This window comes from Cyrtonyx montezumae, unplaced genomic scaffold, assembly GCF_038088225.1.
Source record: "Cyrtonyx montezumae isolate F1298 unplaced genomic scaffold, pur_monq_1.0 scaffold_10, whole genome shotgun sequence".
Lineage (NCBI taxonomy): Eukaryota > Metazoa > Chordata > Aves > Galliformes > Odontophoridae > Cyrtonyx > Cyrtonyx montezumae.
Genome location: NW_027071826.1, coordinates 1,213,299 through 1,284,020, shown reverse-complemented (window position 1 = coordinate 1,284,020; position 70,722 = coordinate 1,213,299). Strand labels below are relative to the sequence as shown.

The window sequence follows — 70,722 nt, the reverse complement described above, 5'->3', positions numbered from 1 at the left end:
GTGCCCTCCCTACAAAGAGCTATTCCCCCGGTTCCTGCGGACAAGTTGTTATTTGATCAGGTTGAAATGGGGATGTGCAGCCGTGGCATTGATCTGATTTTGTTGATGTGGCTGCAGCATTTCATTGCCTGCTCATAGCAGGGATGCATAGTCATAAAAGAGCAGGAGGGAAGTGTTGGGGTTTCTGGGTCTGCTTTCAGCACGTGGGAAATGCTCACTGCTGCACTGGTTTCCTTGGTTTCTCTGGGGGATGCTTCATTTTCAGCTGTGCCTTTTTTGTGCTCGAGCTCCCCGTGCAACAGGATGCTGGGAGCAAGGGAGTGGGTTAAGAAAAGACAACGGATCCGCGGGGATGCTTTCTGAGGGGCGGGGTTAATTGGCATTTGTAGGTCCCGATCCTATTTCTGTGAATTAAACAGTCGTGGGATTTGAGACTTTGTCTTCTGGAGGGATGAATGGAGTGGGTGAATGGAACCAAGCTGAAGCATGGCAGTGGTTCTGTGGCTGTTTTGGGTTTTGGCTATGGATGGCACCAGATGGTGACCTCTGGTAGCACATGGCCAGGATGTTTCTGCAGAGCCCCATCCGTGGCCTCGGGCACCTCCAGGGATGGGGCACCCACAGCTCTGGGCAGCACAGCCTCACCACCCTGATGTCAAAAAACTTCCTCCTCATATCCAAAGGGGTCTGAGCTTTGCATTTCTGTCCACTCCACGCCTGGAAGAAAAGCTCTAGGATGCTTCCTGCTCCCATGTGGGCTCTGAGAGCCATGAATGAGCTGTGGGGCTTTGCCTTAAATTCCTCCTGCCCTCCAGGAATAATGTCAGCCCCCAGCTGTCTGAGCCCTGGTGTTTGCACCTGGCCCACCTGGGAGGATGGGAGACACGGATCACGCTGCCCTGGGAGGTTTAAATTACCCTTAACCCCTGGGTGTGCCTTAGTGCATGAATCCCCCATCTGGCCAAAAGCTTCTTTTGTCCCGTGGACAGCACAGGGGGAAAAACACAGCTTTTGTGCTGCTGGATCCAAATTGCCATTGATATTTAGGAACCCAAAGCTCTAAATGCAGACAGGGACCTGGTTGGTCTGTGCCTGGGGTACCCGAAGAGCTGCTCTGTGCTAATGAGAGGTGCTGGTTGTGCAGATAAACCACAGCTTGCAGCTGATTTAGCTGAAATCAGACCAGCTACATCACTTCCAGCCTGGTTTTATATCTCCTTCCCCCTCCCCCTTCAAGTGTTTTATGGATTATGCAGCTCCTGCCAAAGGGTTTAAGTCTGAAACTGTACCATAGCCCTGCACGTAAAGATGTTGAGTGAACAGTTTAAAACTCTGAGTCATTAAAACTGTCCTGCAGAATCCAATGGATGTTATTTACCGTGCTTCCCAGCTCAGCTGAAATCTCACCTTTTCTTCTCCCGCTTTCTATGCTTTCCTTTTAAAAACAGCAGCCAGAATTGTCTGGAAAGCATTCCTTGTGAGAGACAAACTGGATCCGTAAGTGGAAATGTCAGTTTTTAAGAACCTCTGCTGCAGCTTTGAAGTAACTTCACTTTTTGTTTGATTGCCCTGCCTCAAAAGCTTTATCTTCTGGGCCATCTCTTACAAAAGGCAATCCGGTGGCTGCAACCAGGATTAAAACAAGAGGAAAACCGAGCAGGTCGTGCTCTTTTGATGGTTGCGTTGCTCTTCAGAGGGCTGCCTTGGTGGGCTGGCTCCTGGGCTGTGCTCTCTGGGCAGTGCTGCTGGTTGGAGCGTGGCTCCTGCTGCTCCTGCCACACCAAGGAGGTGGGATAGGGCCCGGCTTTCGTTTCTGTTCGTGTTGCTGAGCTTCGCCTTGGAAATGGAAATCCGACTTGAAAAGAGACTACTTGTGATTAGAGGCTGTGAAAAAAAAAATAATCTAATGAGTTGCTGCTTTTAATTCCACATCTGAAAGGCAATCTATTACTGTCTTTTATCACTTCTGTCTCCTATTAGAGAAGCAATCTCGTGCTGGGACTCTTTCAACACCCAGGCAGTTAATATACATTATAATTATTGCCTAATGTAAGAAGAGCCTGGTGTGCCCGAGTTCTCTGCTCATTTTTCCTTGGCTCCCGGAAAGCCCATGTGCTATGTAAGCACGGCTGGAACAGGGATCTCCTAAGATTGATGAGGGTTTTGTTTTAAATTATTTTTTTGCAGTGAGCTCTCACCTCAGAGGCTCTATTTGAGAGCACATGCAGAGCAAGGGACTGCTCCTGGCCAGGACAGGCTGCAGAGACATGGGCAGAGGAGGGAAAGGATGGAGAGGAGTCGCAAGGATGGCACCACGAGCATCCTCAGCTGGGGGCCTGGGTTTGTAGGGGACATCTCTCTGCTGCTACAAAGAAAAAAAGAATTATCTACCTACCTACCTACCCACCTACTTATCTATCTATCTATCTATCCATCTATCTATCTAAAATGAAGTTTTTAAAAGGGCAACATTCCCCAAATTTCACTTCAATCAAAGGAAAAACGTTTTGCTTTGTCCCTGAATGATGAATCTGTGCTCATTTCCAGGTTACTTAGCCAGATCTAAAGCAAGAAGCAGAAGGAAACAGGCGAGCCCTTTTCCATGCCACATGCTCAGCGTGCAGATCAAAGCAAAACCTCCCCCCTCCTTCCCAGGGGGTCGATTCGACGTGGTGCTCCAGCTGTGAGCTGCTGTTGAGAGGTGCTTAGGACCAGCTCGGGGCTGCGTTTGTGCTCTGACTGATGGGCAACACGGCTGCAAAACCCCAGCCCTGCGTGGCTTCTGGATAGGGCAGAAGCTCACAGCAGGAGGTGAGCATCCTCTGTTCCTTGCTCCAGCCTAGGGTCTGTGTGCTGTCTGCATGCTGCTGCCAGGTCCCTGTCGTGGGCACCAGTATGCTGGACTGGTATACCAAGCAGTACGGTCCAGTTGCCCTGTTGTGTTCAGCCTGTCCCATTGGGCAAGGTCTCTGCAAACCATCCGTAGCCCAGACAGTTTCCTTGAGGGCCATCCACCCCAAAGGACAATGTCATCCTCAAACCTTGTGACTAAACTGCTCTACAAACCACCATCACCGTGGGGCAGAGAGCCGGGCTCCTTCTTCAGCAGCCGACACTGACCGCAGCTCTAGGGCCAACTAGAGTATCCCAACCCCATTGGATAACTCATTTACCCCTTCCTAAAATTGCTCTCAGAGCACAGTTAATCATTTCTGAGCCTTACCTCTTCCAGCCACGCGGACCCGAGGATAAAATTCCACTTGATGCTCACCAGGCCTGACTAATAAAATAATGTCCAACAAGGACATCAATTAGCCACCGATTCACTGACGCTTTGTGAGGCTAATGACAGCTGGAGCGAGGAATTTGAAACCCGAGTCGTTTCTTCAGCCTGCACCGGGGTGCCAGGGATAAAAGGTTACTCATGTGTACCAAATGCAGCGTGAGCTCCTCCATTATTTATGTGTGTCAAACAGACAAGGAGCGTTTCAATGCCTGCAGACGCTCTATGGTAATTTGTATTATATAAACAGATATAATCTGGTCATTAATACACATAATTCTGAGGGAGCTGACAGTAATGAATCTGGTGTCTATTATGGCATTGACTCATTGCCTTCCTAAATAATAATCCGTATTAATAAGAACTGATGTAGCCAGCAGCCCCCAGGAGTTTCATGGTGGACTCAAGATGGGTGGCTTTCCTCTTTGCTCCTCATCCTCGTGTTTTCAGCCACTCTGTCCTATAAACGAATGGGATTTTGGATCTTCTCTCATCAGGCCAAGTCTCTGCTGTTTCCTGGCTCGGGACTGCTCGTGTTGCATCAATCACAGCTTGGCACTGCACACCCCGCACCTCTGGCTCTGGTGAGCTGGGTTGGGCTCAGCAGCTTTCCTGTTCTCTCCCACCTCTCAGGAGAATGTTTTTGTTCACTGTTAATAACTGAGGGTTTATTTCTGTGGTGGAGCAACAGGCGTTTTCTGGGAAAGTGGAGGTGGGTGTGTGTGGACATTGCTCGGAGACGTGTCTTGCCACAAGTACATCAGATCAGTGCTGCAGTTTTGCTTCCCTTGTGAGGCACTTCAGGTTGAAAGTACTGGTTGGCACATGCCCCTACATGCATACCAGGGACGAGCGGGGTGGCTTGGCTATTGACCCTTGAGCCAAGAGTGGTCAGTAGGATATGTTTGTTTGGCTGCTCACCCTTAAAATGGGATCTGGCTACCCACATGGGTGCGTGGTCAGCATAAGGGTGGAAGAAAGGCCAATCACATGCTCATTGAGATGTGCTGGGCTCACCCTTCCCCTGGATCTGTCTCCATCAGTAAAAGGTGTAGGTGACTACCTGCCTTTCCAGGCAGCTCTGAGGATGTTTTTGGAGCTCCCAGGAAGGCTGGAGCTCTGCTAAAGAGCAGGAAAGAGGCTGAGGATTGTGGAGTTTCTAAACCAGCTTTGCAATAAGCAGTGTTGGTTAACAAACCCGGATGAGGTGGGTCTGGGAGTGTCCAGCTGGAAAGGCGAGCACTTGATCCCACAGCAAGAACCAAGCCCAGGATCTGTAGGGGTGTTATGTTCATAGATCCTGTTCCACCCAGTGCCTGGACCTGCTCAGTGCTCTGAGGGGCTGTGGCTCTCACATCCCACAGCCAGCAGCAGCACAAGATCCTCATCAGATTTCATCTCTGGGATCCCACTGCTTTGTGAGGGCTACTCCCAGTTTATTATCCTTTATATCTTGGCTGTGTCGCCGCATGAGAGATCCCAGTGTTGCTCACATCAACAGAGGCAGCAATGGGAAATTTCGAGGTAAAAGCCCAGTATGGGCAATACTGCAGGTTGGACAAACCCATTTATTTAAAAATAACTGGCTTCTGTCTAATGATCACCTGAGCTGCCACTGGAGTGAAAAATATGTCATCAGCCCCATATGATGCCTCCATGCCATCTGGCCGCTCTCAAAAGGTGCACACTGAAATCAGTGCCCTCTCTGCAGGGTTGTTTTACCCCCCTGCATAGAAAACAAGAGGTTCCCCTGTGATTAAAAATAATCTTAAGAAAAGAAAATTAAAAAGCTGCCATTGCCCTAGTTCTTTTGGCTGTCTCCTGCCTCTTGTGCCCTTTTGTTTCCCATATGGACGACCTATAGTTCCAACCTTCTGATTTGTATTCACTGCTCTTAGCTCCCCGTTCCCTGCCTGGCTCCAAAAAGATCCTTAGATTCTCTGCTTGGTGAAGAAAGCCTTGCTGATTGAACCAGTGTGACGGTCTCTCTCAGTTCTGAGGTTGTAGCTTTTAATGAGTGTAGGCAAATGTTCTTAAACACTTAATTTTCATTTTTGTGGCTTATTTTTCCTTTTTTTTTTTTTTCCTTTTCTTTCTGAATTCCTTCTCTGATGTGATTTGTCTTATGAGCATTTTCAGGTTTGTAACAGCCACCTGGGAGAGCAGCAAGGCAGTATCTGCCCGGGTTTGATTTTATTCCATCTGCACATAACAAACGTTTTCAAGTGGCAATCACTTCCTACATAAACTACTGTGTGTTTTTTTCGTCCTGTGATCAAATTCTCTGCCTCTGACATGAAGAAAAGAATAAAAAAAGGTCTACTAACAGTTCCCCCTGTTGGATGTGAGAGTTCTTTTGAGATGGGGAACAACCACCATCATCTTTACAAACACGGAGGCTGTTTCAGCACTGGAGGCAGCTTTCCTGCAGCACTCAACTGCCTGTGAAGTCTCCTGGTGACAGCCTGGCCCCTTTCCCCCCCTACCCTTGGCAGGGATGTGGGAGACATTCAGCTGCTTTGCAGGTTGGGTTTTGTGCTCCACTGATGATGCCGACTGCTCTGTTTTGTGCTTTCTGTTTTAGATGATGGAACCATCCACTTTCAGATTACCGAGTCCAAGGACCTGGATGCTCACAACCCTATTTCTAACTCTTCCCCTTCTTTTTCCCACTTCAGCCTTCCCAGAAGCCCTGCTTGTAACACTCCAATCACTTCCCACCAGGTTTCCATCGTTCCTGCTATGCCGAATTTATCCCTGCACATAAGTGATTCCCTCTGTTTATCAGCCAGGACCCACCTTTGATGGAGAAGGAGATGAAAGAGTTTCTCTCCCTTTCTTTCAGAGCTTTGATTAATTTTGTTCTCAGCACCTTCATTATGTGCTAAACGAGTTTCCATTTGTTCCCTCTTTGCGCCTTTCCCTTTTGTTGTTTGTCTAACACCTCCCTGCCTGAGGCAGCCTGTCTTTCCCTCAGCAAATCAGTTTCCAACTTGGGAAGGAAGCATCCAGAATCCTCCAAACCCCCTCTTGGAGTGCTTTGCAAATGACACTCATCTTGCCACTTCAATGGTCAGCATTCCCACCAAAGATCTCCTGCTTTTCTTCACTTACAGAAGATGCAGACTCTTAGAGCTCTTTGGGGCACTTTTTTTTTTGGTCATCCTTACCAGTGATGTGGCCGAGAAAACAAGAGAAGCTGTGATTTAGGGGCACTGGTGTCTGTCTCAGTGATGTGCCTGCCCACAGCCACCACAAGGCAGACGTGGCTTTCTTATGAATGGATCCCTAGGAAGGCTGGTTCAGCCTGGTAAAATAGCAGAGAACGAACACAGGGAAGAGCAGAAAAATGAAATAAAAGGGAAGCCCTGCCAGAGCCCGCAGCACCCAGACATCTTGCATGGGGCCGCTCTCTTTGCTGGCAAGCCAGATTGACTTAATTTCAGTTTACATTTGAAAGGCAATTAATTTCACTGGATTTATCCCATTTGGTTTTGACTCCTGTTCAGAAAAACGCTTCCTCTCCCTCCCAGACCACAAGCATCTGCGAGCATCCTATTCATCACCAAACACTCCAGCAGATGCAAAGCATCCCTTGGAAACTGCTGTGAGAGCTGCACACACACTTAGGTGCTCTGCAGAACCGGGGCCTCTCTACATGAGAAGAGGCCATTAGTTTTGGCTCATTAGCTAAACCGAGATGACTATTAAATCCCACTCCTCCTGCCACTTTCTGTAAAATAAACTTAGAAATGAGCCATCTTTGCAGCTGTGACTGGTAATAAATCCAATTAATTTCCATGTCTTTAGTGTTAATATATGCATTAGACGTGTCAGCTCTGCCTTCTTGTTGCCTTCATGGAAAAGCTTGTCTCGGAGATTTCCTTTTAATTAGAGCAGGAATTTGCTGCTTTCCGGGTGTATTCCTTTAGGAAGCCACACACTGAGCTGCAGCACCTCCAGCCCCGGGGATTGTGTTCCTGTTTTTAGAAAATAAACTACCTCTGGCAGTTGGTATCGCAACAAATTCCTACTTCCCCTGCTAACGGAAGGGTTAAGGACAAACCTCCGCTTTGTCCCCTGAAAGTGACAGCAAACACTGCAGAACCCAAACACACAGATGCGCTCCTCTTTGAAATCTGCATGGTAATTGGTGTTTACAGTCCTTCCCCTCCGTTGATGGCCCCAGTACAAAGGGTACAGTAAACAGCTGGGTGGGATTCCTGCTCAGATCCATTCATGGAATCACCTATTTCTGACGGGCAATCCCATGCTGGTTGAGGCTGGATAACAAGCCCCCCACAACTCCCTAAAAGGACGCTGTGGTGGGATGGGGTTGTTCTCTTTTTCTTGGCAGCAGAGTCAGGAGGAGAGGGAACGGCCTCAGGTTGCACCAGAGGAGGTTCAGAATGGATATTAGGAAAGATTTCTTCTCTGAAATAGCGATGATGCAGCGGCACAGCTGCACAGCAGTGGTGGGGTCACCATCCCTGGGGGTTTTCAGGAACTGTGGAGCTGTGGCACTGAGGGACGTGGGCAGTGGGCACGGTGGGAGTGGGCTGGAGTTGGGCTTGGGGATCTCGGAGGTCTTTTCCAACCTGAATGACTCTGTGGACACCACAAATCTCACCACAAAGTCGTTGTTGGTAGTCCTCAATGACTGCCAGGAGATCTCAGCCCCAGTGCTGAGTTAGGGGCAAAGTGCACGTGCTCCAGCAAAGCCTTTCAGTATTTGCTAGCCCTTGTGCTCTGAAAATTGCTCGCAGGTGTCTGGGAGCTGTGCATCCACATGCATAGCTGGAGTTCAACACTGCTACTCCTTAAGCTTGAAGCTGGAACTTGAGTCCCGTTCATAAAGAGCTTTTAACTGTAGCATACCCAAGAGAAAATCAACCCAGAAGCCAAATTTACAAGCACAGCTGGAACCTCCTTTCCTCCTCCTGCTGCTCCACAGCTAACCTTTCTTCTCCACCCTTACAAACAACACAAGCCCCCAGCTCTGCTTTCTGAGATTCCCCAGAGCCCTGTGGGTGCTCTTCTTTCAGACCATCTCTCGTGTGTTACACCCAGGAGCATCTCTCCCCTCAGAGGTTATCTGTGCCCCAAGCCTGCTCCCCACGGGTGGAATTGTGAGGTCTCTGACGATGAACAGCAGGTCTTTGTTTGCCCCCAGTGCACCAGGCTGTAAATCCTTGGAGGGTGGCCAGGGAAACCAAGAGCTTTGTGCCCTCATCAATCAGCCAGGCATCGCCTGCTCTCTGTGCCCTGCATGTTTCCAATGGCCTCTGTAGCTGCAGGGTGGATACTAAGCCAGCAGATGGAGGTGGGAGGACATGATGTTTTAGGTCAGTTTAGGGAACTGGATGAGCTGGTTGGAATAGACAAGCTAGTGTGACAGTCCTGCCCAGTATCCAGATGTGTGCCTGGACCCACCCAGCCTCTTGCCTCATATGGCAGGGCACTGTTTGTATCTTGAGAGGCAGTGGGGTAACTCAGAAACGGGATTTCCCTGTTGCCCTATTGGCAAAGGCTGGAAATCAGCTGGTGGGCTGGTGGCATTTGCCCCTGCCAGCACAGAGGTGACAGCCCCATGTCCAGGCTGTGCCCAACAGAGTTTGGGATGGGGTCCAAGCGTACTGTAAGAATTTCCTGTTGGTTTTTATTTTCCTTCAAGTTTTCCAAGTCTGATCTTTCCAAGGAGGAATCCGTGTCATGCAGTGCTGTGGAGGATCACGCTCTGGTGGCACTCGTGCCAGGTGGTGACAAGTGAGACTCGTGTGCAAGTGCCAGCTCTGTCCTCATGGCTGCGACGTAGCTGGGGAGGATGACTCCTCTCCTCGCCTCTGCTTCCTGCAGGGTAAGATCATAGAATCACAGAATGGCTTAGTTTGGAAGGGAGCTTAAAGGTCATCGAGCTCCAGCCCCTGCTGCTCAGGCTGCCCAGGGCACCATGGACCCAGCATCCTCAACCCTTCTTCATAGAAGAGGTACTCCAACCCTTTGATCATCATCTTTGTGGCTGCAGTCTCTATCTGCTCTATTGCAGGATGTTCTCAGAGCACGAGCTTTAGTTCAGATCTGGCACAGCACAAAGCCAGTTAACAGGGCAGGTTTCAGGCAGGGCTTTGTCCTCCAGCTGGCAAGGCTGATGTCACACCAGTCTCTCCTCGTTACTGCTCTCATGCTGAATCTTGGTTCCAGCCTCCCTTTGAATCTAGCTCGCCTGGGAAGCACAAATGAACCCAAGCAAGCATGTTCCTGTGACCAGGGAAGTTCTGAGCCCTTTGTTGCTGAAAGTGGCAGCCTCTTATTGCCCTTGGCTGGATGCTCCTTCCTCCTCTAAATCTTCTGGCAATCAGATCCTCCAGTGATGCTCTTCTTTGGCAGGCCCACGATGCAGAGCTCTTTCTTCTCTTTTTAACCATGTTTGCTTCCTTCCTCCTCCAGGCAATGGGTGCTGTCTTTGGGAGGGCTCACATCCTCCTGCTGCCTCAGATGGCTGAGAACCACATCCCTGCTCCCCTAGACAACTGGCAGCCTATCTATTTTCAGCCTCCCTGCGATGAATCTGGCCCTTCATTCTGCAGCTTTATCCTGCCCTGCCAGCAGCCCTTTGCCAAAGCGAAAACAAGGAGCTAAGTGCCGGGATGTGACTGGCACCGGGTGGAATGGAAAGCAGCCTTGGATTTGGCCATGTGGCCAGATGGTTTTATTTGTGTTTCTTCATTTGTTTGCTCCTTTTCCCATTGCCGCTTCACTCTGGAGGATGTAAGCTTTTGTTAGAAGCAAACAACACACCAAAACAAACAAGACAAAGCAAAACAAAAAGGAGAAGGAGGTGTTGAGGAAGCAGTGACATTTGGAAATGTGCTCGAAGCAACGTGGCGACGCTTGCTTCAGTTTACTGAAAGCCTGAAACAACAGCTGGGAGGCTCTGGCTGCTGGGCTGGGTGCTTCTCCTGGCTGCATCCCTTGGGCGTGCAGCTTGCTTTGCCATTCCCACCGTGCTCCCCTTCTGCAACTGGATGGAATTTTAATAATAACCAAAGCATTTCACGTGATTCTGGGAGCTGGGCTGCAGAGCTGGGCTGTGGTGGGGTGAAGAAAGAGCAGCCAAAGCAGGGGAGCTCCACCCAGGGCTGAGCACCTGCACAGTGCACACGGAGGCTCAGGTTTGCACGTGGGTTAGGTGGAGCAGGGGAAAGTGTCATCAATCTCATCGCTTTCAACCTTGCACGCTAAGTAGAAGAGTTTCCCGGCTCAAGCTGAAACATTCAGCTCGCAGTCCAAAGCATGAACGTGCCAGCGTTTGGGTGTGCAGGTCTGGAGCTGGAGGCTGACTCACTTGCAAATAGGGACCCTCTGCAAAATTCCTGTCCTCCCTCCAAAATGAAAAGAAAGGGTTGAAGAAATTCTGGGAACTCAGTGGTTTTGGTTCTGGGCCATCTAAGAAGGGTGAAGTATGTGCTTAAGTGCTTTGTTGAATAGGAAGAGACTTGAGCGTGCGCTTAATGTTATTAAGTGCTTAGCTGTTTTTGTTGAATCGGGGCCCCTGGCTTTTAAAGTCAATCCGAACCCCTTAGGCTGCATCTGAAAGGGTTTGGAAAAGCAGTGGCATCCAGATACTGCTGGATGTCTGTCTGCTGAGCGCCGCATTCCTGCTTTGAAGGCTCTAGATCTGCTCCCATTGCTATTCTAAGCCATCCAAACAGCTTGTCCCTGGCCAGCAGGTGATAATGCGGGAGAGCCCAGGGTGTTACAGATACAGCGTGGTAATAGCAGGATGCTGATGTGTGACGCTGCTTTGCTGGCCTAGCTGAAGATCCTTTCCTGATGGCCACCTTCTGCCTCTGAGAACCTTTTAGGGGGGCTCCTGCATACAAGTTATTCAAGAGAAAAGTGAGAATGAACTCAGCTGGCCCCTGATGGGTGATGGGGTTGGGGATGGCCACCCAAACACACCTGGCTGGCCCATTACCAAGTGCAGGGAAGGCAGAGCAGCTGGAGGCAATGAACTTTTCAGCTGAAGCGGACGCTGCTGGAAAGGAGAGGCCCTCAAAACTGTGCAGCAAGAGGGTGAATATGAGCCTCTTTTAGTAGCCCAAGAAGTGGTGAGCAATGCCTGAAGGCAATGGGTGCAGGAGGGAGTGAGGAAAAAGCAACTTCAGGTGCTTTATTGGTAGATGAGTGGCTGAGAGCGGGGTGGAAATGGATGGAAAACTTATGCACAGCCGAAAGGCTCGAAATGAAATCCATTATGCATGAGACTAGCAGTTGGAATCTGAGAGCCACTTGGAGGTAATCATTGGAGAAGGGGGAATGGTTCCGGGCAACGATTTCAGCCTATAGCAGAGGCACCAAAACGGGTCCCAGAAAAGAGAGCTCCTTTAAAATTGAAGCAGAAGTTAGAACGGCAGGGTGGGAGCAGCGTTCTGCAGACACAGCAGAGCACCAGGTGGGCTGCTGCTGGCCCAGGACAGGGCTGCCACGGTGGAGGGGTTGCCAGGGCTGTCCCACCACTGCTGGCCGTGGTTTGAATGAAGGGCTTTGATTTGCAATGCTTGGAATGAAATCATTTCCCCGTGCTGCTTTGCTATTGCCGGTTCTTCTCCTAAAAATCGTTCCCATCTGCACATCTGATGCTCGTATAGCAGATGATAACACACGGAAGCGGCGTGCCCTGAGTCAACAGTTCAGCTGCAAGATTCAGGTTGGAGTTTTGGGCCAATAACTTCAGGATATTGAAATGTCATTCTTTCCTCCTGCATGTTGGCAGATAGGAATGTTCTCTCCCGGACCAAATCCTTCATTAGAGAAGATTAAAAATGATGTTTCCTCTTCAGCCAATGCTGCGAACGGGATTAATACTCCAAAGAAAAAGATGGAACAACGGGAACAGCAGAGATTCAGCTCGTGCAGCAGCAGGTCAGTTTGCACGTGATTCAGAGCTGCCTTTTGTGCACGGCAGGTCGGGTTCACTGCAAGGAGGCTGACAGCAGCTCCCTCCCAGGCGCTGTCTGCTCTGATTCAGATCACACCGTGCACATGTGGCAGGCTCTGTGACTGCACACCTGACCTTCCAAGTTTTATGGGACTCACTGATGCAAAGCCACGGACACCTCCCTTCCTCCCAGCCCACGGCTGCAGCAGCAGTGAGAGGGCTGTGGTTGTTCTCCCCAGGAAAGTGGATTGGGTTGGTTGGTTTGTTTTTTAGTGGTTCCTTGACCTGGTGCTGTTGCACACTAAATGAGGCTCGCTCCTGTTAACCCACACAGCGTGGAAAATCAGCAGGGAGGCAACGTGTGGAGATGAAACTGAGAATCTCAGGGGAAGTTTTTCAGTGCAAAGGTTCCTGGATGCAAAGAAGGGAAGGATGAGAAGTGGGAGCGAAGTGACGTCCTGCCTAGCAGAGACACTACCAATTTCCCTTCGCACCTGTGGCATGGCTTAGTGGCTGTGATGCTGACAGGTCGATGGTTGGAACAGATGATTTTAGTGGTCTTTTTCAACCTCAGTGATTCTGTCATTCTATGATTCGTGCTGAGCTACCTTAGTAGACTTATATAGTCCATTTCAGCCTACCCATATCCAAAAGGAGATTTGAAGAGCTGGCCAGCCCACGAAGTGTGCTGCTCGGTGTGAGTTATGAGCCCTTTGCCTCTGGTTCATGCTCAAGGGCCGTTGTATGCTGAAAGGGAAGGGGATGTGAAGGGGCTTTTGTTCAAGTGGACACCAGCTGAGGCTGAACGAGCTCCTTTAAATGCAGGGAAAGCATGAACTGCACCAGCTTGCTTGGGTCAAACGTTTGTGCCGTGCTGCTGTCACTATGGCTATAGCTTCACCACTTCGTGCATTAGCTGGCTAGATGGGCCCCTATAGAGACCTTTCCTGCCCTGCTGTGGGCTGAGAAGGGAAGGCAGGCAGGTGGGTTTTGCTGGGGAGTGGAGGTGCTCAGTAATGTGAAGGAGTCAGGGAGGGCTCAGTAGTGCTGGCAGTCCCTTGCTTGGCTAGGTTAGGGATGCTTGTTAGGATCCTGATAGGTTCCTGAAGGCTAGGTTATGGCTACTGGTGATGGCAAGGTGTCTGTGGGACCAAGCTCAGTTATGGTGGAACTCCCATTCCTGGTAAGCAAAGATGTGTGGTTCTCCAGTGCGCACGGAGGACTTAAGTTAGGGACAGGAGAACTGATGGCAGGCAGTAGCAGGGCTGGGTCTGGCTGTTGAATGGATTTACTTCACCTGGATACCACTGGTACATAAAGAGTATGAGCTCCTGCTTGCTGTGCTGCTGTCCCTTGAAGACTCTTTATCAACCCTGACAAACCCTTGTTTAAACTTCTGTCCACGACACTCTGTGATGGAGCAAATTTCTCCTCCTCAGGTTGTTCCAGTACCTTCTGTTGAGAAGTTTTCCCAGGCTCTCTAAACCCTAAGCTGTAATTTAAGCCCCTCATTCTCTTTTTCCACTCCTGGTGGCTGATTATCCACAGTTTAACAGATATCCCTGCACAAAGGTCATGCTGGTGAGGGCTGTCGCCAGCCAGATGTGCAGGGATGAACACACTGGCAGCATGGAAAGAAGACATTGAACTAGCAGATGCCTGTGTCACTAAAGGGTAGGCATTTTCAAATGTATATACGAAACTCAAGCCAGGAAGGGAAAGGGAATCAAAACACAAAAAGATCAAAAAAGCTGTTGTGAAGGATGAGTCGAAAGTAATTGTAGCAGAACTGAACAGATATCATCTGTTTGGTGATGGGAGAGAAAGGAAAAAAAAAAGAGAGAAAAAACATGTCGCTGGAGTGGCTGAGCTCTGACTTTATCTGTTTGTGAGCCCAGGGAGAAAAGGAAGCCCTGCTGCTTAGTGCTGGGACATGATGTACGAGGTGCTTTGCTAAAATGCTGCTAGGGTTTCTTTATACTGAGCAGAAATGGGGTGGCTGTGAGTTGTGAACGCTGTGAGTGATCCTGGTTTACCTCCACTTTTCTCCTCGCTGTGCTGTCCTTACAGTCTCTCTCTTATCCTTTACAAAAAAAGAAAAAAAGGTAAGAATTGATGTTGCCTCTCTTTCAACTCTTCCCATCCTTGCATGTCTTCCCCAGCTTAGGGACCAGAGGCGTTGCTGGAGGAGCACACGGCACTTGAATGGGCTTGGGGCTCAGCAGGATCTGCACTGCTTAGGCTCCTTTGCTGAGCACCAGCATGTCTTTTAACATCTTGGGGTAGCACCAAGGCACTTGAGGCAGCAATGGGTGGTTCAAAGTGAGCTCTCTTCCTGGCTAACCAGATGGGCTGCTGCCTGTGAAAAGGAAACAAACGTCTCTGTGAGGCTCTCAGTCTGACAGGAGTGTCTGGAGAAGCTCTAATGTCGCTTCCCCACAAGCAGCTGTCTTCTGCATCCTCTCCCATGGCCTCCTGGGGGACTTCTTGCTTTGCAAACAGCCTGTCCTTCCTTCCACATTCCCTCTGGATGGAACTTTTTGCTGGAGGGTTTCCTGCTCCTTTCCCTTCACTCACACAGAGCTCTGCCTTCTCAGACACAGCAGTGCAACTGTTCGGGCTGGAATAGCTGAGTTTTAAAGAAAGAGGGGAAAAAAAGAGGCTATTTTTTTTATAATTCATACCAGAGTAATGATCTGTTTTCCAGCCATAGTCCCTGCACAGCTGGTGGGATGATCTGCAGCAGGTAACTAGCAATAGGACAAGGGGTAATGGCCTTAAGCTGTGCCAGGGGAAGTTCAGATTGGATATTAGAGAACACTTGTCCTCAGAGTGGTGATGCAGTGGCACAGCTGCCCAGGGAGTGGTGGGGTCACTGTCCCTGGAGGAGTTTAAGACGTGTGGAGATGTGGCACTGAGGGATATTGTCTAGAGAGGTCACAGGCACGGGCTGAAGGCTGGATAGATGATTTTAGCAATCTTTTCAGCCTTAGTGATTCTAAGGGTAGGGGTGCCCAACATGCTGCAGTGGGTCAGATGGCATCGTTATCCCAGTTTCCAGCACTTGTTCTCTCACTTCAAGTCAGAGACAAATAATTGTGGTGACTCCATGGGAAGTGCGTGTCCCTTCACCTGATGCATGGGCAGTGGCACTGGTTGGAGGGGAAGCAAGGCTGTGTCTTCTCATGGGATCCCAAAGTCAGATCAGTTTTGAGTAAGGAGGAACTGGGCCCTTGAGGGACTGGTCAAGGTGTTGACGGTTCCTGAAGTAGCAGATTTTTGCCATAGCAATACAAAGATGGTCACATTTTTGACAGCTTGGAACAGTGTTATCATCTGAGTAGTTTAACTTTTGTATTAAAGATCCTAATTCATGCTTGAGAAATTTGGCCTGTGCATCTTGTTGACAGCGTGACGATGTGTCAGTGCTGTACAAACGCAAGGAAACAAGCACAGGATGAAGAAGCCTGAAAAGACCAGAATGAATGCATCACAGGCATGCTGTGGTTACCCATCATCCAGAGGAACTAGTTTTGTTGGAGGGGAAAAAAATAAATAAAACAAGAAAGGGAAACACTGCCAGGACATTTTGCTTTGGTTTAGGTTATTTGCTAGAATTGTTTGTGGTTAGAAACGAGAGCAAGGTTTACTTGTAATAATAATGTAACCATGGCAATATGTAACACAAGCTGATGTCAGTCTGATTTGCTGATAAGATTTATGTCCTAACATATTATCCAATGCAATTAAGAAATGATTAGAAAATTAACATTAGAATAGATTAAAATAAAGTATTAGAGGCCTCGTGGCAGCTGAGGGTCTTAAGCACAGTCCCCAAGTGGTTGTTTCTGGATAATGTATCTCCCTGCCCCAGACGTGCTGTGTTACAGCAAGGAAAGCAATTGCCTTCATTTTACAAACAGGGAACTGTAATGTTCCTCTTAATTTCTGCAATTTCCTGCACTCGTTTCAGTGTGGCTAGTCAGAAATTAGCCTAGGAAAAGTATCAAGTGGTATCTGCTCTCATTTCATCTGAAATGAGCTTGAATGATCAGGAGGATGGAAGGAAAACTGCGTGCATCAGGGGGTGGGCTTTGCTTGCTCCACCGGGCAACCAGCAGTGAGGTGGACACCTGGAACTTTTGCCCCTTTGGTGCCTCAGTTTCTCAGTTGGCAAAATACACAGAGCAGTGACAGCTCTAGCAAATCTCTAAACAGCCCATCATGCGACTGCTGCTTTCTTGGGACTCCTGTTACAGGACCAGTGGCAGCTGTCTGCTGTTTCTCACCCTGTAAGCACTGTGGGGCAGAGCCATTTCTTTATTTGCAGCATTGCTTCCACCCAGCAGTATAATCTTCAGAGGTGAGCCAGGGTAATCAAAGAAGATGAGCCATTTCATAACCGCCTCTGCACCAGGCAGAATTACACCTCTCAACACATCCTAGCAACAGAGCTCCTCCCTCATGTTCTCTCTTTCCTTGCAAACAACTCACTGACTCCATCCTTGCCATTTCCACGTGCAAGTTTAAGTTGGAGGGTCTGGAAAGCACTGGCAGTGCTGTCCAGAGCTGAGGGTGCCCTATCTCTGGAGATGCCCAAGGATGGAGGCAAGGGCAGCCTGAACTGGGGAGGGGGGGGGAAACCTCAACCCATGGGAAGGAGTTGGAACTGGATGATCTTGAAGGTCCGTTTAAATCCAAACCATTCTATGATTCTGAGATTTTCTTTGGGGGATTTTCAGTTGATTAATCCAGTGAAGGAACAGCCACTGGACAAGAAATGGTAAGAGTACAGCCTTCAGGTGTTCAGCAGGCTGGGAGAGGAAATGCTTCCTGATTTGGAGACATTTTTTATAGAAGGGCTTGTTGCTTAGCCCTTACCAAGTGTTTTGGGATGTTTTGTTTGCTCAGACAGAAGCCTCCAAAGGTCATCCAGTTGGAGCTCATCTGAGGACTGGAACCTCCCTCTTGCCTCCTGCTATTTTTTCTCTGGAACAAATGAGTGCAGTATAACTGGCAGAGAAGGAGCCAGTCTTCTCAGACCCCTTGTTCTGATTTTGATTAAAATAAATGCTTTACATGAGGATGATACCTAGCAAAGGCAACCTCTCACCTCATTGCTCTTCTCTGGTTCATTTTTTCATCTATATTCCAATATCTGTAGCTGGATTTTTTATCCTGCTGCGTATGGACCTCTTATTTTGAATCATAGGAACATACAATCATTCAGGTTGGAAAAGACCTCCAAGATCCCCAGCCCATCCCCACCGTGCCCACGTCCCTCAGTGCCACAGCTCCACTGCCCTGGATCACCTCCAGGGGGACCATGGCCCCACCACTCCCTGGGCAGCTGTGCCACGGCATCACCACTCCTTCTGAGAAGAAATATGTCCTAAAATCCAACCTGAACCTTTCTCTGATGCAACTTGAGGCCATTCACATCCTAAAGTTGCTTTCTGCACAGTATCTCCCTAAGGAAATTAAAGGGGACTGCTCATTCTCCTTGGTTTTTCCTGCTGCCTCCAACTGCTGCCCTCTGGGTTCTCCTGCTCCTCTCCAGGACTCACACTCTTCCTCCTAGTTCTTGCACAGACTTCTGTGGCTCTTCTATCCCTCCCAGTGTCTTAGATCACATCTTTCTGGTGTTCTCATCACTTTGAGTGCTCATCATACATCTCTCACACTGCTGTCCAACCTCCTAAGTCCCACAGCTTCTCTGGCACTTTATTATTCCTCTGTCCATGCCATGAAACCTGAAGCATCTCTGCTCCAGGTTGCCCCTGCCTCTCTCCGTTCTCCTCTCCATGCAATGCATGCAGCTGATGGGTTTGGCAGTTCTCGTGTTGCTTTTCCTTCCTGCAGCTGATGCACTGTGAAAGGAGAAACATGGAAATGTAAGCAAGGAAAACAGGATACTGGCAGCAAGCTGTCCTCTTCAGACTGGAAGAAGTGCCTTGGCAGGGAGGAATCGGACAGAAATCTGCTATAAGTGGCAAAATAAATAAATCTGAGCATTAAGGCAGCTAGCTAGCTAGTGCTGCATTTTTATATTTGAAGCTATGTCTGCATAATAGCACAGAAAGAGTTGAAATAGCTCTGCATAAATATTGCATGAAGCCTCATGCACAGATGTGTACGAAGCACAGTGCTACCTGCAAAACCTGGCTGATAAGCGTGAAGGAAAATGTGGGCACTCTGTGGTCCCTATCTGGAGAGCTGCTGGTACCAGCTTGGGGAGGTAACTGGCACTGCCACCCAGCTTTCAGCATAAGCATGCTCAGAGCGTGCTGCATGCCAAGCTCCACGCAGGAGATGAAGCCACGGAGCAGGTTTTTAGGTCAGCAGTGGTGCCCTATATGTTGTGGGGTCGGCACTGAGTCTGATTCTGGGCTGTCTGTGGGCAGGGAGAGGTAGAATAAATAGAGGAGCAGTGGTCCAGAATAGGGTTTGGCATTTTTGTTTCCAGTTGTGCTCGGCAGCCTCAGTCAATCTTTTGCCCTTGGGGTATCCCTTGTCCTTTCAGTGTTTCTCAGCTCTCCCTGAGGCTCCAGTTTCATGGTCTCTTGAATACGGTAGGAGCGATTCTGCTCCCCAGAGCCTCACTTCCCCACTTCTGCTGCAGGAGGACAGGATCCACCCAACTGCATCGCAGTGCTGAGGACCTGCTGTCCACGCTGTGTGTATTTCAGGGTGTTCCTTTGGGCTGGCTGTGCTCTCACCCCACAGAGGGAACACCCATTTGTGGTTGGAGCACTTTAGGTGCACCCCACAGTACATCACGTGCTGCAGACAGCACGGCAGCAGGAGGACAACCTCATGTGAGACCTCCCCGAGCCAGCACACCACGGCCTGAGCAGCACAGGGTGAGCATTTCGCTGTGCCCATAACATCTGAGAGCTGCTGTATGGCAGGCTAGTGTGCTTCCAAACAAACCCCATATTGTGAAGGGCTCCCTGAATGCTTCCTTTTCTCCCCTTGCATTCTCTACCCCTCAGAACAAGTCCAGAATTCAGTGTTTTGTGCTATTTGCAGCGTAACGTTTTCCTTTTTTTTTTGTCTTCACCGTCTGCATTTTTTCCCTCTTTCCACCGCCTGCCCATTGCAAACCTAATTGCACATCCCGGCCTGCAGTTAGTTCACGTGCCCGATGAAGTCCACTTCATTATGGCTATCTGGGCTGTGCAGCAACACCTCTCCATCCCTCTGATCCCCGTGCCCACGCCGCAGCCAGCACCCAGGCACGGCGCTGCCGTTTTCCCCTTTGCTTTCCAGCTTCAGTGCCCTCTCCTCTGTCACCCGTTCAGGTGAGATATTGGCATCATAGAATGGTTTGAGTTGGAAGGGGACCCTTAAGGTTATTTGGTCCAACCTCCCTGCAGTGAGCAGGGACATCCACAGCTCCATCAGTGCTCAGAGCCCCATCCAGCCTGAGCTTGGGGATGGGGCACCAGCCTCTCTCTGGGCAGCCTTTGCCAGTGCCTCACCGCCCTTATTGCAGAGAGTGTATTCCTGATGCCCAAATGGACATCTCCCCTCTTTTTGTTCGAAACAAAAAGTTGTCCCACTGCAACAGCCCCCGCTGAAGATTTCTCTTCCAGACCCTCTGAGCTGCGCTCCGCAACGGGAGTTTTTAGGGATGGAGCTCTCGGAGGAGCAGAGCAGCTCCGTCTCCTTCCAGCGCTGCACAGCGGGCACGACGGACCCCGGCGGGGAGAGGCGGAGCGCTGCGACCGCAGGAGGAGGAGGAGGAGGACGAGGACGAGGAAGCGGGCGTGGATGCCGAGGAGCCCGGGGAGGGCGGAGCGGCGGTGGGCGGGCGCGGGGCTGCTGCAGCCGGGCAGGGAGCCGGCCGTCCCGCGGCCCATTCGCGAGCGGTGGCGGAGCGGAGCGGCAGAGCCGCGATGAAGCCGAGCCCGGCGGCGGCCGCCGCGGCGGGGCCGGGGTTGGGGCAGGCGGCGGGGGGAGCCGATGCTCGCTGGAGGGAGAAGGGCGAAGCGGAGGCGGAGAGGCAGAGAACCCGAGAGCGGCTGGAGGCCACGCTGGCCGGGCTGGGAGAGCTGGAGTACCTGAGGCAGCGGCAGGAGCTGCTGGTGAAGAGCCTGCTGCTGCGGAGAGCCCCGGGAGCTCAGGGCGGCCGCGGGGAGCAGCAGGGAGAGGGGCCGCCGCCGCCGCGCAGTCTGGAGGAGAAGTTCCTGGAGGAGAACATCCTCCTGCTGCGGCGGCAGCTGGTGAGCCGGGCACGGGGGGGGGGGGGGATGGGAACGTCGCCGTGCCCCGCGGCATCGAGCCGGCCCCGGGGATGCTGCGGTGCTCCCCCGGGACTGCGAGCCGGGCACCGTTATCCCGCTGCCTGCCCGCCCCAGCCGTGCCCTCTGCCCGCAGCATCCCTCGGGGACGCGTCCCGGCGACAGATGGGCGGAGAACGCCGGCACGGGACGGGACGGGACGGGAGCGCCGGCGTCGGAGCGGGTCCCGGCGGAGGTCCCGGCTCTCGTCGCTGTTTCTCTCCTCGCTTCGGTTTGGTTCCCTGAGCAGGGCTGGTTGCTGCCTGGCCCGACTTCCATTCAAGGCAAGAGATGCGCTCCCGTTGCCTTGAATGGAAGTTGGAAGCGAGCTCCTGGGTTGGAACCCCGAGAGGAGGTAACGCGCTCTGACACGGCCGGGATCGGGCGCCTTAAAAGAGGGGATGCTTTTGTTGGGAAGGCGCTTTGTAGCTGGTGTGGGAAGAGATGGAAGGCGGCAAGAAGCGGCAGATCATTTTTCAATGAAAATAGCGTACAGCTGTGCCTGGCCTTCTTTTGTGCACGGCTCAGCATTTGCTTTCACCGAGGGAGAAGCTGGGCTGCGTGATTTATTTCCTTGACTCCCCCCTCCCCATTTTTCTTTTATTTCTTTTTAATTATTATTCTTGGCTTCGTAGCCCTTTGGTGCCATTGCGGGAACGGTTTCCCTCTTTACAAAACGCCAACGAAACGGTCTTGCTGCTCGCTCAGCGAGGGATGCTAAAGGGCCGGACTGAAGTACCACGGGGCCGTTGCTCAAAAGAAAGGGGACCCGGGGTGGCGGTGCTCCGTTCACGCACTTGACACTGCGGGCTGGGACCGACCACGCTGCTCACTGGGGACGCCGGTGGCAGTAGGTGGCGCGGAGTCACCGCCCAAACCCTTCTGCTCCGAAAGGTGCGCGGAGGTTGGCTCGCCCCCTTTGGCTCTCCAAGGATGGCGGTGTTCAATGCCAGCACAGCTTCAAATGGCCTCGTTAATGCTGGCAGCGTTCGCTTTCCCTTCGCCCGAGGATCGGCCCACCCCCGGGGATAGGTTGTCCTTGATTTAATGGGTTTAAAGCATCAAAACTCTCTGCGCTGAGCGTGTCGCTGAGCGTGCCGGAGCACTGCTGGGCTCGGATCAAATGATGCACTTAGGAAAAAAAGAGAAACCTTCCTCCCGCTTCCCTCGCTTTCCCCAAAGCCAGAGCAATTCAAGAGCATGAAGCAGAAGGGGTGATGGATAAGTGACACTGCAATGCACACAGGGAAACTGATGACATTGACCGTGGGTTAATGAGTGCCTCGCCAAATCATTTCTTACTGCTTATTTTGTGCCATCAAATTACCTTCATAAATAGCCTTAAAATTCATCTCCTGGCAATTTTGTGCAATTACAACGGGAGAAGAGGAAGAATGTCTCTTCCTTCCTGTCACACTGCTAAACTTATAAAAAGGCTGTGATCCCAGCTCTGGGGATCCTGCTGCCTAGCTGGTGGAGTGCGGGCTTACGCTGTGCAGCAGAACGAGGCGGATCCCACACCACAGACACTTGTTGGCAGAGCTGTTCCTTCCCATTGTGTGAACAGATGCACGCTCTGACGAGCATCACTGGTGAACGTCCCCCTGTTACACTGGCAAAGCTGGATTTCCACTGAAGGAACCCATTTTGTATGCACAGGTCTGGTGATAGCACATCATACAGAACAGCTTTGTTGTCACAGCTGTGTTCTCGCAGCGGAGTGCTTTGCCAGCACAGTGTATTGCGGGGCATGCTCCTTGTGTAGAACTGGCTGGAAGAGGCTGGAGTGTAGTGCCTGAGTAATTCTTCAGTCAAGTATTTACCCAGAGTGCCTATCTTGAATGTCAGGGCTTTCTCCTGTTTTTATCATTATTTTTTAAAGAGCATTGGCGAGGCATTCACACCGCCCTCGATGCAGAAGGCCGACTGTCCTTGGTACCCCTTCATGCCTCCCCACTGAAGGAGCTGACATTTGCCTTCTTGTTTTCCAGAACTGCTTGCGGAGGAGGGATGCTGGCCTATTAAATCAGTTGCAAGAGCTAGATAAGCAAATTAGTGACCTCCGTCTGGACGTGGAAAAAACGACAGATGAACACCTTGAGACAGACAGTCGTCCAAGTTCAGGTGAGGCCAACGGTCAGCAGGATGCAGCCCAAAATCAAGCTGCCTGCAGTTCTCAGCACTGCCTCTGTGAATGTCTGTGGCACGTTCACACTCTGATAATTAGTGCTAACTGGGGAAGTTCACCTGGAGCTGGGAGGGCTGCTGTTTGTAGGCAGCACATTCGGAGGAGCGTTTCAGGCTTAGTTAGATTTTCAGTCTTTGGGACAGTTTTTTTCCTCAAGGCCACCCACAAAACTTCCAATCTTCCCGCGTATTAGGAAGGAGATTGCAGGAAAAATGGTGAAAGGAAGCACCAGCAGCAGAGGAAAGATGTCAGAGTTGATCTTGTAACCAGATGGAGTGCTGAATCTAACAATCTAATCCCTGCTGTATTGAATTTCATTCTGCTCTGGCTTTGTTGGAGCCAGTAAATGGTACTTAACCGTGGGGAACCTTCCATAGAGGATCTAGGCTTGTTCTGACAGCACTGAAGAGTGGAGGACCAACCAACCAATCACTTGCACTGTTAAAACCATTGCTTAGTTCTAATTTGAATTTGACTCGTTCCCGTGCTGATTTGTCAAATGCTTTTTCCCCATAGACTGAGGTCTTTCTAATGCCAAGCTGTTTCTCTTCTTGGAGTTGCTATACATTTTAATTCCCAGGGTTTTTTGATGAGCTAAACAGGTCAGTTCATTAAATCATTTGTTTGAAGGCATTTTTCCAAGCTCTTAAATAGTTTTATGGCTCCATTCCAGTTTTTTTTAGCTTTGTTTTAAGCTTGCTAGATTTGAGGACTAGGCATACTGTTCTCATGTCTTTCTTACAGTGCCATATAGCCCGGTGACATCATTTCCCACCTGCTATTCATTAGCCTCTCTGTACATCCAACAATCTCATTAGCCTTTTTTTGGCCATATCATTAAGCTTGATTGAGCTACTTTTCCATGCTGACTAAGTCCTTTCCAGGAGTATTGTTTTCCAGGATACATCCACATTTTGTAGACACGCCCAGAATTCCTTTTTCCTAAATGTACGATTTAAATCTTGTTTATAGTGTGTTTTGTTTTTCTTAAGTAGACCAGGAAGCCTTTCTGCCTGCACATTATTTACCATTCACCTTTCATGTCGTCCGAAACATCATACCTGTGTGCAGAATTCTGATGAAAATAATGGATAGCATTGGGCCCAACACTTGGCAAAATATCTGTAGTCAAGTGATAGCTGGGGAGTTTGTGTTGGAAGGTGTAATGCACTATTAAATGAGTGGGCTGGCCAACACAGCCTCGAGCCTTCTTGCTAAAATCTGTAATCCCCTGTTAAGGTTAAAACCTCAAGCCCTGTAAAAGCTAAAAAAAAAAAAAGAAAAGAAAAGAGTAATAATAATAAAAAAAATAGTTTAAGATTTCATATGCTGAGCAAAGTTATGTTCTTTTAAGTGCTTTACTATTAAACAGAATTCTTTGTAGCTGTAAGGATATTACTAAATTGTGTGCTGGTTTTTTGGATGGTTTGAACGAAACCCCTTTACTAATTGCAAGAGTAAGCCAACGTAAACATGAGCTGCACTGCGTTCTTAGGGGCACAAATGGTAACTGCATGTAGACATAACTAATATAAATGAAAACTCTTGTTTTTATAGGGTTTTATGAGCTGAGTGATGGAGCTTCTGGATCGCTCTCCAATTCATCTAACTCTGTCTTCAGTGAGTGTTTATCCAGTTGCCATTCTAGCACTTGCTTTTGCAGCCCTTTGGAGGCAACACTGAATATCTCAGATGGACGCCCTAAATCTGCAGGTATAGTAAAAGCAGGTCGAATACATCATACTCCAGGAGGTGGCTTTGGCTTTGGAAATACTGCCTCAGGAGTATCTGGGTTGGAGTAACCCTTCTTCTTTCCATTTGATGTGCTGTGCTCTGAAAAGATTCCAGTGCCTATCGTGTACGTGTGTTGCAAAGAAGGACTGTTTCCCCCCCACTACTCCATCTTTACCGCCACTCTGAACACATGAAAATAACGCTTGAAAATATGGCAGCTGCTCTACCCAGCAGAGGGCAGTGGTACATATGCACAAAAAGCACATTAGTTGCCTAATTTCTTGTGATTTCTTTTAGAAAAGTGTTTTTACAAAATAGCAATAATTAGAGGTAGCTCTGCAGCCTTGTGATATAGACATACCATTGCCATTACTGAAAGTGACCGAGCAGGGAGCTAGCTGCAGGTTGCAGGCTGTTCTGTCTGTTTGCAGCGGTCTTTTCTTCGGTTCTGATGGTCCTCAGCACCCAGGTGGCCATGCTGAGCTGTGCTCTCCATCTATCTATTAGAGACGAATTAGACATCATGAACAGAGTAGAAGTGTTTTGAGCTGTTGAATTTCCTTGGACAGTAGGCTCAAGTTGCAATCATTAACGTGTATGATGGTAAAATAGGAAGGCCACCTCTGTCTGTTGCCCAGGAAGGGCACTTCAGTAGGACTTCTGTGATTGAGCATTGCTGGTTGACACTGCAGCCATACTCATTCAGAAGCCTTAGCCCAGACTGTGTTGCAGAGGATTCTCCTAACCATAGTATTTCCAATTTCCATTCTGCTCTTTAAGGTTAACTTATAGTGAATTTTTGTGAATCGAGGATAAAATACTGACTCAGAAACAGGAAAATTCAGCCTGGGATACATTGATTCTGAGATGCTGAGAACTCCTCTGAGTTATCGTTTGAGCAGCTTGAGGTAACTTAATGTTCCCTGTTGAAAGGTATATCAGCCAAACATAAAAACGTGCACAAGGCTTTCCAACAGATTACTTTGCTTTTTTTTTTTTTCTTTTTTCTTCTTCACAGAAATCTAAAGCTCTCATTAATCACGCTGTCTTGCTTATAGGAATGAAATTTCTCAATCTGGCATGTTTCAAAGAAGTCTTTTTGGCAACATTTCCTGACTCTGGCATAGAATTTAGGAAATGTGGGAAAACTGGGAGGTGATCTGGAGGAACTTCCCGTTCCTGACCTCCCTATTCTTTCTCTTCTGCCCACACAGGAACATCATCGCTGTCAGCTAATTTCATCAAAGTATGTGAGACCCCTTTTGAAATAAGCCTAAGATAAGTAGCAAGCACTGAGCATTCAGATTTGAGCACTCTGGCTGAAGTTTCTAGCTCAAGGGTAGGAAACAGGACTGACACGTGATCTGCCAGGATCATTTAGGTTGTCCCCCTAACCAAGAAGACCAAATGAACGGGACCCTAATAAAATAATGATCTTAGGTGCTTGGATTGAAGCCTTGCTCCTAAGGTTGCTTGTATCTGACATAAATGCCTTGGTTATTAAATCTGACTCACACATCTTGAAAGGCACTGGATTTCTCTTAAAGAACTCTCTTTGTGGAGCCAAGGACAGGATATTGGCTGTGTTGACCTGCACTCCTTGTACTTGCATGGAAATATTAGCCTGTTTCCCATTCTTTAATTCTTTATTGTTCGAAGTGAACGCCTGTTACTGACATTATTACAATTACAGAATAGGTGCGATGCTCACATTAATAGTACTGATAATAAAGATAAAATTAAATCTGGATTTTCTTCTATATCCCAAGGAAACTTGGAAAAAATATACTTGGGAAAAATATGGAAGTGAAATTTGTCAATAAGCTAGGAGCAATTCATTGACCTCTTGTCTTTGTTTTCGTGTTTCCCACAAGTGACTGTGTAACACAGAAACACGGTTTCTGAGTGGCACGGATATAGAGCAGGAAGCGCTCAGCAGCCTCGGTGCAGTTTTGAAATGGATGTAAATGTTCCCAGGAGGGCTGTGGGTTTTATTTTTTTTTTTCAGTGAAGAAGTCATACTGGCACAAACCCATCGTAGATGCAGTTAGGAAGAAACCCTCAGACCCTTTAACAGCTGTTGAGCAGCATTCCCGAGTGCGAGGTTTCTCCTGTTTGAGCAGCGGTGCTGTAGTGAAAACGTTTGTGTCTGGAGCCCCTGGCAGCATTTGAAAAGCAGCAGTACTGTCACTGGCAAGCTCTAAACTCTTCTAAATGCCTTTCAGATCTCATAGGCTGGATGGATTATAATAAGGAAAGCCAACATGAGGACCAGACCGCGGGCTCTGTCTGTCGCTCTTTGTCCACACCGCACTCAAATTCCCTCGATGTCGTTGCAGATGTCCATCCAAAGTACCAGTGTGATCTGGTGTCTAAAAACGGGAGCGACGTCTACCGGTACCCCAGCCCACTGCATGCGGTAGCTGTGCAGAGTCCCATGTTCCTTCTCCCTGTGACTGAGAACCCCCAGAGAGAAGAGGAGAGGCTCGGCTGCGACATTACCGATGTTTGCGCCGGATCTGAAACAGACTCAGGAAAAGCAACCGATGCCTTCCTCCCGCCGGGCTCCTGGCCCGCCTCGTGCCCGTCTGCCAGCAAGAGGATAGACGGCTACATCTTAAGCCTGGTTCAGAGAAAGACTCACTCCGTAAGGACTAACAAACCAAGGACAAGTCTCAACGCCGATCCCACCAAAGGGATCTTGCGACATGGCAGCATGTGTGTCAGGCAGGCTGCCGGGGCGGTTTCACACAGCAACGTCGTGAACCTGAAAAGCGCAAAGCAAGTGAGCTTGCCGTCCAGCGGGGCAGCTGCTTCAGAAAACACAGCTCCCTCTCCGCTCAAGCAGAGGCCGAGGGAAGCGAGTGGCGAGCAGCTGGAAGGCAGAAAGGCCCTTTTGCCGGCGGCTTTCCCACCCAGCGAACTCCAGAGCAAGCATCAGCCACGGGGTGCCAAGGCAGTGCCTCCAGAACTCAACCGGCACGCCGTGGCTGCCACGGGGGATGTTCCCAAGGAGAGCGGCCAGCACTTCGCCGCATCGCCCAAAGAGAGCCCAGGGAAGCCGGTAGTGCTGCAGCCAGAGACCAGGGTCAGCCAGCCTCCCAAAAAAGTCCTGCTGAAGGGCAGCTCGCAGGCGGCTCACTCGTCATCGCCTCCTGTGGAGGAGAGGCCCGCGCTGGACTTCAAAAGCGAGGGCTCTTCGTCTCAGAGCCTCGATGACGGATTGCTGGTGAACGCCCAGTACATCCCAGCCCAGCAGCAAAGCGTTAAGCTCCACAAAGGCACCAGGAACGTCAAGATTTTGAAAAGCTCTGCGCTGAAGCACAGGCCGCACCTCGCCAACGGGCTGGAAAACGCTGCGCAGGCTTTGCGGGAGAAAGGCAAGCCAGTCGGCAAAAAGTGCCGCTTTCCCGATGAGTTGGATACAAATAAGAAACTGAAAAAGCCCTCTTCAAGGGGGAAGCGTGGCGGCGGGCTGCAGCCAGAGGCAGGGCTCCAGGGGAGGGCAGCCGGCCTGCATAAATCTGTGGTCAGGTCGCACGGACACGGCCGGGAGGTGGTGGTGGCCAAACCAAAACACAAGCGGGCCGACTACCGCCGCTGGAAGTCATCAGCGGAGATCTCCTACGAGGAGGCCCTGCGGAGGGCAAGGAGGAACCGGCGGGATGGCGTAGGAGTCTACGCTCAAGTTCCTCTGCCGTACGTCAGCCCCTACGCCTACGTGGCCAGTGACTCGGAGTACTCGGCAGAGTGTGAGTCTTTGTTCCACTCCACCGTGGTGGACACGAGTGAGGATGAGCAGAGCAACTACACAACGAACTGCTTCGGAGACAGCGAGTCCAGCCTGAGCGAGGTGGAGTTCGTCGGGGAGAGCACCACCACCAGCGACTCTGACGAGAGCGGGGGTCTCATTTGGTCCCAGTTTGTCCAGACGCTCCCCATCCAGACGGTCACCGCTCCGGAGCTGCATGAAAATGCGGCCAAGGCCTTTGTCAAAATCAAAGCCTCCCATAACCTCAAGAAGAAAATCTTGCGCTTTCGGTCAGGCTCCCTGAAGCTCATGACCACCGTCTAAGTGAAGTGACTTGGTGGAATGTATCTGTTTCTGCTTTCGGAAGCAAGGTGCTTTTGTGTACATATTTCCGCAGATTTCTTTCTTTTTTTTTTTTTTTATACAAATATTTAAAACTTAAGGTAAATTATGTCACTTGTCTTCAGAACTTGGGTGGATACTAGTGCCTTTAAAATGGAAATAAAAGACCGTTACACTTGTTAAAAGAACCATAACGCTGCCATTTCAGTGGTGAACAGCCTCCAGTGCGTAGTATCAGAAGGCTTTGAAAAAAAGGCTCATGTTTCTGGGAATGGATCATCCTTGCCTAGATTTTTCCAATTCTGGGTCTTATACAGGGTATCAACAGCTTAAGGTCATACATTTTTAGGGGGAAAAGGGGAGGGAGTGTGGGTGGTCTTCATGTTTTTGCTCATCCCTTTCTGCTGCTCCTGGTGCCACATCTTGAACTTGTTCCTCCTGACACTCCAGCCTGTTTTGTTTCTTTTTCTTGTTGATTCTCTTCTTGCAGCTGGCCCCTGTCCTCCCCCAGCCTTCTCCCATGAGGAAAGGGCTCCTGTTAAATCTGTCTCCAAGGTTATGTTGCCTTCTCGGGAGTGCACTCTGCTCTGATTTCCTGGGAGTCCCAGTGCAGACTGTGGTGGTGTTCGGAATAAACTGTCGGAGCAGCTGACCAAGGCTTAGGAACTTCAGTATATTGTGTAAAACTGCTTTTGAAAAGGAAAACAAACCATATGCATGTCACGTGCATGATTATCAGTAGTTTTAATATTCCTGTTGATGTCCAATTTAATGTACATCATCAATGGCTGTTTTTATATATATATATATATCATTGTGTAAATTAATATAACGCATCATATGCTGTAATAAACAGTCTGTTTTAATATTTTTTTTAAGTTTGTTACACTGGGACAGAGTCAATCTATGGTTTTGTATTGGCGTTGTCACCACCTCGGTGTCTCTTTAATGTGGCCTGTTAACATTCCCTGGAATTTGGTTGTGCAGGAAATGGAGCAAGTTTAAAATGTTGCTGTGTATGTGATTTGTGCTTTGAGAGAACTGGATTGCCATGGCTCCTCTTGCTCTTCCAGTGACTTGTGCTTTTAAAGGCAAGATGGGATTGAGGAGACTTCTGCAGCCTACTGTAGGGAACCCACTTTAGCAGGGTGTTGGATGATCTCAGACGATCTTGTTGGATGATCTTCTTCCAACTTCTGCAGTTCTTTGGAGTGTTGCTTATGAGCAGCTTGCATGGTGGAGCAGATGGAAATGTAATATTAATCCTCCTCGGTTGGTACAACTGAAGGGCAGATGGTAGGGTGCTGTAACCAAATGGATCAGTGCAACACAGCAGGTGTCCCTCTGATGTGATCGGTAAATGGATTGCCCAGAGTTGTGGGCTCAGGGTACTCCGCTGGGCCAAGGAGAGCGTAAGCTTTGTGCACCTAGGAACTTCTGGGGTGTGTGTGCAGCCCATCTGGGCCATAGCAAGATTGGCTGAGCAGATACACTCTTCCATGGTTCCTCAATGTCCTTCCTGCTGTCACCCACTGTAAAGCAGAATGGTGCTTTCTCAGGTTTCCTTGCATAGCGAATGTGGGAAAGAGAGGCTCACCAAGAATTAAATGTCCCTGTGAATGGCTTCTGAGACAGTGGTAACGCTTTTTCTAAGTGGTGGATTTTGTTTTCTTAATTTGCAGGGCGTAGTGAATCCCCACCTGTCAGATCTCTCCCATATTACATACTTCCACTATTTTCTGTATGGGGCTGTGCAGTGTGGTCACAAGTTTTTGGGTCGAGGAACCTCAAAAGTCCTTTCATTTCCATCTCCCATGGTACAGGAGAACCTGTAACTCACCTTAGCTGGTCGCAACCCTCCCATAGCTTCACAAATGGAAGGGCAGCTTGCATACAGAAAATATAAAATGTGATATATAAATATATACACTTTGTATATTAATATAGAATAATTATTCCAGGAATCGCTGGACAATGGCTGCCACTACAGAGAGGGGAGAGAAGAAATGTTTGTTGCTCAACACAGCACTGCTGAAGCTGAGAACAGCTCAATACATGCTGTTAATAACTGATGGGTGTTATATCAAACAAAGGGAATGTCAAGAAGCTTGTCAAGCCTAGTGGTTTCTTTCCTAGAATATCTCTTAATCATGCCACATAATCTCTCTTCAAGCAAGAAAACTATGTGCAAATCCCTGTAAATCTCCTTAAAGGTGCAGCAGAGAGCAGAGAGAAGCCGCAGACGTGCACTCTGTCTCTGTGGCTGTAAAGGAGCTGCTGGTGGGAAGACAACCTGACCAGTGGCTTTAGAAAGGCAGGTTTTAATTGCGGTGCTGTAGTGCATTGTCTCTTACCAGCTGAAGGAGGCTGGTTTCCAAAAGCAAGCTGCTGAATAATTTCTGTTTTGCTAATTGAGCAAAAGAATAAGAAAATAACTGCCTAGATATCACTAAGACTGCATCAGCTGCAACGGGTGCGTTCTGTAGCACTCTCATGGAACAGCTTAATACCAGATGGGGAAATGTGCTGATGGTATCTCTTTCAATTGCATCTGACTCCTTTCAGTTTGCAGTAGGAGTTTTCCTTTTCCTACATGATTTAGGTAACCATTCCAAATCATTTAAACAGGCCTAGATTTTTTTCTTCCCCTCTCCTTTTGTTGCTTTTTTTTTTTTAATGATTGTCTTACAGTGCTGGAAAAGTACTTGATATCACAACACATTCTCTTCTCTGGTTCCCATTTAGGAAACACATCTCTGTTAGCAAGTTTTTTGCAATGCTAGGTTGAAAAACATCTGTAAATCTTGGAGACCAGTTAAATTTCTGGCACCTCTTTAAGCTACCTGGCTTTCCAGCTCCGCAGCCTTGAGCCCTTACCGATGCATTTTTTGTGATTCTCATGTTTTAATTATCCCCAGTGCTTATGGCAGTCTGGAAGTTAGAAGCTGTGAGGTTTGTCTTCAGTGCCCTGGGGCCTATATCAGGGAAGGGTGAGTTGTGAGGATTGTTGTGTTTATACCCCTGTACTTCATGAGCACAGCAAACACTTAATGAGAGCAGACCCTTTTAGCTGGGTTCCTTGTGATTTAGGTTATATAGTGTTGCTGTACATCACCCAGCCTTTCCCTGATGAGATGCTTGAGACGAGTCTATCCAACCCCCACAGGCTTTCTAGTTTTAATCCTAGCATGAGGCTCATCCTGGATAAGGATGGACAACAGATTCCCAGCAATAGAGTCCTATACCTTCCCTAACCCCAAATCTGTTTGTTGGCTCCAAGGAAGGTCAGAGCTATTCAGGGGGCAGCCAGCAAAGCCATCCCTGATGGAACCAAATCCCTTTTTGCCACAAAGAGTGAGAAGGTTTTTGTTATCTGTGATGGCCACACAACAGATGATTCACCACTCTGGGCTTGGCTCTCCTGCAGCATGTGATAAAGGCATTTTTAACAGCTACATCAAGCATCTAGCCTCTATCTTTGGAGGAACCAACAATCATGCACACAAGTAAGCTAGTGTGAAAAAACGAACCTTTCTCAACTCTTTGCGGTGTAATACTTTCACTGACTGTTCCTGTGCACGGTTCTGAGAGGATACAGAGACTGCAAACCAATAGAAAATATTTGTAAAGGCCAAATCTATCTTTCAAATCTGTTCTTCCTATGATTTGCTCTAAACCTCCAAAGGGATCGTGTTGGGCTCCTTGCACGGCACGGTATTTTATTTCTCTGGCAAAATAGAATAGATGGATCACTGCGGTAAGAAACAATTGCTCTGGGACTTAAAAACCCCACAATGCTGGAATGAGGGACGACATATGGAAACAAGTGGGAGATCAGTTAAAAGGGATAATGGAAAGTACTTCTTTTTGCACAGCAAGGAATTTGCTGCCACAAGCAATAGCGGCGCAGATGTAATGTCAGCGAGTTCAAAGGAGGTAGATGAGGTGTTACAGTAAGGAGGGAAGGATACATGCTCTACCATCCCCAATTAATGGCTGTGAAAGCTGGGAGGGCCGTGAGGTGAATGGACTTCAGAGAGAGGCACACTCCTTCTGAAGACTGTTGCAACTCTTGAAGAACCATTAGCTGAGAAGACCGTGATCTTGGTTGAACCTATGGGAGCTGTCTACGCAATAGATTCCCCTCTGTCTTCATTCTTTTTTGCTCACAGCTGTTGCTGAAAATGAGGCTTGTGTTGCTGTGCAAGCAAGTTTACTTTGCATGCTTGGTTGATGGTAGCACACGCTTCTTCAAACAATGGACACGTGTTTCTAGTCACTCGTGTCCTGTAGAAAATAATTTAATTCCATTCTTTCACGTGCATAGTCTGTGATGAAGTCCTGTATGAATACCAACTCAGGTGGGACTGGTGGACTGCCTGAGAGCTGAAGGGCTCTGTAGAAAGCTCTGGATTGTTAGCTTGATAGATTGGGTCCAATCGTGTGACATGAAACAAGACTAAATATGAGTGCTGCACTGGGGTCAGAAAAAATCCATGCAGTGATATAGGATTGGGGAAGAGTGGATGAAAAGCTGCCCGGCAGAAAGGGACTTGGGGGTGCTGGCTGGCAGCCAGATGAACACGAATCAGCAGGGTGCCCAGGTGGTCAAGAAGGCTGGTGTCATCATGACCTGCATCAGAAGCACTATGGCTGGCACGACTGTGGAAGTGACTGTCCTGTTGTATGTGTCACTGGCACCTCAAATACTGTGTTCAGTTCTGAGGAGTATAAAAGAAGGGTATTGAGTTGTTCAGGTGTGTGCAGAAGATGGCAATGGGACTAGAAAACGAGTGTTATGAGGAGCAGCTGAGGGGACTGGAGTGGTCCAGTCTGGAGGAGACTGAGGGGAGACCTCATCTCTCTCTATAGATGTCTCAAAGGAAGTTGCAGCAAGGATGATGTTGGTCTCTTCTCTTGGATGACAGGTGATAGGATGTGAGGAAACAGCCTCAAGTTGTACACGAGGAGGTTTAATTTGATATTAGGAAGAATTTATTTACGTAGATGATGGTCAGTCACTGGAATGGGCTGCCCAGGGAAGTGGTCGAGTCGCAATCCCTGTAGGCATTTAATAAATGTGTGGACATGGCATTAAGAGATTCAGTTTAGTGATGGGACTTGGTAGGTCAGGTTGATGGTTGGACTCGATGATCCTGAAGGTTGTTTCCAACCTAGATGATCTATGATTCTATTATACTGAACATCCTCCCCTTCTAATGCAAACACAGTTATAGACATAGGTGATATATGAACCCACCATAGGCATCACTGTTGGGCAGCAATTTTACATCCTTTTACAGCTGCTTCTAAACCGTAGAAAAAGTTGATGACTTCCAACTCAAACAAACTGTCCTAGTGGCATTGCAGTGGGCCTTTACTGCACCTTGCCTTGGGATTTTGCTGTCCTTGGAGAACTGGATTCTTTCCATGGTTACTTCTGCATAGACTCTTCACTCCAGGGGCGCAGTAGACGTGCTTCTATCTGGACAGGGACACGGGGCCTGAATCAGTGATGGCTCACTAGAACAGCTTCCAGTCCAAAAACGTGGACAAATTCGGTCCAAATGATATTGGGAAGCATGCTAATTCTAGGCTGAAGTAAACACCTAAACTGCTTATATTGTACTTGTGGGGAGCCCCGTTTGGATCTGCTCTTTTTGTGCGGAATGACTTATGTAAACAGAGCCTCTTTCTCAATTAATGGCCTTTGTTTCTATGCTGTATTCCTTTAAGATCAATAAAGTGTATTAACATTAATGACTTGGTTTCAATGAGCCAAGCTCTGCAAAATCTGGCTTTTGTTCTTATTAAAGGAGTTGCAGTCCTGAGAACCAAGATTTTCATGATAAACCCAAAGGAAAATGTATATGATTTGGACTCTGTCCTCATGATGTAATGGCTTTGCAAGCAAATTAAGTGTTTTCTCCCCCGAAAAGTTTCTTCTGTGGTCAAGGGCAAGGAACTGGCAAGCCTGCAACCTATTCAAAAATACGTTCCCTGTGTCTCCTTGCATTCTGTGAGCTTTCTGTCTTAAGACGTGGGCTTTTCTGAAGGGCAAGCTTGAGCTACTGGGAGGAGAAGGATACAATCAATCTTCATCTCTGAAGTGCTCATGCAGTAAGTGTTTAAGCATGTGATTAAGTTCATTCCTACTCAGCGAAGCATTTCAGTGCATGCTCTGTGGACTTCACGGTTAGGAGTGAACTGAGCACACGCTCAGGAGTGCTGGTGGATCAAGGTCTCAAAGCTGGTATTTGCAAGTGTTCCAATGAAATGAGTCTGTGCCAGATGTCCTGGTGGCTCCTCTTGGCTAACGTTGGGGGGACTCTCCCTTCAGAGGCAGACTGTATGGTGAAGCACTCTTCAAACTGTTCTCCTGAGCTGAGTAGTAACAGTATCCTGAATCTGGAAGTGCTTTTAAAGAGACAGATGCATTTGTTTTTTTGTTGTATTCGAGGTGACTGAGCTAAAACACTGAGAAATATTTAAGAGTGAGTGTGCTTGTGCTCTGTGTTGATAGCAGGACTTTCTGTAAGCCCCAGGATTGGGACTCGTGGGAGTAGGCAACCCTTCCCACATGTGCTCACTTCTCTCAGATGTCCAGGTAGAGCTGGAATATTGATGCTGATAGGAAGGGCCGGGCCCACACACCAAAAAAAGGCTTCTGAAATTTCAAAATCATTAAGACTGGAAAAGACCACTCAGATCATCCAGTCCAAACATCAACCCATCCCCACCATGCCCACTAAGCCATGTCCATATGTACTTACACCTCCATAGTTCTTGAACACCCCCAGTAATGCTGACCCCACCACTTTCCAAGGCAGCCTGTTCCAATACCTCACCAACCTTTCAGAGAAGATTTTTTCCTAATATCTAGCCAACATCCATTCTTGTGCTTAGCTAATCATACTTGAGTCTCAAATTTGGGTTCTGGAACTAGCAAGAGTAGGGTGTCGGGGTCACCCAGTCTGGAGAACAGAGCCATAAAGCACAGAGAAGTTGATTTTGCTGGGCTTCAAGGAAAGCTGCACTTTGAGCAAGTAGTAAAGGCAAGGCAAGTGTTAAAAGTTTGCCTTCTCCTCCCAGACACATTATTTACAGTTGGTTGGTTTCCTTTTGGAAAAGACCGCTGTAAAATGAGACGTTCCCAGTGTTTCAGTGAGTTAGACCTATATCACGTTGCAATTTTCTTTCCTTGACTCTTGACTGACACCTTTTCCTGAGGTTCTCTTCTCTTGGGAAGGCAAATTCAGGAAGAAGCAGGAGTTTGCTGAAAATCCAGAGCCTTGGAAGGCAGAAATGAAGCGGTGTCCTTTTCTTTCTAGAAATAAGGTGAGTCCTCTATGCTGTGTCATGCTCTACATCTCCTAGTGCAGGGCAAGGTCTGGGAAAGGAGTGGGAGAGGAAATTCATCAGGTTTGATAAGAGAGTACTCTGTAAATCCAGTTGGAGCAGCTTACAGAGGCCATGGCAACAAGCACAGGAGCAGCACCTGACTGCATCACGCGAGCAGCTGTCTCACCCAGGAGCCAATGAGGTCAAGGGCAGTGCTGGCTATTGACCTGGGTATCCAAATCACTGCTATTGCTTAAGCCACCTTCATGCCTCCAGGCTATGGCAGACACCATGTTCACTCAGGTGTTCCCTCTACTGTTTTTCTTTTCTTCTTAATTATATAAACTGTGGCTTGTCATTAAAGCACAAACACTGTATGAAATTGAATTTCTGTCTTTTTCCTTTTGTCAGGCATGATAGTGTTTTCCTAGATGTTCAGTTGCTCGGAAGAAAAGGAAGCCATCCCCTTCTCATTTGCAACATGTCTATTTTTTCCAGGTATCTTCTGAGATTCAACTGTGAAACAACACATATAGTCAACACATTACTGTTTTACTGCACCGTGCAGAACATTCTGAAGCAATCTTGTAGCTGCACAATTCACTGGTACCTCCAGATATTTTTCTGATATCAGGACTGGGAGGTTTGGATCTAATTCATCCCAGCCAAGGCCCATCACCCATCAGTGCTTTGGCTGAAGATGCTCCTGCAGGAAGGAGCACGGGTGGGTCTGTATGAGAGGAATACAGGTGCTGTTCAAAGGTCACTTCCCCATGGCTGATAAATGATGGTGGCTGGCACTTTCAGGTGCCATGGTTGGCTCCTGTCTTGTACTTACTGCTATTCCTAATTGCCAGTTCTTATTTAGTTTTCATGTGAGCTCTGTGATTTTCTCCTTGCTGCTGCAGGGCCTCGGGTGCTGCCCAAAGAGTGCGGGCGCTGGGGGAGGGAAGCTCATGGGCAGAGAGTGCCTGGAGTGAGGGGAAAGGAGGGGGATCTGCTGGGGAGAATGGAGCCAAGCTGTTCCCCATCTCCTGCATCCAGATTTTGGACCCGCAGCCAAGGTATCTGGGGGCTAAATCCCTGCTACATGGTTGCAAGCAGGGAAGTGATAGGCCTCAAAGATGACCAGGGGGTTGGGTCTGGGTTTGTACAGCCTGGTGAAGAGAAGGCTCTAGGGGGATCTCATCGTGGCTTTCCAAGGGGAAAGCTACAGAACCAAGGGGAGCTACAGAAAAGTTGAGGAGAGGCTCTGTGGCAGGGGTTGTAATGACAGGACAGGAGGTAATGGCTAAAAGAAGGTAACTTTAGATGGTGTTCAGGGAAGAAATTCTTCGTGATACGAGTGGTGAGGTGCTGGCACATGTTGCCCAGGGAAGAAGCTGCAGATGCCCCATCCCTGGAGGTGACAAAGGCCAGCCTGGATGGGGCTTTGAGCAGTCTGATGTGGTGGGAAGTGTCCCTTCCCACAGCAGGCATTGGAACCAGAGGATCTTTAAGGTTCTGTTCCAACCCAAACTGTTCAGAGATTCTCTGACTGATTTGTCACTGCCCAGCCCTGCTGCTCTGCTGAGGCCCTTTTTGTCTGAGACTAAGTGCCGCAGGAGCCTCAGGAGGAAGCACACTCAGAAATGTTTATTATTCTTGTCAAATGATAAGTTTCCTTTCTACCCTGGAGATATTGATCTTTGCTGTGGTCCCCACAGCTTCCTTTTTCCTGTATTGAGATCTGACACATCTCTTGAAAGATGTTGTTAGCCATGGAGGCAGCTTTCATTGCTGAGCCACTGACATTTCATTCCAGGCATGTGTCTCCTTTCATGGTCCAGTTACAAAGACCTACTATGCCCCTAGGTGAGTTGTTTAGAGAAATGGCACTGTGGTGCTCTGAGCTTTGCTCTCGTCCCTTCTCTCTCCCACTAAAGCAAAATTATTCAACTTTCCTCCTAGGTCATCTCTTGTCTGAAGTTGACCTCTTCTCCCAGGCTGTCCAGGGAAGTGATGGAGTCACCATCCCTGAAAGTGTTGAAGAATCCTGGAGATGTGGCACTGAGGGACATGGCTTAGTAAGCATGTAGGGGCTGGGTTGATGGTTGGACTGGATGACTGGGGATCTTGGAGGTCTTTTCCAACCTTAATGATTCTGTGATTCTGTGAAGTCACACAGCTGTGGAGCTTCAGAGCTTCTGTGTCTTCAGAGCACTTTGCTCTAAGTGGGCTCTGTGGATCCATTACAAATGTTTGAACTAAGAAATGAATTTCATGTTCGGAAAATGGTGATCAGGGAGCTGAGCTTTTCTTTTTTTTCTAGTGTGTTCTCTCTGCTATTTTAATTTCTTAACAAAAGCATTATAATATGGGCAGGAAAGACAACAGGAAAAGCAATAAAATAGATGAAAAAAGATCACCATCTACACTATATCACAGAATCAATGCTTTAGCATGGAGGAAGAAAACAAAAGGCTCTTTATCCTGCCAAAAAGCATGTACTGTAATCCAAATGAAACCCCACAGATTTGACTGATATGCAGTTACTGGGGGCAGCAAAATGGAGAAGTGGGAAATGTGACGCTGGGCAAAATGTAGCTGGTCTTTGTGCTAAAAAAGGATGCCTCCACGTGCTGGCTTCACTCTTGTTCTTGTTGACTGATTATGCAAGACCATTTTCTTGGTGGTCAGGGTTGCTTTCAGAAACCACTTGCGGTGTGCTGATGAAAAGGCTGATTTTGTGAGTAAACATCCCAATAAAATCAGGTCTTGACAGATGGTTTGTTGCTCGAGCCCCACACAAACCTACAGCTTGTTTCAGTGTCTCCACCAGATGTTTCCCTGGAGAACCTCCCGGCAGCATGCTCAGGAGCTCTCAGCTTTCACAGCACGCCTGGCTGCATCCCGAGGAGGAGCCCTGGTGCCTGCTCAACACAGAGCAGGGATGTCTTTGGGAACAACAGATTCCGGAAACGTGTTTCTCATAGCACTGATAAAATCATGCTCCCGATGGAGCCTGCTGGTGACTAAGCAGGGAAAGCAAAGGAGCCTGTGCATGGCAGCTGCTGATATCACTTGGTTCAGGAGCAGGGAGAGATGTCCACTGCCACATAAAGCAGTACAAGAAACCTTTTGTATATTTTAGGTAACGCTCAGTCCTTTTTGTTTTGGTATTATCTTGTTTTGGTCTTTGATTCATTTGTCCTTCTTTCCCTGTGATTTCGAGCAAATCATAGAAAAAATTACTTAGCCAATCATTCTTCTCAATGACCATCTTCCATTTCCCCCATTTCCTCTGTTTTTGAGTCTGACGAGCTGGTCTGAGCCCTGGGACCCTACAGTCACTCACATCAAATGTGTACTCCTCTACGGAGCAAGTATTTCCGTGAAGAGCTGATGGAGAAATTTCGCTGTGTTCTGCTGTCTTGGGGAGCTCATGGGACTGAGTTACTGTTTCCGTCACCTGTCCTTCAGATTAAGCAACTTAGATGTCACTGATTTGCCATGTTTCTGGTGGGCTGTGCAGGAACTTGCCTCTGACACCTTCAGCAAGATCAATAGGAACAGAACTGAGGTTCAGAGGCTGCCGTGGGCTACTGCTGCCCTGCTGAGTTTGGCTCTTGGAAATGGGCTTAAAGCGATGGTTCTGGGTGAAGTTAGGCTGAATTCCTTCCATAACAGTAGAAATTTTGCAGAAGAATTTACGCACCAGTTTGCGTTCTCTCGCAGAAGACGTGCTCTCTGGAGCACCAGGCCTCTCAGCTCTCCCTCTCTTGTGTTTGCCCCTGAGATGGTCTAATACCTGAGCCATCCCAAACCGAGAGCTGTGGGAGCACTGAGGTCCCCTCCTGCAAAACAGCTTGTCTGGCAGCAGGCTGCCCTAGGGCCCTGGAAACATGAACGGTGGAGGAACCAGATGGGTGGCCAGGCAGGAAACTCAGCAGGTTTCTGACATCAGGAGCCCTGCGTGAGTTTCATGGGAACCTGGGCAAAATTGACTCACCTTGTTGAGATTTTGCTGAATTGGTGAATTCCTCTAAAATGTAGTTTTGCCTGAAACCTTCCGAGCAGGTGCAGTATCTTCAGCTATCTCTTGGAGATGATGACAACGCATTCCCCTGCACTTTGCTGCATGGGTCTCTTCTGGGAGTCAAGGAAGAACTTGCATACTGCTGAGCCCTCTGCCAGCCTCCACAGCTCTTGAAGTGGTGTTGAAGAAGGAGGATATGGGAAATTGGCAGAGACGGGTGAAGGATGCTGGCAGGTTATTCTGGCCCTTAGAAAATCATTGTATTCTCCTCATTACTCTACACCTCATCCACCTACTCTGTCTTGTCCCGTAGACTATAAATTCTCCATATTAAATGAACTCCCCAAGTTCTCTATTTGTTTTCACAGCCTCTAGCTGAGTTTCCTATGTGCTATCCTAATATAAACAGTAATAAAGACAGCTCTGTCCTGCTGCAAACCACTTCAGAGGATGTTCCTTCTAATTCTCTTCCGTGTTTAGCGTTGTATCATTAAAAGGCATGAGGTGGTTAATTGGAGGCTTACAGCTTTTGTGACTGATGCAAACCAGTGTGTGAGTAATTGCTGGCTGCAAACGCTCAGGTGAACGCTTTAAAAGAAAAGGCTTTAAAAGACACAGATGGCCCTGAGCAGAAGGCTCCCTGCAAAAGGTCAGAGGAGAAGGTTAGTGATAGGGCTGCCCTGAAGCTGGGAAAAAGAACCTAATACCTGGCCAAGTGGTGAAGAGCCTGGCTAGGCTGTGGCTTTGTTCCCTAAAGGGGGCTGCTGCTGCGGCGGAGCTCCTACATCAAAGCTCTCCTAAAAAAAACACAGCAGAGATCCGTATCACCCAGCCTGTGGCACTGGCGGGAAATGGATTGGTTGACAAGTCAGAGGCCCTTTTTGGGCAGATGGCTGGGTAGGAGTCACTGGCTGCTTGCAAAATCTCCGAACCAGCCTTTAATCTGCGCGTGATACTGTATGTTTTAGTGAGCATCGAGATGTTTATCTCAGCTGCATTAGTCACCAGGAGAGTCTGCTTCCAACATTTTCTCTTCCGTACCTTCACTGCAGGCTCCTTCCCCTGGTTTTTGGGACAGCTGTGGCCTAAACGCTGTGGGATTCATTGGGCTTTCTGTAACTTTGATGGGGGAGTGTTCAGGGACAACTTGACTTGGTAATACTGTGCAGAACAAATGTAGTACCGTGACTTTGTGTTTGTTGTGGTGGACTTTCAGAGCCTTGCCCAGGAGCCAGCGGTCTGAAAACTCTTATCATGCTCCTAAACAAATACTTCTGTCTTGAAGACCATAAGAATAACAGCTACAAAGCTGTGATTCTCCCAACCTGATGTTAAGTGCTTTGTGGTGCCAAAGGTAAACAGGATCAATCAGTCATCCTCCTGGAGATGGTCTGATGGCAGCCCATGAATCAAGCCTGGCTTTGAGGTCACTTTATCTGCCCCGAGTTGTACAAGCCGACCGAATTGGGGTCTTGCTCTGCATGTGCAGGCTGAAAAGTGCATTAATTAGGTGGAGACAGTGTAAATATATCTGTTTTGGTGGGCTCTGCAAGAGGATGACACCTGGGTGTGCGAGCTACAGCCACGTCTGCTCTCCTACAGAGCTGGTATAGAATCAGAATCAGTAAGGTTGGAAGAGACCACTAAAATCTTCCAGTCCGACCATCACCACCATGCCATGTCAGTACTGCTGTACTGCATCTGCTGGCTTGGCCAAACAGCAGCTTGATGCTGCTTTTACTTCTGTGCTTTTGTACCTGTGGTGTATTTCTGTCTTCTTTTGGCTATAACAAAAACGAGCTTAGCTTAGCAGGGGAACAAAACTCCCAGCAACGCCTGTAGAATGCAGACACTTTTAATAGTCTGAAGTTTTGCTAATCCAGACAGTAACATGAGCTCAGGGTGTTCAGTTGAGGTCCCACTATAGCTTTGCACACCATCCAGTGAGATTTAGAGCCTACCAGGTCATGGGCTGTGCACGCAACTTAAAAGCTCCTTTCCCCAAGGGGTTCACAACACAGAGACAGCGTATTATCCTCCTGATTGGTTTACTGCAGCAAACTAGGGCACAGAAGTCAGATTATCTGGGGGCACGCTAAGACCACTCATCTGCCATTGAACTTGGAAGAGGCTTTTGTGTGTGTGTGTGTGTGTGTCACATCTGTATTCAATCTATTTGTCGTAAATTCAGAGTGCCAGATCCATTTTCTAGAGCCATTAAAGTACACAACACTTGTGTGAGGCTGCAGCTGTAATAGAAATGTGGTTATCCACTGAATGAATTGTGCTACCTCTCACTGGTGACTGTAGAGAATGAGAACCTGGTGTCCCTGGTCTTCTGAATTCAGCTCCTCTTGCCACTTGAGCCAGCTACGAATTGGACTGTCACCCCCAGCTGTGCCATGTGCGCCTTGGCTACGTGTGTAGTGCTTGGATAGAGCTTGGCAGGGAGGAGATTCATTGCTAGCATTACAGAGGTCTGTGCAAAGCCTCTCACTGTGTGAAGCAGGCTCCTTCCCCAGCCTACCTCTGGATTTTGCTTTTAGCTCTCCAACAGCCTGCTGTGGCTGTGGTTGTGACAATACAAAAATGTTGAGAGGAGCCCGGTTCATCCAAGTGTGTACAACCACAGCTCATGCTTTTACAGCATATATTCAGTGAAGCAATGCCTTTATCTGCAATACTTAGTCTTTATCTGCCATCTTTTCAGTCTAAAGCTTTTTTTGAAACGCAGATTAAGTAATAACAGCGTAGGATAATTGAGTGCATTTTTTCACAGTGACTTAATGATACTTATCTATAGCTACTGAAAAGCAAGGATAACATACTGTGTGAGCGCTGTATTATCTTGCTTCTGAAACAGACCAAGTTTGGCATTAGGGCTTAAGTAATTGGAATAGGGCTCCTTGTACTAAAGCCTGTTTGTTTATAATAAGCCCTAACATGTCTTTCTAATGGACATTGCAGGGTCAGAAGCTCTGATTGCTGACTCTGCAACCTGTGAGGGGTGTACTGAGTGTGGAGGTCATTCCATGTCACAGCTACATTGGATGCCTCTCCTGTTGGGTGAGGACAAAACCATCCTGTTGCTGAAGGAGCTGACCTTGGGCATCAGCTCCCCCTGAGTCCTCTTCCACAGCAGGACAGCCTGCACATTTTCTTGAAAGAACAGAGGGTTATTTTTGAAGCGGATTACTGTCCAGTGTGGCACTTGAGTCTCTCTTGTATTTGTTCGGGCTGAACATGATGGTGCGTCTCTGGATGATTTTCCACCTGCCCGTTTTGAATCTCAGATGGGAGTGTTCAGCTGGCGAACTGGAATGGTGCCAGATTTTGCAGGAGCCTTTTCTCTTTGAGTTCTGCTGTTTTTGTAATTACTTAGGTGGAATTATCCAAGCATGCTCCGGGCTGGCATGGGGTAAACGTTGAACGACACAACGGGAATCGGCTCTTCATATGTCAACGCAGTTCCGTAGTTAGTGTCAAGGAACAAGCTACTGGAGCACATTTGACTGTAATTCACAGGTTCTCAAAGGGCCAGAAGGGTATTTGATGTACAAACCTGCAGCATGACCCTGACCCATCAGCACAGTCATTCCAGAAACATAAATGTCATTCCAGTGTGCATAAATGTGCACGAAAGCTATACTGCTGAGCATGGCTGAAAGTTGCTTCTTCTCTTAAGCACCTTCTAATAGGATGGAAGTAGGATAATTCAGCCAAGTAATGCAGAGCTTTGAACTTAATGACTCTATTAGGTATTTAGCTGCATGTATACATATTCACACTGGATACCTTGGATAACTGGAATGCTGAAGTTAGGATTTCTAATTGACTCACCTATTACTTCCTTGTGCTGTTTGACTGGGGCTGATCATCAAGGAAGAGGTAGCAGTGCCAGCTGCTGTTTTCCCTAGTGGAAAACAAACCCGGCCATCCCCATTCTCACATGTGGTTGGTATCTCCACAGTGCAGGAATTTGTTAGCTTAAAGCTTCTCCCTAAATGGGTGACAGCTCTTCTCTGATAAGCTGTGGCAGCCCTGCATGTGAGACCTCAGACACCAAATAAACAGTGCTGGCATCAGATAATTCTGTTTAGAATGCCAAAGCCTTAGAAGTATCCTATCTTTTGAAATGCAATGGTTTTTTTCATGGGTTGTTTACATCTTCCTGCAGTGACTTCATGTCATCTGTTAGCTCTTCAGTGTCTATGAAAGATTAAACCGTTGATCCTAGAAAGTATGTGCAGGATTTTGTTTCTTTTTCGTGAGCATTTGGTGAACGATTTATCTATAATTCTAATCCTAAAAATTCTGCTGGAGTACTGATGGGTAAAACAAAACCTGTAGCCACCACAACTGTAGCATTGACGGTGTGCTCCAATGGAGCCGTTGAGGTCGATGGGATGGTGCTGGGAAATGACACAGGTGATCTGGTGCTCACTGTGCAAAGCTGTATGCCCACTGGCCTCAAAGTACTCCAGAGAATTCTACTTTCTCCCTTTAAAACACAGGGTGCAAATTGCTGTTGTAAAGATCACAGCCTTTGAAGGAAGACCTGTTATTTGGACTGGAAACTTCCAATGCTTTGGAAGCTGTGAGCAAACAAGACCGAAGCTGGCTGTGTGAAGTCACTGAGTATGCCAAGTGCAGAAGGGAAAGCACCAAAAAGCTGAGGGGTTTGAAACTGTTTATCTAAGTTTCTTGCATGGCCCGTCTTATTGCAGCACCTCCTGGATGGTAAGATATTTATCTTCTTGCCAACACCCTCACAGGGTTCCTATCCATGTTTTAGTTAGGAGACCCCTGTGCAGGTGCTGAGTGATATGCCCAATGGCACTTGGGGTTTCTGTGGCAGATCAAGGAACGAAGCTCAGTTTTCCCATGCCCCGGGCTAATTCCTCAGCCCTGTGGGATCCTCCTAGAAATGAGCAGAATGGCTTAGCAAAACACAGCAGCATGTGGAATTAATGCTCCAGTGCTGTATGAGGGAGCCCATCCTTGAGTCCTACGTTGCCCTTTAGAAACAAGCTGATGCTCTGTGGTGGGAAGCTGAAGTTAGCCCTGGGACGAGCAGAATTCAGCTACCTGGGGCAAAATTTATCAGTCTGGGTGATGGCACTGTGATGGGCAGTCTGTGCTGCTTTGGAGACCAGCACTACACAACGCCGTGCGTGCAGACCAGCTGGGATTTCAGGCTCTTTCATCACCCTGGGTCAAATCAGGATCTCCTTGTGCCAGCAGGCCACTGGATCACAACAAATCACAGAATTGTAGGTGCTGGAAGGGTTCTCAGGGGATCATCTAGTCCAGCCCTCTTAGTGGGCTCTCCAGGGCAATCTGCCCTTGTCAAGGTGCTATCCTGGAATGCTGTTTTGCAGAAGTTCCCTTCCCAAATGGGTCTGACATGCTTCAACTCAGGTTGCCCATGAGTTGCCCCCATCTTCTCACTCCTCCTTTCCTACCACCTCCTCCACCTCTGGATCTGTGCTCTTCCCATTACTACTGCAGAATACTCTCATCCTAACAGAGTGCTTTAGAATCACGAACAGTGGAGTGGGGAAGGGATAACAGGAGAGAGTGAATATTTACAGGTTATTACTTAATAACTGTCTGCTTCATTCTTTGATAACATTTAAACGATTTGAAATTGCAGCACCAACGTGTGCTACTAAATAGGGCCATGCCCAAAACTTGATTGCAGTAATCCATCGGGGACACGTTTCAAAATGTCAATTCTCAGCAGTCCTTAGCACGAGTGCTGAGAAAGTTCAGTGTTTCAGATGCTGCTGTGTCTGGTAGATGTTAAAATGGTGTCAGCACAATTTTTCTTACTCTGTACCAGCACCCAAAGCCCCATCTTGGGTGAGGGCAGAGTAACGTTGTACAAATGGACAGGCAATGTGATCGGGAGGGTATATGAGGTTGCAGAATGGGAAGGAGGAGATGAGTGCAGAAGGCAAGAATCTGTGCTGGCTGCCTTCCTGCTCCGTGCTCTGTTCCTGATGGTTTTGCTGAACAGGTGAACTGGTGTGCTGTCAGTCGGGAACGCCGTCAGCTCCTCCAAACCCTGGTTTCTGAGGGCCTGCTCTCCTGTGCACGCTCAGCAATTCTCCAATAGGAGCTGAAAAAAACCTCTTCCACTGTCACTATTAGGCAGCAACACATCCCGAAGTCCTCATCTGAGGAGATCCTAGATGAGTGTCTCATTTGCATGTCTAACAAAGCTTTGGGTAATCACCGGGAGGACGCTGGACGCAGTTAAAAGGCCGGGTGTTTGGAAAGAGGCATCTGTGCTCTGCGATGCCTTGATCTGCCTCACATTTGAGTCCGTCTTTCAAAAGAACACTGCATCTTCACTGCACATCTGGAAATTCCAGATTCTTGTGGAAGGCATTGGGATCTGGAGCTGGGAGGTCTGGGGCACCCTACTGCTTGGTTTTTTTTTTTTCAAGCACTCTTCTGTAGCAGAAATTATACGAAATTATACCTGGCTTCCCCGGGCAGCCAGCAGAGGGGAGGAAGGCCTGGGGTCTGCTCGTGCAGCAGAGCTCATCGGGGGAGATCTCGAGTCCAGATCTGGCTGGTTGCAGCAGTTTTGCTATGGCATTATGCAAAGTCCTTTGAAGATTTCCTCTTGGCAGAGCCTCCCGCGTCATCACAGAGGTAGAGCAGGGAATGATCTAAATCTTGTTAGGCGTTGTGAAGCAGTTGGAACAGCTGGCTGCAAAATTAGCCCCTTAACAAAGAAGGAAGCGAGGGGGGTTGTAAGCCTGACAGAGCAGGGGTGAGGCTGTTAGAGTGACAAGGGACACGGTGAAGCAGAGGGCTGGGGCAGGTTGGCTCTGGCTTGAGATGTGAATGAAAACAAGTTGAAGGTGAGTTAAGGTATTTGGAGAAAGGGGAGATGAGCACAGTGAAGTCACTATACACGACTCCTTTTTCTGAAGTTCTGTGAAGTTCACCTAAGATCTGCATGTCCTCCTAACTCCCCTTTTTGTAGTCTCACAAACCATGGGGGTGGCTTTGCTTTTATCTGCTGTTGTATATTGTCAGTAACTCACTGTCTTCTCGCAAGGTGAGTGCCCACACCGGGGGCTGGTCATACTCTGACTGTGGAGCTGACAGAGACTTAGCCAGAGCACATTCTGTGCTTGTGTTCCTGCCATTTCCTCTCACTCTGGGTTGTCATATCCCCAGGGTCCCAGCACAGAGGTTTTTACCTTCACAGCAACGTCTTTCACACCTTCCCTACCATATACTTCTCTTGCTTCCCTTTCCTGCCAGAGTACATCCCCAACCTCTCTGTCCACGTTTGCTCGTTCTCTGTCCCTCATGAGGCAAATGTTGAAGCTCAGGAAAGGAAACCATGTGGAAAAAATGGCACTCGCTGACATTCATCAACGCTTGTTGAACATTTATGGAGACCAAACAGTGGATGTGAGCACAGTGAGTGGTGTGTTTCAGCAGTTGTGACAGCAGCAGTGGGTCACCTCCACTAGTACAGGTTGTTACGAGCGAGGCATGCAGGCTCTTGTTCATTGCTGATGAAAATGCATAGCAGATGCTGATGACTGTACTGAAAAATAGCATTTTGTAGCTGAGAATTTGCTCTATCCAATACTGTTATTGTTCTCTTCGTATCTGTTGTAGTTTCCATTGAAACAAATAGGAGGCATTATTTTTAGACAGCGTTCGTAGATGCAGCCCTGGATAATTCCTCTTCACCCAATGTGGCCCAGACAAGCCAAAACACTCATGATCTAGCCCAACCCCAGCTCACCCCCACCATGCCCACTGACCACATCCCTCATGCCACAGCTCTATGGTACTTCAGTGCCTCCAGGGACAGTGACCCCACCACACCCTTGGCAGCTGTGCCTTTGCATCATTGCTCTTTCAGAGAAAAAACATTTCCTAATATCCAACCTGAACCTCCCCTGGCACAACTTCTAATCCTATCACAGTTACCTGTGAGAAGAGGCTGGCCTTTTGCTTTCAGAAGCCAAGCCTGGCATGGGCTTTGATTGTGCTCTAGCTCCAGGTGATCCCAATGAGTGGGAGCTTAGAGAGGGCAGATGCACGTTTGTTCAAAATCAATGAAGCAGGCAATTAACTCTGCTGATGCTGCTCTGGTAGGGAGATTGGACTAGATGATCTTTTGAGGTCCCTTCCAATCTGTGCCATTCTGTGATTCTGTGATGGCACGGCAGCTGGATCACAAAATCACAGAACTGTTAAGGTTGGAAAGGACCTCTAAGACCACGTAGTCCAACTGTCCACCTACTGCCACTGTTGCCCACTAAACCATGTCCCAAGGTTTTATATCTACCCTTTCCTTAAACACCTCTGGGAACAACGACTCCACCACCTGCCCAGGCAGCCAGTGCTGGTGCCTGACCACTCTTTTGGAGAAGAAATTCTTCCTTACATACAACTTGAATGTGGCTGGGTGGAGCAAAAGGCACCCAAGAAGTGGATTCACCATCCCTGGAGGTGTCCCAGAGATGTGGCACCGAAGGACACGGTCAGTGGGCATGCTGGGGGGGGCTGGGATTGGACTTGGTGATCTTAGTGGCCTTTTTCAATCTCAGTGATCCTATGCTTCTCTGCTTCTACAATTCTGTGTTTCTATGAACATACCATAGCCTTGGCAGTGCAGGGTCTTTGTAATTACTGTCAAGCACTCCTGTAATATGTTCTTTTTGTAATCAAACCTAGGGCTGCTTTTTTTCTTCCATTCCCTAGGAATAATCATAGGTCGGTATTTAAGTGGTACGGATTTGGTTCTGGGCTGGTGCCTCATCCTGAGCTATTGCTGATTCTGTGGATTTGCTGCATGCACACCACAGGGGTGTAATGGGCTGCTCTTTGTGGCAGGCTGGCAGCGCTTGGTTGTGCCAGGTGCTCTTTTTTTAACAAGAGTGTGTATTTTATTATTATTATTCAACCATATTAGCTCATAACCTGTATTAATTCCTTTGGATGCACCTGAGTTATAGATGATTCTTGTTGTCTGACCCTAGCTAAGGCCATTTCTAGAAAATGCTTTGTGTGAGTTTGTGTGCATAGCTGAAAGGAATGCAGCTTTCCCTTAATTATATACTGGTAATGCAGGAGGAGACATTTCGAGTTCTGCTTCTGAAGCTATTTCCTTTGAGTGCTGATGAGGCAGCGATAGCAGTAACCTCTGAGACCATTTTGAAAAGCAGAGACAAGGCAGAAACAAATACAGTTTCACCACTTGAAGCCATGCATGCACTGTAGCAGCAATTGAGACATCAGCAAGTCACCGGGGATAATACATTTAAACTGCTCTGTATTTTAATAAGATTCCATTGATTCAGATTTTGGCTAGCCTTTTCAGTGCTGTGTGGTGGTCAGTGGTTTAGCTGTGTCTGTGCAGGGAAACAAAGGAAACTGAAATTTCACACGTTTAAACTGAAGAACCTCCTGTGTTATTTTTATTTGCATTTTGCTGCTTTAGATATATGCAGAGACGACCCCAGAACAAGCAAGTCACACTTCCCAATCAGTTATGCCTATCTGATTTTCCTGCAGCCTTTGTTCTCCGTTCTTTAATTTTATTTAGATCTCCTGTCAGGAGTGCAAAGGCATTTCTCATTGTCGGTGCAGCAAACACAATGAATTTCTTACAGAAGTCAGTTCAATTGTCAATACCATTTATTACAGTATTAGTTAAGGCGCTGTGAATAAATCCAAAGGATTAACATTATCTCTTGGGTAGAATAGAGGAGCAGAATATTATATTGCTCACATATCACTGATGCTCAGTATTTTTTTCAGCCTTTCATTTGTAGAAATTTTACTGAGTTCCCTAAAATGGTGCTTCTTTCATCTGAGTTTAAAGTGGTAATGCATTTTTTACCATTTAATCATTAAAAAAAAAAGAGAGCATTTAAATCACCATTATATTTTCTTATAGATAAGTATTGCTCCGTTTGCATATATTCAGGTTGCTGCGTCAGTTCATTTAAGACACCTGGAGCTGAACGTTTCATTCACAAATTATTCTGCCCAAAACAGACAAAATTAAAAAAAAGAAAAGAATTTAAAGGATAATCCTCCATTAAGTCAAAGTGAAGGGCGTTCATGTGGACTTGTATGGAACCTCAGCTGACCTGAGGCAACTGCTGCTCATTAGAGATCAGCAACATCACAGACCCTCAGCGGTGAATACAGCATGAGATGGTACCCCCTGGTCAGAGAGGTTAGGAGGTGACCTGATTGCCATCTTGGAGCACCTGTGTAGGGGAGACTTTTCTAATAGGAGGCAGTGCTTCATTCTAGCAGAAAAGATTGTGATGGAAACAGGCTTAATTAGAGCTGGAGGACTGAAGAAGGAAAGCAGCTAACCTTGCAGCAGCCTTTCAAGGACAAGTTGGATTTTTCATCCTCTGGATGTTGAGTCTGCATATTTCCCAGAGGATGGGTCATAGCTCAGTCAGGAGTTATGGGCTGGAGGCAGGGACTTGGTTATGTGCTGTGCAGGAGGTCAGGAGAGGCAGCTGGAGGGTCTCTCTGAGCCCCCAATGCCTACTAATTCCAGCAAGAATTATTGCATCTTCGCCATGACTGGCCTTGAACGTGGGGCAAATGTTAATTGCCAAATAATGCATGCCAAAGACTCCTCATAAATGAAAAAAAGAAGTTAGCAGTGTTGCCTTGTGGGTCATTTATCATGTGGCATATGATGTTAAAGTCTTTTTCACAAATCTCCATCAAGTTAGAGCGTGGCTTTGAGGTTTGACCTTGGTGGGACTTAGAAGATCCTTCCACTTGTGCTCCACGCGGGGATTTACTTTGCCACAACCCATCATGAAGTAGAATCACAGAATGGTTTGAGTTGGAAGGGACCCTTAAGGACCAGACGTCCCACTTCCTGCAATGAGCAGGGGCACCCACAGCTCCGTCAGAGCCCCATCCTGCCTGACCCTGGGTGTCTGCAGGGACAGAGCACCCACCACCTCTATGGACAGCCTGAGCCAGTGCTCCCCTACCCTCGTTGTAAAAAGCCTCTTCCTTATATCCAAAGTCCTCACGTGGGGCAGATGCCGACTGGTTATGGACCACAGCTCAAGCCATTTGCAACTTTTACATCCCCAGAGCTCCTGCAAGTTCCCAGAAATGTATTTTCGGGTCTTCTGATTTTGAGCAGCACAGAAGCTGGGCAATTTTTACGGAATCTGGCTTTAATATGCATAATCCCCGCGGTACAATTCAGTGATATTTCAGTCCCTACAAGAGTGACATGAATGGCACACAGAATGCGCTCATTTCTTTAGACTGCCATTTAAAAATAACTCGTCGTTAGGACGGTGTCCAAAAAACACAGAATTTAAAAATAACTCTGTGCTAATGAGAGGGAATTGGCAGTAGCAGTGCTATAGGTTAGAGCCTGAGCATGAGTCTTTGTCCTCTCTCCAGTGGCCGGCAGCAGAGACGCGGTTCTGCCCGTCCCACATTGTTTTCCCTGTGGCTTGGAAAGCCCAAAAGTCTCTGGTGAAATCTTTGTAAGCTGCTTCTGTAAAAGGCCCTGAAAACCTCCTCCCCAGCAATACCCCCGGGCTGGGGCTCTTCGTTGAAGACCCACGTTGCATCCAAGGACGAGGCTGTTTCATCCCAAGGGGGTCCTGCTGTGCGTGGAAATATGAAAGATGCCCTCAAAAAAAAACCCAAACAAACCCTTCAGGTTGCAGTAGAAACGGAGTGAGGCTGAAAATGGATTTCAGCTTTCAAGTGACTTTACGCTGTCTCCTTGATTGACTTGCCAGTTTTAATACTGTAAATTGAGGGATTGCGTGTAATGCATTCATGCCGTTCTTGTCTGGAATGAAGCAGGAACATAATTTATGGGGATATTCTCATCTCAGCCTTTGAGGAATTAGCTTCAATTAACTCTGTTGGGAATCGCATGTGTCGGGTGTCAGAAAGCCATCAAGTTTTCTTTAGAAATGCCTGCTGCTGCACACATTTAATTCTTTGGCTGTCTGAAGGGTTTTAGCAGTGGATAAGGATTCAAAGCTTGGGAAACGCAGATCTGGGTGACCAAGTTTCACAGGGTTAATACAGAGCGCGGATGATGGACAGGGCTGCAGCCCGTTAGAATTTATAGCCCTCCAGCACGAGCGGGAGAGTTCTGGGGGAGGGCTGAGCAGTTCCTGAACCCAGAGTGCAGAATGAGCAAACAACCAGGAGACAGGCTGTAAAATAAGATCTCACTGGATAAATCTTACTGACACCCACGAGAATGAGAAAGGACATTGACTTCGGGCACCATTTTGAAACTGAGGCTCCTCAGCACTCGGTTTCTGTGCTCGTGGGGGCAGAATCAGGCAGATGTCTGATGCTTCTTGAAAGCCAAAAATCCCCATCACCCCTGCCCCTTGGTCAGCGCTTCATTATCGGCTGTCACCCCCACATCAGGTGCTGGCCTCATTTTGCAGGTGCAAACTGTTTCCCAGAGATGCACTCACACTTAAAGGGCCAATTCTCCATCCCCAGCTTATCCCGAGGATTAAAAACCCAACCAAGCTCCATCTGAGCAAATCCAAACCAGGAATCCTAATCAGTTCTGTTGCTAAAAGTGCATTAATACGACACAAGAGAGAGTGTGGCTTTCTTCCAGCAGATCCAACAATCACGGCTCATTTGGGTGAGGGATTTTTCTGCTGCTGTGTATTGACACAAAGGAGCACTTAGCTTGATAATGCCTCCTGGCTGCTGCCACGATGTGAATATTAAGAACAAATTAAGGTGTAAGATTAAGCCCTGGATGTTGTTACCTGTTCACAGTGAGGTAGCAGTTGCTTCTTTAGCTTTTTCACACCAAAATATTGGCTGTAGGCACTCGGGAGTTTAAAAATAAAATTAAGCTCCTACCTATTACAGAAAACAATTAGGATCAGAGGTCTCTTTTAATATTTCTGCTATGGTGTTTCTAATCTGCTGTTTAACCTGACATGGTGTGCAGTAGGGCTGGCTGCAATCCCCGCGAATGCCAGCTGGTCGGGGCGGCTTGCTCACGGAGCTGGTTCTAAGCGGCGTGGACACAGCAGCTCAAGAAATTGAATGTCAGCTGGATGTTTGTCACAGCCACAAAAATCCCAAAGAGCTCCTCTCCCATGATGAAAGGTTGGGCTTGTTCAGCCTGGAGAAGAGAAGACTTCGGGGAGACCTTATTGTGGCCTTACAGAACTTGATGGGGAGACTATGAGCAGGAGGGAGACTGGCATTTTACACAGTCTGATAGTGATAGGAGAGGGAATGGCTTTAAACTATAAGGGATCTTTAGGTTAGATGTTAGGAGGAAATTTTTTACTCAGAGGACGGTGAGGACCTGGCACTGCTGCCCAGAGCTATGGGTGCCCCATGATTCTGTGATTACCAACCTAAGCCATTTTATGATTAATAGTTGCAGGACGATGAGTGATCGGGATGAAAGAGGTGTCTTCTGGGTCACAAGGAGAGCTGGTAGCAGAGCTGGTCAAACACCCTGTCTCCATAAATGATCTCAGCACTATGTGTGGCAAAGCCAGAACTATGGGAACTGGAAGGAGCAGGAAGAAATGAGCAACAGAGCAAAGCTGGGCTTGCTTTGGAAATGCTTAAGCTCAGTAAACACAGCTAAAAATAACCTGCTCTTTAGTGAGATGGGGAAGCTGGAAAAAGCATGGTGAAGCTTTGGTGGCTGGCCATATTGAAGGATGAGATCGAGGAGACAACAGACAAAAACACTGGGTGATGGGCTGGGATGTACGTGGGCATGTACATGGGCTTTCTGACCCTTCCAGGTAGCACCTTGTCTCCTTCGTGGCACCTGCCTACAGCGTGGTGGTGATGAGTGGCAGGAATTTGTAGAATAGCACCGGCAGCATGCTGTGCTGGAGAGGATGATTTATGTGGCAGTGCTGACAAGGAGATGTGTGCACAGCTTAGCTAAGCACCACTCTGGCACTGGAGGAGAGGTTGAGAGAGATTAGGTAAAAGCACACCGTCGTTTGAAAGCTTGATGTGCTGGGGAGGAAGGAGGGATATTTTAGTTGGTGAGAGAGTTAATGAGGGAAAGAATGGTGTGGCAACCAAAAAAGAAAGCTGTAGTGAGGACATCTGACATGGCACTGTATGGCTTTCTAATAGGAATGACTGAAGTTCGAATAAGCACAAAGTTTGAACATTACATTGCAAATGTGATATCAGCAATTGTCCCGTGATGAGGATGGGAAGAAATTTAGAAGCTTCCTGCATTCTGCTTTGAAAAGTGCCCTGCATCGTCCTGCCCTACCCAACGGTGCCAGAGGACTGCTGGAACTTAACAACTTAACAACATGGAGTGAAACATCTTCCTTCCGAAGATGCAGGGTGACTTGGGAAGACATCTCCCCCAGGCGAGCTGCACAGTGTTAACCTCTCAGTTCCATGAGTACTCCCAGGCTGAGCCCAAGCACTCATAACCTGAGCTCCCTGGTGACACAGTGCCCAGACAAAATGGTCTTTATTCCCAAACTTCGTTTGGAAAGGAACATTCTGCTCAGTAATGGGCAAGAATTGCTGCAAATGCTACCAGCCACACAGCAGCTCTGCGTTCCTCCTGATTCACCCCGAGATACAGATTTGCTGAGGCTACTGGAAACGATTGGGAAATGCAGGAAGTGTATTAGCATGTGGCTAGGCAGCAGCTTAGCAAATCTTGCCAAAATCTCTCTGGCTGCCTGCGCTTTTTCTCTTGCTTTTAATGTCCTTTCATCTTCATTAACCTTTTATAGCACTGTCTGATTGCTGCAGCTTTCCCACCATTTCCTACCAAAATGTCACTGTAATAGCTTTGTTATGGGCAGCCAATATCGATGTTGGCTATTGCAGGGCTGTTAACATCTAAGAGGGTGATTGAGATGGGATGGAGCTGTTTGCGAGCGCTGCTGAAGGTCAGATGGAAGCTGCCAGGAATGCATGTAAGAGAGGAGCAGGACGATGTTAATGGAAATCACCCTCCGAAATGCATCTCAGTGTCTCTCCCGGATGACTGATAACTTTGGGAGAATTGCAGCAGCTTCTGCAGCTCGCTGACCCAGTGAATAAATGGCCAGCTTTGTTCTTTTGCAACTGATTTTTGGGGCCAAGTTTAAAAATGACACAATAATAATAATTGAAAAAGAAAAATAATACCGAAAGCTTCCAAAAATGTTCCTATTTTCAGAGTTTGGAAAAGATGCTTGTCAGCTGCTGCTGTCTTTGTGAGCCTGGGTGTGGCTTTTTTTGGGTATAACTCAGAGCTTTCCATTGTCTGGCATCTAGCTGGGGCATTAAATTGTCACGGATCACATCTTTTTCATCACACATGCACAAACCTGGAAGATTAATTATACTCCCTTTTGTAAAATGCACCATCCCAAGTGATTAGGGAAGAAATGAATCAAGAATATGAATGTAAGTACCTCAAAGCAGCGCAGCCGTAGCTTGACTTGAAAGAAAACAGCTGCCAAGGAAAACAGGACGGCAGAAATGTGGAGCAACATCTCTGGGACTGGGGGAAGTGTTTATACTGACCTGGGGCTCTGACACCTTGAGGTGGGAATGCATCAGCCCTCTTGCACCGAGCTGAGCAAAACTCATGCAGCTTTGTTAAGGGACAGGCTGCCCAGGGAGGTGGTGGGGTCACTGTCCCTGGAGGTGTTCAAGGAATGTGGAGATGTGGCACTGAGAGGTGTGGTCAGTGGGCATGGCTGGGGTGGGGTTGGGTTGGACTTGGGAATCTTGGAGGTCTTTTCCAACCTAAATGATTCGATGTGGTTTTCCAGTATATGGTATTTTCCTTCCAACCTGAACTCAAGAAATTCTTCCACATTGATAACTTCAGTTTTGCAGCTAAGGCTCAGCGAGTCCTTGCTTTACCAGCAGAGGGAAAATATTCACTGGTGACTTACATTCAGGAATTTAAGCAGGGTATTTGGTCTTCTGCCATCCCTGCTGCATGGCTTCTTGCATACTTTTGTTCTTCCCTCACATTTTAGAGGCTCTGTGAGAATGGGAACATGTGCAAACCTGTGCGTGATGCTGGTGCATTACTGCTGATGGTGGACATCTGTGATGCAAAGTAGATGCATGCTCCTGTCTGCAGATACCTCGGTGATTTAAGTGGATAGAAATGTGCTTTGCTTTGGTGGAGGTGAGTCACACAGTAAGATGCTGTTGTAGGCATAGGCATCTCCACGCTGGAGATGGGAGTGTTGGCTGGGGACACAGACAACTGCCATACTCAGACCAGCTGTGTCAGCTTAAGGCTGATGTTGACCTTTCGTAGAATCATGACGTCATTAAGGTTGGAAAAGACCTCCAAGATCACCAATTCCGACCCCAGCCCACCCCCACCACACCCACTGCCCATGTCCCTCAGTACCTGAACACCTCCAGGGGTGATGACCTCACCACTCCCTGGACAGCCTGTGCCAGTGCATCACTACTCTTCCAGAGAAGAAGTTTTTCCTAATATCCAACCTGATCCTCCCCTGGCACAACTTGAGGCCATTCCCTCTCATCTTATCATCCTGTCACCAACATTCTCCACATTCTCCTCCCTCCAGCACCATCTTCAGATCCGCTTTGTGCATTTTCCAGCCACTGTCTCTTTATTTATTTTTTTTCCCCTCAAACAGATTGCCACTGTCTGCCTAGTACAGAGATGCAAACGTAGCAGAGCCGGAGTGGGAGAGGTAACCATCTCCAGATGTGCACCGCGAGTGGGAGGAGAACGAGCTGTACCCTGGGCTGCAACTGCAGAGAGGGACATGCAAGGCCAGGAAAAGTTTTGAAGGGTGAAAAGGTGAGAGCAGAGGGAAGCAGATGCCCAGGAAGACTGGAATTTCAGCCAGTGGATATTTTTAGCATTGACTTGGGCAGTGTACTGCAATTTGACCCTGCTATGGGGGATGAACTGGGAGACTACTTGAGGGGCTGTAGAGCACCATTTGTTGTGTTTTAGCTATTTACTTGTGCTTAGGTGGGATTTAAATGTTCTTTTTTAGTCCTGCAAGTGTCTGTTTCTGTGCAGATACGTGGAACAGGGGGCAGTGAGTTCACAGTGTGACCAGATTTTACGTACAAAGCCCTTATCTGTCGCTGTATGCAGATAAGGGAGTTATAAAACTCCACTTTTAGAAAAGAGAATGGTTTAAAATATGTTTCTTTGAAAAGTGGAGAGGGGTAAGAAAAGCTGTACTAAGTCCCATGCTCCCTCCCCTCTTCATCTGCATTTTCCCAGAGCTTATCTTGCCCAGCTCCAGGACAAGTGGGACCCCTCTGAGGGCTGAATTAAGCCACAAGGTTGGCTGAAAACCTATCAGCAAGGGCTAACTAGGGTCCTGGTTAATGAGCTGGTGCAGCATGGGGAAGGGTCTGGTGACTTTACTCAGAAGGTGGTGAGGCCCTGGCACTGCTGCCCAGAGCTGTGGGTGCCCCATCCCTGGAGGTGCCCAAGGCCATGGATGGGGCTCTGTGCAGCCCATGCAGGGTGAATGGGGCTGCAGGGTCCCTTCCAACCCAAAAAGGAAGAAAGGAATCTTTTTCTTCCTCTTGGGAGGAGCTCTTATCTGATTCCTGAAGATTGTTTTAGTGCCTGTGCTATTTTTTGTAGCTGGAAGTGCAGTCTGTAAATAAGCAAGCAATGCTGAGAACCTCTTATAAATTCACGATGGAAGTACAAGGCCAAAAGTTGAGCCAGGACATGAACAGCAAACAACTGTGTGCTTTTCAGCCTCTGAATTTGATCTCTGCCTCTCATGTCCTACCAACCGTATGGCTCCGAGCTCTGAGACAGCTGGGCTGGAGCAAGCTGCCCTGACCCAGAGATATCTGAGGCAGGATGAAGTTACTTGAGCATCCTCTCCCCATGGCTGTCTAAAGTGTCACACTCGGGGTCCACTATCAGTTCCCGGGGCTCGGGCTCCTGATAGTCACCCACTGCTCCCTGAGATGCCAGGGGGAGATAGCTCAGAGAAATGGGCAGCTCTCTGTTGCTTTTCCTAAGCAGTGAAGGGGGCACTGATAAATGTGGGAGGCTGCCTTTATTTGACTTCTGCTCACTCAGGAAAACAGGAGAGAGCTGCCAATTTGTTTTTTCACACTGTGCTGAGAATCACATGTTAGAAAGTCTTGCAGAAGGTGTTTTCTTTCTTTCTTTTTTTTTTTTTTTAATGCACAACCCGAAGCAAAGATCCCTCTGATGTATGGCTGCTGACAGGTGCCCATCTGGTCCCCTGGAAGCCCATCTTTCATGCCTCAGCGTGCAAGATGGGGCAGAGTGGTGGTGGTCTGGCACGTGTGCCCGTCTCCAGCTGAACAGGACGCGGGATGCAGGGCTGCATCACTCTGCAGATGGCTGTCATGCAACATAGTCTGCTCATCCTTCCAGTGATGGAAACATCACTGCAAAAAACGGGGAGAAGAAAAACGATGCTGCTGCAAAGATAAGCATTGTGTGCTTGGACACTTTGGGACGTTTTTTGTTTGGGAACAGGGCTGTGAGCCGGCAGCAGGGAAGAGGTTAAGCTTTTGATAGCGTGTCTGGTAAGCCAGGAAAAGGTTGACCTCTGCCTGGTCTTTACTTCTAACTGAATTCAGGAGATTATGACAAAGCCTGTGTGGGTGTGTTCCCAGGGTTTGGTTTCCAAATGATGGAAATACCATCTTCCACAACCTCCTGAGCTTTTGGCAGTGGGAGCTGGAGCGTGGCTGCTGAAAGCCCCCACCCCTCTGCCCATTGCTCACACTGCCATGGCCAAGCAGGCTTTGAGGGGAGAGTAGCAGCCTGGCAGTTTGGCAGGAGACAAGTCCTGCTGCATCGCTCTTAGGAGTGTGATTTATAGGGTTTTAAGGGTTATGGCAGAGCCAAAGGGTGTGCATGCAAACACTCTCCCTCTTTGTCTCTAAACATACCCTAGTGCCTGCTCCTGTGGGCTTCTGAATGTATGAAGAGATGTTTAGCCCTGGATTCGTCCCACCCTAAACTTGCCTGAGGTGCCTGAGTGTGGAGCACAGACATCCTCGGTCTCCCTCTGTTGTTGATGGAGCGAAGCACCTGCAGAAGGTGACCCAGCTCTCAGGTGAGCAATTCGCTTAGTTGTCTTCTGGCTAGTTCTTCACCAGCCAAGTGCCTGCAGGCAGCCAGGCAAGATGATGTTAGCAGAAGGGCAGGAGTCCCATTGCCCCCTGTGTCTACCTGCTCTCACATTTCCACGTGGCCTGGGAGCTCTGGGATAGGAGGGACCACGCTGCCCATCATGTCCAGCTCACCTCTCACCAGCTCCTCCAGTCCTCTGCAACCAGACGAGGTCCCAGAAGCACCCATCCCATACTCCACTTGCACCAGAGTCCTGTGACACCCTGTTTGCTCTTTGCTCCACAGCAAGGGAGATATGAAAGGAGGGCAGAGTGATGCCTCCACCGATGGCTCTGGGGTGAGAGGAGGATGTCAGCCTAAGTCCAACCAGCTGGTGGTGGGCCCATCTCACATGGAGCTGGCATCTCGAGGCTGAGGAGAAATGAAACAATGAGGAGAGATGAGAGATAGGGCAGGGCACGCCTTCAGATGAAAGACATGTGGTTTGCATTTGAGAAGTAGAGACGTTCCTTGGAGAGGAGGATTTATTTCTTCATTAACTTGGTGCCTGAACAAGTTTATCTTGAAGCACTGAACAAGTGTCGTTAATGTTTCCTTTGAGCAAACAAGGCTCTTTGATAATGCCTACCCTCTTTTGACCTTTATTTTAATTTTGAATGCTACTAATTAACACCGATCGTTCATTCAACCACTAAACTGGTTGTTCCTGCTTAATGCTAAGCAAATGCTTTGTGGTCAGGAGAAAAACAGGCAGGCTTCTGTAGGGAAACTCCAACATTGTGCGACACCGTATGCAAACTGGGGACAGTAGTGTTCAAACTGGGGAATTTCCTCTCTAGTCCTTGGGAAACAGCTGGGAATAACATGTCCTAGGGGAAAGGAGAGGATGCTCTCAACAGATGGCTCGTGGAGGCAGTGCCAGGACCGGGGACCTTGTTTTTTCTGTTTTCTTCTGAAGCATCTAGTTTTCAGCTCCCTTGGCAACCGCTTGTGGGGGCTGCTGAAGAGTGCAGCCTTGCTCTATTACCATCCCCCTCCCCATCGTTGTTGGAGTAATGCAGACCTGATCTATAGAGGCACAGAATCATGGAATTGTTGAGGTTAGAAAAGACCACTAAGATCAAGTCCGACTGCGTGCAGAAACCCTAGGGAAGATATCACAAAGTGCTGGCCCAGGAGGCAAGTCTCTTGTCTAGGGAAATGATCCTCTGCATTCAGAGGAAGATAGAAAGGCTCATCTGCCCTGTACACCGGTCTCAGCCTGATCTCAGACCCACCCACTAGCATCAGAAGTCCTCTGTTCCATGCATGGAGGTTGCTTTCACCTGAGATGTCCAAAATGCTGCAGAGAGAATGGGGTCAGATGGTGCCTGATTGCTATGACCAGAAGGGTTGGATTGTTTTTTTGGGAGGATGAAAGAGTTTTACTGACCGAGAGGTGGGGATTTCTTTCTTGGCACAAATCTGTTTGATCACCTGGACAAATTAAAGAGAGCTACCTTCTACACAGGTTTTGGGGCTGATAGAAGATCCCTGTTCTCATGCAGAGAGACCTGGATCTCTGCCACCAAAGCGCTTTTCAACCCAGGTCTCAGAGAGCCACGTGTGCCCCCCCCACCCCGCCCTCATGAAGCATGTGTGTCTGTAGCTCTCATCCAACGTGCTTAACAGTTTTACCAGCTCTGGACCACTTTCTGGAGAAAAACAAAACAAAACAAAAAAAACCAGAAGCAAATGTGGCTGAGAACTCAGCAGCATCAGCAACACTATTGAATGACAGGCACCATCTATTTTGGTCTAATAATGACTGCACTATCTAGCAGTCTGCCATCATTGTGGTCCCACGATATTTCTAGCACAAGAATGGAAAGATAAAGCATCCACAGGCAATGAAAGCTGAGCTTGTAGCAAGCTTCCAGAGCAGGCCAGCAGATCTAGATGTGATTTCCTTGTCTCCACACGCGGACAGCTCAGTGCAGCCAAACAAAGCCTCTTTTCCAGCCCCCATAAGAGTGTTTCGCACCCGTGGAGTGATCTGTTCTGCACAACCCTGTGTCAGCTGGGAGCCCAGCCTGCCTCTAGCCGTGGCACAGCAGCCTCTAAGTCCTGCAGTCTGATCTTAAGCTGCATAATCCAACAGAATAGCATAAATGTTTCATACAAGGGCTCCACCACATCCGAAGGCAGTGAATGATTCACGTGCATTCCTTTATCAGATGCTGTGTTTGTGTGAAAGGAGCGATGTGCAGTGAGGAACTCACTGTTGCAGGGAATTTGTGTTTATATAAATTGCCAGCCCACAGATTTTATTTGTTGTTGTTGTTGTTTTGTTTTATTTATTTATTTATTTTGCCGTGCCATTCCTCATGTGTTAAATCCTCATTGGGAGCAATTTAAAAAACCATCAGCACTCAAATAGTTTACAAATTGGAGCTGGGAAGGGGGAGGAAATGCATGACTCCAAAAGGGTGTAGTGTTCAGGGAGCTGGTCTTATGGCTCTGCAAGAGATTGCCTTTATGTTCTTTATTTTTCTTTCCTTAATACAGGAAGGAGGGCGTGTGTTAAACGTTTGTGAAGGTACCCAAACCTGGGAATATCAAAGCACATTGTCTCTGCTAAGAAATGGGAATTAATCAATTCATTATGCATCAGGGAAATGCTGCTGGCCCTGAACTGAACAAAGGATCAGAAGGGTGGGTCTCACATCTGCAAACAGCACGTAAGTTTCTCCCAAAGCCTTGAGATCAGGCTCTGAAATCCTGGTGATTTATGTGATTTGGTTGATTCCTGAACCCCTCCCTGGTGTCCTGGTCCAAACGTTTCCCCGCAGAAAAATTCCCATGCCCCGTTTTCAAGAACACATTATTAGCAAGCCAACAAACCACTGCAAAGTTGGGGAAGACTAGAAGTGACTTTGCTTGAGCAAACTGAATTCATAGAATCATAGAATCATTCAGGTTGGAAAAGACCTCCAAGATCACCAAGTCCAACCCCAGCCCACCCCCACTGTGCCCACTGACCATGCCTCAGTGCCATATCTCTACAGTACTTGAACAACCCCAGGGATGCTGACCCCATCCTGGGCAATGTTTCACCTCTCCCTGTTTTTCCCTCGGTCTGCCTGGAGCAAATATCTCCTGCTCATGGTTTCCTTGTCTGGTCCTGCCATTACGCTCCATCCAAATCCAAGTTTTCCTTTCCTCTATATGCTTATGATCTCCCAAGTTGAGGTAAAAATGGGAAAATGTCACAAGATTTGGCAAATGTCTTAGTCCTGCCACAGAGAGTCACTCATTTCTTGCCTCCTTCCTACAATGGGGAAGACTAAAGATAAGGACATTGAGTTGCTTCCAGGTGGGCCAAACCAGGCAGTCTAGAATTAGGTGAATCATTGTTTGCAATAAGCAGCAGATTTCATCCATTTCTCAAGCAGATGCCCCATGCAGGGAGCACCAACCAAAAAAAAGCTATAGGTTTTCAGGGATCCAGAGCCACTCAGTGTGACGGGCACTGAAGAAGGCTCCCTCTGGCAGTCTCTTGTCTGTCAGCTGAGTTAACCAGCTCTTAAAGACACTTTTCCTCTAGATGAATATATCAGCAGTGGAAAGCCTTCAGCCCCAGGCCTCCTTCACAGATGGGGCTGACTGTGTGGCTATGACTGATGCTCTCAAGCAACCTCTCCTCCCCACAATGCAATCTTCTGTTCCTTCATTACTGCTGGAGGATGGTGCCAATCCCGTGCCCCTTTCCCACTGGTGCACCACGCACTTGCATCAGGGGCAGTCCTGCAACAAGGAGCAGCTCCCTTCCCAAGCCTTATGCCAGGCACAGCCTTGTTCTGGGAAAACCCTTTGGCTCACACATTGCTATGTGCTGGCCTGGAGCCTTTGTTTGCAGGATGCTGAATACATCTGGTGCTTCCTGCGTGGGTTTCAATTATGGCAATGATAGTTTATCATTGGCTACTTAATGTTCCCCTGGACTAACATGCTATGCTGCCCCAGGGACACTTTGTTCGTGGGGTTTGCTGAAGAGAATACCACCTCATGGACACAGCATCACAAAGGGCAACCTTGAGTGTATGGCAGTGTGCAAGAGATGGGTTGCTCTAATAGACTGGGTCTCATAGCTGGTCTTTATGAACTTTGTAGCTCCCTTCTAACAGAGTTATTCTGTTTTTACCATTACATAGCCACTCAAGGCTCCATCTGGGATTGGTATGTGTGATGCCATGCGGGTACTTGGGAAAGAAGTTTTGATGCCATGTAAGCAGTAAGCAGATTGCAACGGGGTTTTGTGAGGGTCTTGTGGCATGGGTGTCTGTGAGCTGGTCAGCGTCCTGCAGAGAGTTGGCTCAAGGATTTCTGTGGCATTGTGTGCTTGTGTTGGCAGCAGTACCACATTGCAGCAGTCCCAGATCTCCTCAATGGGTTGGAAAGGAGGGAGAAAGCAGAGATACCAAGGGGACTTGCTCTGGTGCACAGAGATATTTTCAGTCACAGGGTGGTAGGGTGACTGTTGGGCTCAGCCAATGCATCTGAGGCTTCACAGCCCTGAAGTAATGTTTCTGGCCTTGTTTATCTTGGAGAAAAGAAGGGTCTGGGGAGAGCTCATTGTGGGCTGCCAGTACTTGGAGAGGGCTTTTAAACAGGAGAGGACTGACTTTACAGTCTGATAATTATAGGACAAGGGGGAATGGCTTTAAACTAAAAGAGGGTCGATTTAGGTTAGGTGTTGTGAAGAAACTCCTAGATGGCGATGAGGCCCTGTCAGTGCTGCCCAGGATGCTGTGAGTGCCCTATCCCTGGAGGTGGCCAAGGCTACGGGCCCTGGGCACCCTGAGCTGATGGGGGGCAACCAGCCCACAGCAGGGGGTGAGGCTAGATGGGCTTTTAAGTCCCTTCTGTCTAACATCCATTCTGTGACTCTATGATTCTGTAACCTGGGGCTCCGGGTTTGTATGGAAATCAAGTGGAAGGAGGTAGCAGGCAGCCCGCCCAGCAGGGCTGCTAAGGAAGTGGAGGGTAGAGTGGGAGCAGTGGGGAGGAATGAGGGAAACAGTGAAAATGGAAAAGATAAACAAGTTTATTCCTGTGGGTGGTTTGAGGGCACTTTTTTGAGTGAGTATCCCCAACCTAGATGCTCTGTAGCATGTTCTCGAGTCTCAGCAGGGTCTCCTGCAAGTTGCAGAGCAGAGATCCTCCTTTCTCCCAAGCAGTAGGTGATCCATCTCTCAAGTGGGCTCCTTATGTGTCTGCCAGACACCCCACTGGTTCATGGATTCAGCAAGACTGGGGTCAGCCCAGCCTCCTCCAAAGCCAAGTCAGACATTGGGCTGAGCCAGGAACACGAGAAGTGTTGCAACAGCCTGAGAGCAATTAGGGGTGAGGACGCCAAGGAATGTGCTCGACATTGGATTTCTCTATGCTGGGGCAGAGGAGGCGTTCATAAAAAAAATCCAAGAATTGGGCTTGGACAAGAGCCCTATTCTTGCAGCGGGAGGGGTGGGAAGTCTTGGAATATTGAAGAAAATTGTGGATTTTCTGTTTGCCTCACAAAATAAAAACAACCCTCTCCCACAGTGTTTCCACAGCTACGCAGATATAAACATGAAAATTCCAGGCTTATTTCCTGTGGATTTCTTTGGGGCTCAAAACAGGCTCTTTCCAGAGTTGAAACATTGCTGGAGAAGGCTCGTTCCAGGAGGAGTGCCCTTAAGAGTGCTATTTATTGAAGTCTTTATTTTGTGGAGAGCTGTACTGAGCTGGAAGACATGGGGACATGTGATTCGGGAACTAATTTGCTCATTCAAACTGTGGTGTGGAAGCAGATATTCAGGGCTGATATTTTAATGGCTGGAGCAGCTGGCTCGTAAATAACCCACGTAGAACTGAGTCTACATTTTCCCTGAACAGGATGCTCCCACATATGTGACAATTAATCACAGCAATCAGTGTTTCTGCACAAGCGTTTTCAGATAAATTGTAAGGATGGGGTCTTTTCCTCTTTTGAGGGGTTGAATGAGAAATTCAGTCTGGAGGCTTAACACTTAGTCAGTACCACCCCCACGAATGGAGGATACTGAAAGAGAAATTATGATGTGGGAAATGTCTCCTGGATTTATGGTCTGAGGGCCACAGCTGGGATTTCTTGGAAATGTCTTTGCAGTTTTCATGGTGTTCATTGAGCCTATAAAAGGTCTTACAGGTGGTACTCATTTTCATTGATGTTAGAAGTACGAAGTACAGAGGGGAGCAGGTTAATTGGGTTTCTTTGAAAGGTGGAACACGAGAACCCTTTCTGATAAGGAACTGTAATATTTCCACAAAGAGGTTGCCAGCTGAGCATCTCAAAACCTACATAGACCACACATGCCTTCCTGTACTTTTGCCTGAGAGTGAAGTTCTCAACTTGCTGTTGGCAGGCAGACAGAGAAGAAGAAAACATTGCAGAGATATTTGTTTTTCTCTGCGTATCTCCATGAAAATTGTCTCAGAGGTGGCTGATTGTACTTCCCAAAGATGACTTAGAGAAGGTCTAAGGCTGAGCACGCACAGGCAGGGATGCTGCACGAACTGGGGTAAGAGGTTGACTGTAGGGACAGGTTTGTACCCCTGTGTGTTTACCATTGCAATGAATTGATCAGTGCTGCTGCACTGTGTGGAGTTTGGCAGTTATCAGTCCAAGTCAGTGTCACTTGGATTACTGCTATCCTCTCTGTGTTACCACATCTTAGACCACCAGACCTGGTTGCTCAAGCTGTGCCTCTCCAGTCGTTTACGAAGATGTGGTTTGGGCTCTAAATCTTCTGAGCCAGCTCAAACACTGATTTTGCATAGTCCTGTTGGGATCTGGAGAGGTTGAGAGTGAAACTGGCTGTGGGGTGTCTGGCTCTGCTGTCTGTTTTTGGGATTCTCCACCTGAGTGTTGTTTGACATTCAGATGTGAGATGCCTTGGCCCATCAGTCTGGGCGTCAGACTGGTGACACTTGGCATCAGAACAGTGTTAGAATCACCATTAGTGGAAGAGTTAGCCTAGGATTTGAGAGATCGTTCTACTCATCTCTGTACTCCTCTTATCTGAACCACCCTGGGTAATCGTGGAGCGGGTCCTGGATTCCAGGCTGTGCTGACACAGAAAATGCTGCACGATCACATCAAATCTCCATACATCACCGAGGCAGGTTAGGATTTATTAGCCTGCTGGTCTCTCAGAGAGACTGTATTTTACAGCCTGAGTCAGGGCAAAGGGAGGAGAAGTTTACCTTCTCCCTAGCTGTAAGACCACACACAAACTTGCAGCGGGGCAAGAGCAAGAGAGCTGTGTCCTGTGCCCAAGGCACATCTTCAGCTGGGACACTGTTCTCTGTGCTGACACAGGGATTTGAGGAAAGCAAATTTGTGTCTTAGGTATCTGCACCATCCTGAACCTCTGGGCCACATCTGTACCCATGCCTGCTGAGACCTGCTGCTGCAGGGAACAGGTGTGCAGTCCTTGTGGATCTTAGCCTGGCTGTGCAATTCTCAGTAGCAGAAGAGCTGTGGTTATTAGCACAAGATAAGGGGAGTTCCTATTACCACTCACCCCGTGCTAACATCCCTTCCCTGCTCTAGGGTGGAACAGATGAAGTAAAATGTCCCAAGATAACCACAGGTATAAAACAGACCAATGTGGTGAATTAGCACATGGAGTGAAGACAGCAGAAATAATCCCTCTTTGAAAACATGGGGTTTTTTTTTGTGTGTGTGTTTTTTTTTTTACATGCCAGCATTTTTCTCTAGGAGCCCAATCATCGCATCCACACTTGGGATTTTCCATCCTACTGAGAAGCTATCAGGTTTGATTAGCACATTAAGTGCCTGCTGGAATTAAAATTAACAGCAGTTAAAAGATGACCTGAATGATAAGACAAGGCACAAGACTTCTAAGAAAAAAAGATAAAAAACTGTGAATGGAGGACGGTCTCATTCTTCTCCCAGATTGCTTCTCTTCCCATCTTTCAGTGTTCTGCCAGTCATGGTGAGAAGACGCAGATATTGCCATACTTGTGCCATTGCCCAGCGTGCCACCAGGAGTGGGGGGAGCGGTCTCCAATCTGACTTATGAATCTAGGGGCTGTGCTCCCTCCTTAATGGTGCATGTGGAGAGTGAAAGCATCTGTCCTCAGTCTGGCCTGGAGAAGAGAAATTTTGCATAGGTCTTAAGAAATGAGACAAAAAGGCAAAATTCAAAGGACTGAACAGAAATATCACTAAGTTAAGAGCTAAAAGGGCCCGGAAGCATCAGTGATCTCAGTGACTCTGCGTGTACTTTTTGCTTCTTCCTTTTGATGGTATCCTTGTGGTGACCCTCACGTCTCTCAGCTCCCAGCAGCCATTTTCACAGCCATTAATTGAATATCGATGTGCAGCAAATGCTTCACGGGGAGGTCTCCCTGATGCAACACTCCTCCTGGCTCAGAGGAGAGAAGATGTGAAATATCTCATTATCTGAGCCAAGTCGAGCCTTCACTCAGGCCAAAATGAGCCTTGCAAGGTCAGAGCCTCTGCTGCTGTTGGAGGCCTGAAAGGCTTCACTGTGGCTTCTCCAGAGGCAAGAGTGTCATGAAGGGGCAATTACACCCAATTGCTGCAGCCTGTGTTGGCTGGGCCCAGGGGCAATGCTGCAGAGCCAGCGGGTCAAGTCATTGCTTGTCTTGGTTTTAACTTGTTGAATTCCCATGGCTGCAAGCAAGATTGAGGTTTTGAGAACGTGGCTCATGCTGCACCACTCTGCCAAGGCCCTGAAGAGGGTGGTGATGCCAACCAAGCTTTTTACTTGCTGGAGGGGCCACCACGCAGTTGCTGAAACTCCCACTTCCACTTGAATATCTTTAGCCCAACTTACAATCACGCAGTGTATTTGCTGGTCTAGAGAAGTTTCAATACTGGAAATTTTCTCTCGCTGTTCTTATGCACCTCAGCCCCTTGAAGTGTCTCTTACTTTATGGGAATAGATTGGCTTTCCAACCTCTTACTCTAGATAAGTTTCCCCCCCTTACTGTAGCTCTTTCCTGAACCACTGACAGCTTTTCATTTTTCTTTCTGTAGTGAGAACCCCAGGCAAAGGCCTATTTTTCCAGCAACAAATGGTGAACGTGCTGTTCCTTCTCCTGCCACCCCACAGATACCCACATCTCAGGGCCGTGTTTGCTCTCTGGACTTCAGCAACTGCATCTTGGGGGTCATCACTGGTCACCAGCCAAGACCAGGTCTGTTGGTCTAATGGGAATTAAACATTTAATTTTGGGTCTCGGCTTTGCTTTTTATGGGTAATGTTCAAGGATACAGTCTTCCAATCTGTGAGAGATTACTTCTGTTCCTTGATCCTCGATGCTGGCTTTGTATTGAGCTATATTAAAAGAAAATAAACGAAGCATCTCCAACTGACTGCAGTGGGAGAAGAGCCCAGCTGACACGTCTGCTTTCAACAATCTCATGGTAAGTCAGTGATGCTGGGTTACATTCTGACCCTGACATGTCTCCCTTGGTTTAAGAGAAGTAATAGAGGCTAAGCTAAGTCTGAGGCTTGATTAATGAGAACATAGTCTACAGGAAAACAGAGCATTTGCAAGAAGACAGCCTCAGGCATTTTGTGGCTTTTGACAGCTGGGAGCCATGAATGTCTGTTGTCTTTTTTAATAAAAAAGAAAAAAGAAAAAAAAATCAACAAACCCTCTGTAGAATGAACACATTCAGCAAATGGAAAAAATGAAAAAAAGAAAAAAAGAAAAAAAGAAAAAAAAAAGAAAAAAAAAAGAAAAAAAGAAAACTTCTATTTGGAGTGGGAAAAATCAAGTCTATCACTGAGATTCTCTTGGTAGCTAAAAGAAAGCTTCCTAGGTTTCTGTGTTGGTGGATTCATTCTCTGCATTCCTCTCCTCTGTCTTTAGATAGCTGCTTAAATTCTTCTTTTTTGAGGGGAGAGTCTTCTTTCATGAAAGAGGCTATGCTGCAAATGGAGTATTTCTGATGAAACTCTCCTGTGTGCGTGGTGCATGGATTGGGAGGCTTGCAGGCTGAGGGTGGTTTGAGATGGAGGAGGATGCATGGTCCGGAGAGGATAAACAAGGAGAAAGCAGAAATTTGGGAGATATGGCCTAGGTTCACCATGTGAGATGGGAAAGACGTCTTCTGAATTCCATCAGAAAGCAGTGGTCCTGGTATTTGCCCCTCTGAGTCATTGCTGGTTATCCACACATCCATACCGAAGCTGCTTCAGTGATTGCATCAGGAATGCAGGAGATACGATTTATAGAATGCAAATATAGTCCTGGAGAATCTGACTGTGACACAAAGGACACGGTGAATGTATTGCACAGGTTGCATCTGGCCAACAGATCGTGTGTTTGGCATGTCTGCTTTAAAATTAATCACGTATTTGAGTGATATCCTGATTGGGGATGCTTCCCCAAGTTTGGGACATAAAATGCAACTTCAGGGGAGGCTTTCTTAATCCAACAAATAAATCTATTGCAGACATACGATTGCTTTCTGTTGTTTTTCCACGGAGCTCTTTATAGCTTTCAGATGGGACGCTCCCTGCTTCCTCCAGAAATTTCACTTGCAGCAAGTTGAACTTTTGGTCAGCACTGAAAGCCCATGAAGAATACTAAGACGTGCAGGGCCCCAGCCACAAAAGCCTAGAAGGACTAGTGATACTTAGTGGTGATTACGTTTGTTTCCTTTCCATAGGAAAGGAAGGATTTCTGTGTTAAAAGGAGTGTGTTTCTTAGGGAGCAGGCAGCGTGATGGATGACCGTATTAATAATATAGGATTTCTTCTCTTAGTTGAGGGATTGGGCTAAGGACTCTCCACCTCCTCCTTTTCTCTTACAGAAGGGGAAATAGAGGCTAATTTATAAAGATAGGCTGCAGTACATGATGGCTGGCAGAATATATGACTGATTGCTCTCTGCATGAATATTATGTCTAATAGGTCTCGGTAATGGGTCCCTGAGGTCCCTTATGTCCCAGCTTTGGGGACAGCTCCCTGGGCTGCGGTGATTTGCTGTGCATCCTACTGCCAATGGCTCTGCCACCACTCAGAAACCTGTCCTGAAGGGCATTTTTGTGCCTGGCGCTGACTTTCAAAAGCAGATTCCTGTTTTTTGGGGGATCTGTGGGGCACTCGTGGATTCAAGGTGAGCACAGTGAGAGGAGAGCTGACAAGATAGGAGCAGGAGGCTGAGATTGTAATTTTCTTTTTCCAGTGTTTGTAAATAGGCCCTTCCAGCATCGGATACATCCACTGTATGCCGGTTCCCTCAGGAGTGGGTTCAAAGTAAAGGCAGTGCTTCATCAGAAAGCTAATTGAGGAACTGAGCCTGAAATCTGGACACAGAACAACCTATTTTCTGCTTCCTATTTGATTTGATTTCAGCTTGCCCAGGAAACTCAAATCTGTGCATCTGTGTGCCAGCTACATTCACTCACTTCCCTATGGCAGCACACAGCTTGCTGCACGTTATCAAGACGATGCTCACGGCTGTGCTTTCTTGTCACCCTTTGGTTGCTTGTATTTAATATTTGTAATAACCTGTGTCATGCTTCCTGCAGTTGTAGCCGTGCATTTCACCAGCCAAAGCCAATATTGTTTAAAGGTGAATATTTTTTGCTCTCCTGTGAGGAAGATTTTGCTGCTTATACATCAATATGATGGCT

At 47.9% G+C, this 70,722-nt stretch overlaps 1 protein-coding gene across 4 annotated transcripts; it reads left to right on the top strand.

Moving 5' to 3' along the window:
* Window positions 1-20,024: 20,024 nt before the first annotated feature.
* On the top strand, window positions 20,025-29,395 carry DACT1 (dishevelled binding antagonist of beta catenin 1). 4 transcript variants are annotated; one of them, XM_065747746.1, is made up of 4 exons: window positions 20,025-20,452; window positions 22,501-22,633; window positions 24,255-24,317; window positions 26,657-29,395. In XM_065747746.1, exons 1-4 carry the CDS (start codon window positions 20,126-20,128, stop codon window positions 28,504-28,506), a joined length of 2,373 nt encoding a protein of 790 aa, XP_065603818.1. In that variant the 5' UTR covers window positions 20,025-20,125; the 3' UTR covers window positions 28,507-29,395. The 4 variants fall into 4 exon arrangements, with proteins under 4 accessions (XP_065603818.1, XP_065603828.1, XP_065603821.1 ...); XM_065747756.1 differs by having other exon boundaries at window positions 20,026-20,452; window positions 26,771-29,395; XM_065747749.1 differs by having other exon boundaries at window positions 20,026-20,452; window positions 24,255-24,410; window positions 26,771-29,395.
* The last annotated feature ends 41,327 nt before the right edge of the window (window positions 29,396-70,722 follow it).

Coding starts and splice junctions, on each gene's coding strand:
- DACT1 (XM_065747740.1), top strand. CDS start 20,126: ATGAAGCCGAGCCCGGCGGCGGCCGCCGCGGCGGGGCCGGGGTTGGGG. Junction 20,453..22,500: donor TCCTGCTGCGGCGGCAGCTG/GTGAGCCGGGCA, acceptor CTTGTTTTCCAG/AACTGCTTGCGGAGGAGGGA. Junction 24,411..26,656: donor TGGACGCCCTAAATCTGCAG/GTATAGTAAAAG, acceptor AATGCCTTTCAG/ATCTCATAGGCTGGATGGAT.